The sequence below is a fragment of the Haliotis asinina genome, chromosome 10 (assembly GCF_037392515.1).
Source record: "Haliotis asinina isolate JCU_RB_2024 chromosome 10, JCU_Hal_asi_v2, whole genome shotgun sequence".
Taxonomy (NCBI): Eukaryota; Metazoa; Mollusca; class Gastropoda; order Lepetellida; family Haliotidae; genus Haliotis; species Haliotis asinina.
The window spans coordinates 26,258,984-26,318,317 of record NC_090289.1 but is presented as its reverse complement, the minus strand read 5'-3'; the positions used below and the strand labels follow the sequence as shown (position 1 = coordinate 26,318,317).

The 59,334-nt window shown below is 38.4% G+C and overlaps 1 protein-coding gene and 1 long non-coding RNA gene across 3 annotated transcripts; one reads left to right on the top strand and one right to left on the bottom strand.

The window, feature by feature from the left end:
* Positions 1 to 940: 940 nt before the first annotated feature.
* LOC137298826 (uncharacterized) lies at positions 941 to 32,028 on the bottom strand. Its single transcript, XR_010957765.1, has 2 exons — positions 31,822 to 32,028; positions 941 to 3,368 (listed from the first exon to the last, which is right to left on the bottom strand). It is a non-coding gene; the product is annotated as an uncharacterized lncRNA (long non-coding RNA).
* Positions 32,029 to 39,368: 7,340 nt separating this feature from the next.
* On the top strand, positions 39,369 to 56,782 carry LOC137298422 (uncharacterized). 2 transcript variants are annotated; one of them, XM_067830687.1, is made up of 6 exons: positions 39,369 to 39,539; positions 44,948 to 45,098; positions 45,973 to 46,055; positions 48,542 to 49,170; positions 49,905 to 49,956; positions 52,455 to 56,782. In XM_067830687.1, the coding sequence occupies exons 3-6, from the start codon at positions 45,977 to 45,979 to the stop codon at positions 52,685 to 52,687; spliced, it is 993 nt and encodes a 330-aa protein (XP_067686788.1). In that variant the 5' UTR covers positions 39,369 to 39,539; positions 44,948 to 45,098; positions 45,973 to 45,976; the 3' UTR covers positions 52,688 to 56,782. The 2 variants fall into 2 exon arrangements, with proteins under 2 accessions (XP_067686788.1, XP_067686789.1); XM_067830688.1 differs by lacking the exon at positions 39,369 to 39,539 and adding an exon at positions 39,583 to 39,664 and having other exon boundaries at positions 52,455 to 53,392.
* The last annotated feature ends 2,552 nt before the right edge of the window (positions 56,783 to 59,334 follow it).

Sequence of the window (59,334 nt, the reverse complement as noted above, 5' to 3'; positions counted from 1 at the left end):
AAAAACGTCATACAGAAGATTTTTCCAAGTAATCAAGCACGCACACTTACTCTTTCTCATTCATCTCAGTTGTTTGTTTTCATACAAGAATTCTCATCATATAAATAATTGCGTATTTCTCCTTACTTTTTATCTCGAAATAGTGATCTGACATATTCTGGATAATTATTGCTCTCTCTCTCTCTCTGTCTGTCTCTCTCTCTCTCTCGCAATTAACTTTGAACTGCACATTTCCGTTTTCAGATAGCAGTTATTACATCTGCCATTTCCATGTGAAGCAAGCATGGAAAAGATGGTTACAGAGGATACCATCTAAGACAGATCAGGAGGCGATTATGTCAGAGTATGTGTCTGGGCCTTATCATTTGCAACAGAAATTATATAATGAATAATGTCAAAACCCATTATCAGAACAGTAAAACATACAAGCAGAAAGTTGTGCATCTATATAGGAAACACATACGGCATGATGTAAATGAAGGATGATTGCAATGCATGCAAAGTTAGATGTGTGTAGGAGAGAAGTATATCTGATGTTTATGTAAATGTAGTAATTTGTTTAAATGAAATTATGCCAATTTCAGATAAGAAGAGTTGATTTGAACCTTACATTTGGAATCTACCTCCTTTAATCCAGTACAAGTTTCATATGCACTGTTGATTTGGAAGATTGATATAATTCGTAAACATAAAGAAGAATGCTGAACATTAATGGAATGACATACATATAGGTACACATATAGGTGTAACACTGATCTGTGTTAAGATCATTGTGTATAAGGATGAGACAAATGAATAATCATAATCAGTTTCTGTAAAACAATCCCTTAACATATCCCAGTGTATGTCAGTCCTTCCATGTAGCAAGGTTTGGAATCTGGTAATGGTGTATTATGCCTTCTGGAAGCATATTCCAAAATCTTGAAATATTTGACACATACATAACTAATGCTTTATTTCAAACCTCAGATTCGCTGTCTTAGGTACATGTCAACAAAATCTTTCACTTTTGCAAATTGTTTTTTATGTTCCAGCTTCTAATGACTTAAAATTTGTCTTGAAGTAAATTGTTTGATGACTCAGGACTGTGGTACCTAATAATGTGTACATATTTTCTAAGATAATTATTAACACATGACATAAAATACTCTTCAAACAATTAAAAATATCTTTAATCCTTTGGTACAACTTATGCTTTCCTTCTATCTGTGCTTCTAACTGTTTGCAGCTTAACTTACATTGAGATGAACATATTACTGCTTTTATCCAGCTTGTCCAATATAATGTCCTGCTTGGAAGAGTCGGACTATGGAAGTCAAGTTCAGGAACTCAGAGATAAGTGGGGGCACTACAAAAACTTCATTGAGTATATGGATAACTTCTGGCTGTGCTCACCTAAGGTATATGAAAAAAAAATAAGCACTGTATTGACTGCAAACCTTAAGGGATTTGAAGTCAGTTGTGTGAATGCTACATGTCTTCACCTAATCACATACTGAATGCATAATATGACTTTTATCAAGAATATATGCACCTTTTTTTCAAATAGTTATATTAAAAGTCATATTCCATATAACAACATATGCCAGTATATATTTCCATTTTGTATAATGACTGTTGTATAGCTGTTTCAGAATTTAAATCATTTATCAGTAATGATCTTGGCCTCACCTGTGCCTGTTTATGTCAATGAAACATACTTGCACATTGTAGTACAATAGCAATGGAATTCTTTTGTACAGAAATATTGAACACAAACATATGAATTTGTGCTTGTATGTGATACATAATATTACAATTTCAGCCATGGGCCATGGCCTTCAGACATTTTGACCAACATGTGGGACTAACAACAAACAATGGTGTTGAGAGGCTTCATTCTCTGTTAAAAAGAGAGCAGAAACATTCTACAGACATGACCATAACTGGGCTGATTGCACTTATAATGAAACACCACAACAACAGACAACAGAGGTACAGTAATTCAGATATTTCATTTGATTTGGTAATGGTTAAATGTAGGATATGAATACCTGGTTTGCTAATGTCATGTTTTCATGCAAGTAAGCCCACACTGGAAATGCAGGCTTTATTCTTTCTGTAATGTTATATGCATTGTTTAAGATATTAGCAATTGGCATAAGAAAGTCCTACAGAATATGACTTGATGGATTGATTCACTGTATGCTTTGAAAAAGGAATATTGATGTTGCCGATTGTGAAATGCTTAAGTCCTGCAAGGCATTAGTTCATTTATCTAAATAAAGTGGGTTCTATCAACGCAAAAGTGTTATATGGAGTTGAGAGGCTTTGATGCACAAAATCTATGCCCTTTTTTGAGGGGAAAGAGATGAAAGCAATGAATAGAAACTGTTAATTTCTCACAATCACAAACAGACGAGGTTACAGTTGCAAATGTGAATTTATCATTTAGTAGAAAAATGTAACCCACTGCAACTTGTGGAAGTGTGTTACAGCAAAAGTGAAATGAAAATGTACGTATATCACACTTATGACAAGAGTCACTACTGATCTGACAGCGACTTGCCACATTTTGTACATACATGTGTTACTTAGCATGATACTTTCAATGCTAATACTTTTCTCTGGTACATGCTGTATACTAGATACATATGCATGGTGTAAACAGAACCAGATTATGTTATCAAAATACAAGCAATTATTGTATGCAGCAAGGACACAATTTAGTACAATATAGGTCAGGTTAATTTTACTTACTGTTAACTATATACACCGATGCTAAATATCCTAAAAATAAGCAATGTCATTGCAGTTACTATGAAAAGAATGACAAAATGAAGATGGCACTGAAGGATTCGGTCCCTGGGTTCTTGAATGGGAGAGGGTGGACATGCTTTGAACACTGTAGAAGGAGACTAAATGAAGCTATGCAAATGGAATCTATTCACACAGGTGAATCGACTTATCAAGTGAAGAATTACAGTGTTGTTCTAAATAGGGGGACCAAAGATCTCTGTCCTTGCCATGATTTTAGAAGACATTTTCTTCCATGTAAGCATATTCTTGCCACATTGTATAACAACAACCTGCCATGGGAAGCCTTACCCAAGGAATACAGAAACACTCCAATGTTACATGTAAGCAAGGATTGTAGGAAATCCCTGCCAACAGTCATCAATGTCAAAGTTCCAAAAGCATCTTTAGAAGATGTTCCTTCATGTGGAAACACAAATGGTGAAGAGTCAAGTGGCACATCAATGAAGGCTCATACAGATGATATTGGCACTGCCCAAGAGAAACAAGTAAGCGTGAGGTTGCTGTGTGAGTTGAGGGATCTGCTGTCAAGGTGCAACTGCCAGGAAACAGTGACTGAGGCCAACCAGTCCCTAGAAAAGATAAAGAAAACTGTTCAAAACAGGAACTGTTTTCGGAGAAGGAGAAAACATAGGCAGATGCCTAGAGCAGCTGTAAATTTCCTGAAGTGTAAAGTACACAAAAAGTATTTGCTCAACAAGAGGAAACATATGATGCGTAAGTACTGAGGTAGATATAAATAGTGAATGATTATTCAAATATCAGAAAAATAATGATAATGAGTTTATGACTATGCATGCCATGCCAATTTACACTCATCAGAGGTGTACACAAAGTATGCAATCTAGACTACCAGTTGTCCGACTTTCATTTGTGGAAGTCGCGGTGGCTGAGAGGGCTAGGCAGCTAGGTTCGAATCCTGGATGGGACTCAACCAAAAAGTACTAGAATTTGTACTTTACTAAGAAAGTGAAATCCCAAATATGGCATATGTTGTATGCATGTATTGCTTCTAAGAGAAGTTAATGCACAAGAGATAAACTTTCACAATTTTACTTGCAGAGAAGGCAAAATGGCTTTCAAGTGTCTCCAGAAATGCTGTCAAAAAGGTAACCCTTTACAAGAATGAGCAAATTAAAAAGAACACAAAAACAAATAAACAAAAAAAAACACAATAAGGAGGAACAGGACGACTATTGTTCCAACCAATCAGCTCTATGCTTTCTGGTAATAAACTGATTCTTTAATGTTAGTTTATAATTATGGTGATCATTGATCATACTTGCATACTTGCATGCTTTTTAAACAATACTGACCAATTGCTGGAGCATGGACATTCTGTGTTTGACCAACAAAATATGGCAAGTATCACTGTAAGTGTAAACAGTGAAAACTCAAAATATATCATTCTTAGCACAGTGTCATACTGTTTGCAGAATCTAATTACATATATTATATTTATTTCTGGGTACATACAATTAAAATGTTTTCATGTCTATGTAATACAGCAATGCACTTATGAAGTCATAAATATGTAACACTATGAAGTAAAGATAGAACCTGTCATACTAGACGAGGGCCACCCCTGCATTTGAGGGAGAAAGCAGGACATGGACAGAAACAATAGCCTCAACTAAAGAATCTGTTGAGGACATCACAAACACACAGGTATGTAAAGTGTACATATTTTGAATGTGCAAGATGTGATATTACATTTTACAAGAAAAGTAGGAATAAAAAGCAGGTGCAACTTAATACTACTGAATTTTTATATAAGGTGTCCTAAATATGACTGTTTCTTTTAATGATTTAATAACAACCAATTATCATTACTTCCAGCACAAAGTATATGAGTCAGAAGATAATAAAGCTTGTATTTCAAGAGCTGAGGTAAGTTAAATGTACATGAGTCTACCTTAGTTAACGCCACACTCAGCAGCATTACAGCTATACTCAGACAGTATGTGTATATGCCAGTACTTGAGCCTTATTTAATGATTAGAAAGATACAGTGCAAGCAAAATTAGGGTATAGCATCAGGTATGAGTTTTATTGTTGTTGATGAAACTTTGTACTGAACTTTACAAGATAGGTGTATAAACAGAAATATGTTTAGAGTGAACACAAAGCAGAAACACATGTAACAGGAACATAATCAACATTTGTGAATTTGCAAGCTCTAAAAAAATGTGCAATAATAAACATGTGGTAAAAAAAGGTCATGACAATGGACTATTAAGAAGCATATGAATCACAAAAAATACTCAAATATATATACAACATTATATCATGACTTCAGTAAGTGCTGGATTTTGCTTGGTTAATCAAAATCATTCAGAGGTATATGATCAAGTTATATACCTCTGATTTTCCAACACATCATGTATTTGTTGAAAATCTGAAAATAATCCTGTTATGGTAGAATGGAGATCGTAATGTGTTGGAAAATCAGATGTATAAACATGTAATAAAATTATAATAGCTCTAGATTTTGAACTTAAAACCTCATACTACGCGTTCATTTTTAAATCAAATTTACAGCTATTACAATTTTGCTATATACCTATGACTTTTCCAACACAGTATATTTATCTCCTAAGTATTTGTTTTTCTATTACTGATATTACCAGGTAACCTAAACAAGAGACTAAATACAGATTTTACTAATGTTAATTATTAAGTTTGGTTTAGTTGTGAACAAAAATGTGAGTGGGATACAACTTCATAATGACATTTAAAAAAAAAACATTATTCTGGTTGATAGCACTTGTGTTTAGAACTAAATAGTTATAGTTATAAGTATGCGTCTTAGACATGTGAACCTCACATAAAATATCAGAGAATGACTTCTACTGAAATGAATGTATAGAATCAACAATCCAATGTGAAATCATACGTATACTTATGTGACACCGACCACTTGTAGGACGATGACAAAACAGAAGATGACCTACCTACTATGGCAAGTTTCATGGTAAGTATGTAGAAAAAACAAGACATTAAAACACTCTTAGCACTGCCTGGTACTGTTGGTAGAATGCATAAGTTACACTTAAGGCACACCTTATTAAAATATCTGATAACCTAACATTTCAATACTAGCAAGTGTAAAGAAACATGCTGGTAAAGACAGGACGCACATTATCTCATACTAGGCAAAGTCAGCACCAGTAATTGAGGAAGGAAAGAGGAAATTAGAGCACAACAACACCATGAAGGTAAGTAAAGTACATACACTTGCAAAGTACAAAAATGATCTTAATTCTTTAAAGAAAGGTTGGATCAATGCTGTGTTTTAAAAAATCAGGAATTTCTTAAAGTAATTAATTGCCATGAAAGAGTTCCTCAAATTAACTGATTTCTTAAGATGTAGAGATTATTACATGAGCAAGTGTGTCACACAACTTATACTAAACAAGTGTGAATTCTTTTATTAATATATAATTTTGCATGAGTTTCGTATGACTTGTATGACACACTTATGGGTTTATTTCTATTAATCTATGTCAGTAAAGAAAAACTGTTGTTGGTGACCTAAAATAAGAATCCTTGCACAGGGCTTACTAACATGTTGTTCTTAAGAAGTGTCTGCCCCTTATGGAAATGCATTTTGGTGACAATTTACATTCAGGTTAAATATCTTCTCTAAAATACTTTAAGAACATCTGTGACTAGCGTAAACCATAAAACCATATAAATGTAATGTTTCCACTAATGATGTTAGGTGATTGAGTGAAGTGCAAACCTTGAAACAGTAGGCTGTATGAGGTGATGACATGCATCATGACGTTAGTTACATTGTGATGTATTAAATACAAGAGTGCAATTATGAGGGGGCAGACTTGAATGATGCAGTGACACCAACATATTGTGACGTAATGCAAAAAGCACACAATATTGTGTGATAAAGTACTGTCAGTGCCTTTGATGTTTCACCAAAGCATAAACAAGTACTAAAGAAAGTTAAGTGTGCCTATGTTTGCCAACTGACAAAGTACTCAGCAGTGGAACAGTAATGAAAAAGTCATAATTATGACACTAACACATGTGAAACTAATGTAAAATATCTGAGGATGGCTTCAATGATGTATAGAATCAACAATCCAATATGAAATCATACGTATACTTATGTGACACCGACCACTTGTAGGACGATGACGAAACAGAAGATGACCTACCTACTATGGCAAGTTTCATGGTAAGTATGTAGAGAAAACAAGACATATTTTTAGATATTCCAAGCACTGTGTTTTATTTTTCATGGAATGTGAATGTTATATATATAGTCTGGTTCATAATTATTGAGAATTTTTCTTCTTACTTTGAGCTATCCTAACACCTCAACTGATTCACTGATACTTAAAACTAAGTTATGGTATAAGGGAGGTAACTCATCTTGGCCTACTGAGTATAGTACAATTAGAGTTACCTCCCCTGAATTTGTAGCAGACGTCATTTTCCTAGGCACTGTCAACAATGTCTGCTGAAGATAAAAGAAGGTTGATTTTTGAGTTGTGTAATCAAGGAATTGATGATGTAAATACACTGGCAGAGAGAACAGGAACTCCTCTTTCTACTGTGTATAGGATTAGGAAGAATTTTAAAGAGGGAAAGGTTTTGGGGCACCAGAAAGGAGCAGGGAGACCCAGAAAATTGGACTTCTCAGATCGCGTCCGGCTGGGAATTTTAGCGTCTAAAAAGCAAAGGGCAAGCATCTCCAACATCAGGTATGAAATGATAGAAAGGGGATCAACAGTTGTATCAAAATCTACAGTTAGAAGAAATTTGATTGATCTTGGATGGGAGAAAAAGACTGGAATTCCTTCTCCTCTCATGAAACAAGAACATAAAGACAGGCGTGTTGAGTGGTGTTTGGCACATGAAAACTTTGACTGGGAAAATGTGATTTTTACTGATGAAAGCTCAATATGGGTATATCCCGATAATGTGAAAATATGGACAAAGTCTGCGTCAGCACCGTTGTATCGACGGCATAAATACAGCCCAAAGTTTCATCTATGGGGAGGGATACCCTTATTAGGAACGATCCCGCTGTGTGTGTTTGAGGGAAATCTGACAAGTCAACGCTACACTAACATATTAGATAATTTTCTCCTTCCAAGTGCACATGTGTTTTATGGAAATGACTGGATTTTGCAGCAAGATAATGATCCTAAACACACCGCAAAACATGCCAAGCAGTGGTTTCAGGAGAAAAATGTGACTGCATTACCATTTCCTGCATATAGTCCTGACTTAAATCCCATTGAGAACATTTGGGGGATGATGAAGGAATGTGTGAATCAAAAGGGGTTGACAAAAATTGAAGACATGAAGAGAGAAGTGGTCCGATACTGGGACAGCATAACTCACGAGACACTAACCTCTCTGATAGGAAGTATGCCTACCCGTCTTAGACTGTGCCGTGAAGCTCAAGGAGACTTGATAAAATATTAAATTGTTACCTACACAACATGAAAAGGTCAGTTCACTTACACAATACATTCAATTTTATCTGATTTGTTCTCGTTTAATAATATGAAATGCTTTAGCTATTCTCAATAATTTTGAACCATACTGTATATGTCTAGATACTGGTACATCTTATAAATCTCTCTGATAACATTTACTTTTTTCTTACTAGCAAGTTGTTGTGGTCTGATTAATTGAAATAATCAAAAATGACTTTACAACCAAGCAGTTGATAACATTTTCTCACAATACAATGTAAAATGATTTTTTAACCTCTGTTTTATATTTTTTATGTTTTATGTTTTATATTTTGAAACACTTGACTGAATATTTATAGAAGACTGGGTAGTGTAACATTAGTGATCCCCTTAAATTAGCAAGTTGCATGATTTTACATTCATGTGAAATTTGCATATACGTGTGCATTTTTCAGATATAACACAAAAATAACCCAAACACATGACATGTTTCTTTATCACTAATCTGCAATAAGCACCTGAACAGGAAAGTGAAAAATGACAATAACCAGTTTGTTTTGGAGAATGGTCATTAGTCGTAAACCAATAATGAGAGAAATATTTCAACCAATTCCCAACACTGCTAACAAGTACCTATGAAGTTATAAATGTTTGTGATATTATGAAGTTAAATACAAAAAGAGCATTCTACCCTTATAGGCAGAGTCAGCTGCATTTGAGGATAGAAAGAGAAAGAGGACAATATCAATAGACTTGACAAGAGATTCCGATAACAACACAAGCTCAGAGGTATGTTAAATACTCATAGTTGCAATGAACAGAAATGATATTTCAGTTTTTTATACATGAAAATATGTACTAGACCCAAAGGAAAGATTCTATTGTATGGTGTGTTATAAGTAGCAAAATGAATATTCTCATAATATCACAAATCGCAGGAACAAGATGAAGATTCAGACAGCCTACCCCTGTTAACATTTGAAGGGAGAAAGAGGAAAAGAAATTTCATAACGCCAACAACTGATGCTAACACAAACAAAAAGGTAAGCATATGACCTGTGCCTTTATGTTGATGTAGATGTACAAACGCTTTCATTGGGTTTCAATATGAACTTGTAATGAACTAATTGCCCCATTCTTTACAGAATGAAGGAGGGGAGACACATCTGATCAACAGGAGACACAGTGAACCTGTAAGTTACTCAGTTAACATTGTCACCAGAATGTACACATTTGACTGAAGTATGGTTTACATTTTGTTGACTGAAAACAATTTAGGATGCACAGGATACATCAGTGTTTGATGTTAAAATAAAGCCTCCAAGCCGTAAGGTTGTGATGACATACAATGACAGTCAGTGAGTACAACCTCCCAATCAACGTGAAGCCTAACACTACCAAAATGCTGAAGGTGGTCAACACCAATAATGAGAAAAATATGCCCCTGGTATGCAGCATGAAGAGCAAGTCTATACTGGAAAGCATAATAATTATATGTGAAGTTGTAACATTACAGAAGTGACAGTTATTGTTCATGTTACTTTCAGCTACCAATACCTTTGGATTTCGAGTCCATATGGAGGTTACACTCAAACACAAATGCGGTGATGGCTGTAGTTCATGGACATAAACTGACAGGGAAAAGCTTCGGAGCACTAAGATCAGGGCATGAAGTTACAGATGAGGTATTTCCACATCAACTAACTAGTATGAAACTGGATGATGGCATACTTATGTGACAAATGGAACACCTACTATTTTTGTTAGGTAACCTGCACAATCATGTCATTGTTATGCATGGATTTGGCTTCATAATTTTGGAACGACGTTTTAATGATATAACACATAACACAATGAATTTGAACATACTGCTTAAATTGTAGCAGCATGTATTTAAATCAGTTTCTCAGTTGCTTAATGCCACATGTGATAACAGCCCAGTTGTGTACTGGTGGTCTGTCAAGACGTACACAGGGAACAATGCTGAATCGTGAGACTGCAGGACATGTATTTTTGAGTGAAATGATTGCTTACCATTTTCACAGATACTCAATGCATACTGCAGTGTTAGATGTGGAGACCGAGATGATGTATATCTGATGGACTGCCTTGTTGCAACAGATGTTATTCTCAAGCATGGACAACCACCAGCATTCAGGAATGTAAGAAATACAATCATTGTCAAAAGTTTGCATAGGCATTTTTTACAATGGATTACCTTTGGTGGACAAATACAAACGTGTTCAAGAGGTATAACTGAACATTTATGTCTCCCCACTCTCTCTGGGACATTTAAAGCAAGATATATACTACTGGCAAACAAGGATAAATTGGACCGGCACAGGGAACATGTTCACGAGAGGCATGCGATGCATGGCAAACCCATTTGGTTTGTGAAAGGGAGAGCAGATGTAGGCTAGTGCAACTGCACAGCATGATGATGAAATGTATTCCGCTTGTAGCTGCACGTGCCTCCTTCTCACATGGTCAAACTTATTTGTAGAGAATCTGGGGCCCCTGTGCTCACAACACCAGTGGGTAGCACTCATACATCCTGATTAGAGCTGACATGCTATTTCAGCATGATGGTGGCATGTTGAGTCTAGACCAAACAATGCAGTGATCAGCAGCATGTAGGATATGATGATGTGTGAAATAAGTTAACTAACAGGGTTACCAAATCCCCTTAGTTACTACTCATGACAAAAATTGGACAGTGAAGGCCAGTTCCATCCCTTATGTTCACAGATTTGCTATTTCAAGAGTTTTGTGCACTTGATAACTGACTTACCCAAGCGGACTAAGTTATAAAGATGTATTTCTGCTCATTCATAAACACATTGCATATGATGAGAATATGAGTTGTTAATACTAGATTATTCTGTAAGATGCTCTTTGCGTTATGGAATTAGTAACTAAATAAAGAATGGAATGTGTGTCCTTTTGCAAAATATAAAGCAAAGAATATTGTTTAAAAGAACATATTTTTGGGACAGGTGGATCTTCTCTCAAAAGAGATGATACTGGCTCCTTATGTGACAGGAAGGCATTGGCAATTGTTTGTGGTATACCCCAAGAATTATGAGATTGTATATATAAACCCAATGGGTGAAGACACATCACATCAGAGTAAAGAGGCAGTTTTGTCAGCTTGGCGGAGAATACTGAGAAGCAGATGTAAAATAGGTTTACTGGACAAGGAAACACTTCAGAAAAGATGGAAGCTGACCACAAGAGAACATCAATTACAACAAGACTCCACAAGCTGTGGTATATATGTGATGAAGGTAACACACATTTTTGAAAACTAATTTCAGCTAAAATGAATGGGCAACAGACACAGCTGACGTCAAAGAAAATCGAAACAATATTACTGCTTAAAAATGTTAAATAAATCAGTGACCTTATTATGTCTGACAACAGTAACCACAGTTTAACATTACTCACCCAGACATTAGACCAAATTCTTATGAATAAAACGATTTCAAATTTCAGTTTGTTGACATTCTGCTTGATGGGGAGAACATGTGTACCAGATTTGATACCGCTGAGTCAAGAGTACAGATAGCATCACATTTGTTGCAAGAAGCTGGTAAGTACAGATTACTGAAACATACTACTCTATTAGTTACCTGAGTTACATGCATTATAACTTGAAAGAGTAAATTACACCAATGAACATTTCCAAAAAGTATAATCAATTAACAGTAATGTGAACTTCTTTAAACAAATATTGATGTGTTGTTTCAGATTTACATGCAATGGCAGATATCTGTAGAGGCTGCTCAATGCAAACACATATGGAGGACAATAAAAGATGTGAAACAAAAACACAAGGCACCAAACCAAGGGCACAACGATGGGTAAGGATTTATGGCTATTACAGCACATAATACTGAAGAAATAATGTTTCAATAACTTTTATATCCATGTGGAATGACAAAATGATAAACATTCTGGACTGATGGAAAAGACACACGCCTGAAACAATAAAGCCAAAGTAATAATAATGCCTTGGTATTGCAGGTACAGTGTGAGAGCTGCAAGTATTGGTATCACCTTGAATGTTCAGGCAGAAGGGAATCATTTAGAACACTGCAAAATGAGACCTTTGTGTGCTGTGTGTGCCAGGTACCTGATGTAGAAAATGAGGGCAACAGATTGGAAACTTCATCTTTATTCCTACAAAAAGGCACACAGGAACAAAATATGTCCCATGGATCACATACTAGGCTGGCTGGACACACAGAGAATAACTTCCAATTGATCGCCTTAAATAGACGCATAAGGAAATGTCAAGGATGCAGAACGAACTTCATTCACCCACCAGTTGCACCATTTGACATAGCTGTGAGACATCCAGAGTACAGACAATTTTACAGTAAGAGGGCAAACAGTCTTCAATCATTTTGGACAAATTCTCACTATCACTGCAGGGCACAGTGTATACTCACAAAAAACCCGGATTTCACACTGAGCAGGCTCGTAATTGATCCAAATGTGATACTGACAGACAGTCACATACAGCATTTAGCACAAAATGGTATAGACTTAATGTATGTTATAAATTCAAGAGTACCCTATTTCTAATCTTAACAACATCAATATATACACCAGATGTCAGTAAGGATAATAACACGACAATGAAGACTTTTCCAGCAGCCCCTTACGGAACAGATGCCAGTCATGACAATCAAGACTCTCCTAGCTCCCCTTTCAGAACAGATGACAGTCATGACAATCAAAACTCTCCTAACTCCCCTTTCAGAACAGATGACAGTCAGCCAGGATAGCATGACAAGCAAGACTCTCCCAGCAGACCTCACTGTAGAACAGATGGGAGCCAGAATAACACGACAATGAAGAGCCTCCCCAGGAGCCCTCTCTACAAAACCAATGCCAGTCAGGATGACATGACAAGCATGACTTTCCCAGCAGCCGTCTCTACAGAACACATGAGAGCTAGGATAACATGATAATCAAGACCTTCCCAGGAGCTGTCTATACAGAACAGATGCCAATCAGTGAGGATAACATAACAATCCAGACTTTCCTAGTAGCCCTCTCTACAGAACAGATGCAAGCCAGACATGCAGTCTAGACTTTAGACCAGCCTAAAACCCCTCAAAGGAACCTTCAGAACAGATAACAATCAAGACCCTTCCTGGAGCCCTCTCTACGTACAGATGCAATCCAGGATAACATGATAATCAAGACCCTACCAGGAGCCCTCTCTACAGAACAGATGCCAATCAGGATAACATGACAGTAAAGACTCCTTATGCACAGAACGGATGCGAGCCAGGATAAAATTATCAAAAAGACCCTCCAAGGAGCCCTCTCTACAAAACCGATTCCAGTCAGTCTGGACACAGGCAGACTGTAGCGCAAATGGGTTGCTCAGCATGGACAAAATGACCAGTCCTCTTACATGCGAGCAAAGCAAGCAAAGGTTGACAACATGCTTCTGATCGAAGAATATTTTTCATCTCAAAGTTTAATATTGCCACCATCAAAGGTATACACCCATTTCTTCACTGGGTTGTTCTCTCACATTTCCAACCTCATGTTGAACAATTACTCACATGAAATATTTTTTATTCAACATTTTAAGCGCAACTCGTATATCAGACCGTTCTTTGCCTCCATTCTCCCTTCCAGCTTCCGGTTCAATGGAGTGAAGGAACAGGAGGGTGTTAGGGTATTATTCCATATGGAATATGTACAGTTACCTCCCCTGCTTCATTCGGCCATTACGCCAGAATTGCTTATATGTAGTATTATTGTCATGAACATTCTAACAATAGTGACGATAGATAAGACAAATGAATTGCAAAAGGTTCTTGATAAAACTAGGCAATATGGTATTTTTGTATAATTTCTGCTTATTCTTTTTCCGTCACTCCATTCAACCGGAAGCTGGCAGGGTTAACTGAGGCAAAGAACAATAACAATACCACGAGTGGCGCTAAAAATGTTGAACAAAACATGCTTCGCATGAGTAATTATTAAACATGGGGTAAGAAATGTGACAGCACAACTAAGTGAAGAAATGGGAGTGTACCTTTAATAGTGGTGATATTCTATTTGGACAATAAAACAAAATATGTTTTGATCAGAAGCGAGGAAAGCATGTTGTCAAACTTTTGCTGACATATAAGACGACGTGTAATATTCTCTATGTTGCGCAACCCCACTTGCGCTACAGTGTGCCTGTGGTAAGGATAACCGGACACTGAAGACTCTCCCAGCAGCCTTCACTATGGAACAGACGCCAGCCAGCCAGGAAAACATGACAAGCAAGACTTTCCCAGCAGCCCTGTCCACAGACCAGATGCAAGCCAGGATAACATGATAATCAAGACTGTCATAGCAGCGGTCTCTACAGAACAGATGCGAAACAGGAAAAAATGACAATGAAGACTCTCCAAGCAGCCCTCTCTACAGAACAGATGCGAGCCAGTATAACATGACAATGAAGACCCTACCAGGAGCACTCTCTACAGAATAGATGCGAGTCAGGATAAAATGACAATGAAGACCCACCCAGGATCCCTCCATACAGAAGAGATGCCAGTCAGTATAACATGACAATCAAGACTCTCCAAGCAGCCCTCTCTACAGAACAGATGCGGACCAGGATAACATGACAATGAAGACCCTACCAGGAGCACTCTCTACAGGACAGATGCCAGTAAGTCGTGATAACATGACAATCAAGACTCTCCCAGCAGCCGTCTCTACAGAACAGATGTGGGCCAGGATAACATGACAATGAAGACCCTTCCAGAAGCCCTCTCTACAGAACAGATGCCAGTAAGTCAGGATAACATGATAATCAAGACCCTACCAGGGTCATGAATATCAAAACAATCAAGACTCTTCAAGCAGCGGTCTCTACAGAACAGATGCCAGTAAGTCAAGATAACATGACAGTGAAGACTCTCCAAGCCGCCATCTCTACAGAAGCGATGCGAGCCAGGATAACATGGCAATGAAGACCCTACTTGGAACCCTCTCTACAGAACAGACGCCAGTCAGGATAACATGACAATGAAGACTCTACCAGAAGCCTTCTCTACAGAACAGATGTGGGCCTTGATAACATGACAATGAAGCCCTGCCGGAAGCAGTCTCTACAGAACAGATGCCAGTCAGGATAACATGATAATCAAGACCCTCACATCAGCCCTCTCTACAGAACAGATGCAGACCAGGATAAAATGACAGTGAAGACCCTACCAGGAGCACTCTCTACAGAACAGATGCCAGTAAGTCGTGATAACATGACAATCAAGACTCTCCCAGCAGCCGTCTCTACAGAACAGATGTGGGCCAGGATAACATGACAATGAAGACCCTTCCAGAAGCCCTCTCTACAGAACAGATGCCAGTAAGTCAGGATAACATGATAATCAAGACCCTACCAGGGTCATGAATATCAAAACAATCAAGACTCTTCAAGCAGCGGTCTCTACAGAAAAGATGCGAGTCAGGATGAAATGACAATGAAGTACCACCCAGGAGCCCTGTCTACAGAACAGATGCCAGTCTGGAAAACATGACAATCAAGACTCTCAACGGAGCCATCTCTACAGAACACACGCAGGACAAGATAACATGACAATGAAGACCCTTCCAGAAGCCCTGTCTACAGAATAGATGACAGTCAGGATAACATGATAATCAAGACTCTCACAGCAGTCCTCTCTACAGAACAGATGCCAGTAAGTCAAGATAACATGACAGTGAAGACTCTCCAAGCCGCCATCTCTACAGAAGCGATGCGAGCCAGGATAACATGGCAATGAAGACCCTACCAGAAGCCCTCTCTACAGAACAGATGCCAGTCAGGATAACATGACAATGAAGACCCTACCAGTCTCTACAGAACAGTTGCCAGTCAGGATAACATGACAATGAAGACTCTACCAGAAGCCCTCTCTACAGAACAGATGTGGGCCTTGATAACATGACAATGAAGCCCTGCCGGAAGCAGTCTCTACAGAACAGATGCCAGTCAGGATAACATGATAATCAAGACCCTCACATTCGCCCTCTCTACAGAACAGATGCAGACCAGGATAAAATGACAGTGAAGACCCTACCAGGAGCACTCTCTACAGAACAGATGCAAGTAAGTCGTGATAACATGAGAATCAAGACTCTTCCAGCAGCCGTCTCTACAGAACAGATGCAGACCAGGATAACATGACAATGAAGACCCTACCTGTAGCCCTCTCTACAGAACAGATGCCAGTGAGGATAACATGATAATCAAGACCCTTACAACAGTCTTCTCTACAGAACAGATGCCAGTAAGCCCGGATAACATGACAATGAAGATTCTCCCAACAACCATATCCACAGAACAGATGCGAGTCAGGATGAAATGACCAAGAAGACCCTCCCAGGAGCCCTCTCCACAAGACCGATGCCAGTCAGTCAGGACACAGGCAGACTGTAGTGCAAATGTGTTGCTCAGCGTAGACAAAATGACCAGTCCTCTTACATGCGAGCAAAGCAAGTAAAGGTTGACAACATGCTTCTGATCGCAGAATATTTTTTCTCAAAATTTAATATTGCCACCATCAAAGGTATACATGTATTTCTTCACTGGGTTGTTCTCTCACATTTCCAACCCCATGTTGAACAATTACTCACATGAAATATTTTTTATTCAACATTTTAAGCGCAACCTGGGGTATAGCAGACCGTTCTTCGCCGCCATTCTCCCTTCCAGCTTCCGGTTAAATGGAGTGAAGGAACAGGAGGATATTAGGATATTATTCCATATGGAATACTTACAATTACCTAGCCTGCTTCATTCACCCATTATGCCAGATGTGCTTTTATGTAGAATTAATGTTTTGAAAATTATAATAATAATAATAATAATGAGTTATGTTATTGCGCTAAACTCCACACAAAAGTGTGCTCAAAGCACAAACAGATTTCATATATCTACATGTTGACAGTCAATTTCTACTGAAGAGGTAGGTCTTAAGATGCTTCTTGAAACAGGTTAGCGTTGAAGCTGATTTGAGATGAATAGGGACAGCATTCAATATAACAGCAGCATTATATGCAAACAATCTTCCTCCAATGTCTTGAGCCTTATGTTGAAGACCTTAAATAGGTGTTGCCCACTGGAACGGAGTGTTCTTGTAGGGACATACTTTTGAACCAGTTCACATAGATAACCAGGTGCAATATCATTGGTACACTGATATGTGAGTGTGAGGATCTTATGAAAATAATGGAGGTAAAAAACAATCAGAATACCACGAGTGGTGCTAAAAATGTTAAATAAAACATGCTTCACATGAGTAATTAGTAAACATGGGGTAGGAAATATGAGAGCACTAACCGAAGAAATGGGAGTGTACCTTTAATGGTGTCGATTTTCTATTTTGACATAAAAAATATTTCTCGATCAGAAGTGAATGAAGCATGTTGTCAGACTTTGCTCACTTGGCTCATAAGAAGACTTGTAATATTCTCTATGCTGCACAACCCCATTTGTGCTACAGTGTGCCTGTGGTAAGGATAACCGGACACTGAAGACTCTCCCAGCAGCTTTCACTACAGAACAGATGCCAGTCAGCCAGGATAACATGACAAGCAACACTTTCCCAGCAGCCATGTCCACAGACCAGATGCCTGTTTCAGGATAACATGAAATGAATCTGCCACAGCCCTCTCTACAAAAGAGATGCCAGTCAGCGCGAATAACATGACAATTAAGACTCTCACAGGAGCCCTCTCTACAGAACAGATACCAGTCAGTCAAGATGACAAGACAATCAAGACGTTCATAGGACCCCTCTCTACGGAAGAGATGCCAGTCAGTCAGGACAACACGACAATGAAGACTCTCACAGCAGCCCTCTCAAGAGAAGAGATGCACGTAAGTCAGGAAAACATGACAATGAAGACCCTCCTAGCAGCCTTAACTTCAGAGGAGATGCCAGTCTGTCAGGATAACATGGCAATGAAGACTCTCACAGCTGCCCTGTCTACAAAACAAATGTCAGCAAGTCAGGATAACATGACTGTTGAGACCTGCAAAGCAACCCTCTCTACAGAACAAATGCCAGTCAGTCAGGATAACATGACAATTAAGACCATCAAAACAGCCTTCAGAACAGATGCCAGTAAGTCAGGATAACATGACTGTTGAGACCTGCAAAGCAACCCTCTCTACAGAACAAATGCCAGTCAGTCAGGATAACATGACAATTAAGACCATCAAAACAGCCTTCAGAACAGATGCCAGTAAGTCAGGATAACATGACAATGAAGACCATCAAAACAGCCTTCAGAACAGATGCCAGTCAGCCAGGATAACATGACAATGAAGACCATCAAAACAGCCTTCAGAACAGATGCCAGTCAGCCAGGATAACATGACAATGAAGACCATCAAAACAGCCTTCAGAACAGATGCCAGTCAGCCAGGATAACATGACAATGAAGACCATTAAAACAGCCTTCAGAACAGATGCCAGTCGCCAAGGTAACAAGAGAATCAAGACCTTCCCGGCAGCTCTTTCCACAAAACAGATGTGGATAATCTGACAATAAAACACCATTAAAACTGCCTTCAGAACAGATACCATGACAACCAAGACCCTCACAGCAGCCTTCACTTGAGAAGAGATATCAGTCAGTGAGGATAACATGACAGTCATGACCCTCTCAGCAGTATTTGTTTCTGAAGATATACCAGTGATGGTGACATGACAAGCAAGCCTCTCCCACCAGCCCTCTCTACAGAACAGATGTCAGACAGTCTGGATAACATGACAATTAGAAGACTCATATAGAGTGTTCAATGCAGAAACTGTGCTCATCAGGATAACCTGACAATGAAGAATGATTCAAGCCGATGCTTGGGAGCTGTTTGTGTTGGGGTAGAACAATGAAGTTTTTCAATGAGACCTTTTAGCCCCCTTTTTTTTTTTGGGCCAGATACCCTGGGCCTCCACGCGGCCTGGCCTGGAAACTATGCCATTCATGAATGAAAAGCTAATACCATTTCATTAGAATGGGATAGGCTAACACAGGGTGATTCATTTTCTGACTGACTGAGTTTGGTTTTACACTGCTTTGAGCAATATTTCAGCAACATCAGGGCAGAGAACACCAGAAATGAGGTTCACATATTAAACCATGTGGGGATTCACACCAAGGTGTGACAGACCAAAGCTTTAACCACTAGACTACCGCAGTGAACCTCAATGTTTTTACCTTGATATACCATAACACAACATATAAAAGAAATTCATAAGAACAATAAGCAAATATTTTGGTTAACTCCATGATGAGTAAAGAGATACATGTCGAGCATATGAGTAAACACATGTAGCACATGTACTTCAAATTACACTTTTTAAGATGAAATTAAATACTAACTCAACAGGGTGAACAAAACAATATTCTGATAAGATGGAGTGATACCTACATGTTTCACAGTATGACAAAACACAATGTATTACAAGTGTTGTTAGAACAAGCTAAATACTTGCACTGAATGGAACATTAGACTGAGCATTACAAAAACATTATTGACTAGGGAGTGATGGTGTTTTTAAAGCTCTCTGAAAAAAATCAGGTAGACATTATTTTTTTTTGTGTGAACATGTCTTGAATGTGTGAGATGTTGACATTAAATGTACTGGGATAAATAAAGGACATGGAAGCTAAGAATATGAGGTTAGATATTTACAAGTACATGAGTAAACTCCTAACTAAACGATTGAGGCCTTCAGATTATGGATGGAAAGTATACTTGGGGAACATAAGGAAAGAAAGAGAACTGCAGAAGTGTACAGTGAACCAATAAGATATCAATGACATAGGGTATAAAGCCAACATCTAAGAGGTGACTGCCATGTATGTGAAGCAGCAGTGGGCTTGTTAGCCAAGAGGCCAGGTTAGTGATGCAGCAAGCTTGAACTGTCAGTGGAGCCCACCTGTAACTAAGTGTCATCTTTATGTGCAGATTGTTTCAGTGTTATCACCACCCCTAGTGTACAGAACACAACCTTCTGAACTTGCAAGAACCCATGAATGCCTTGGTATATGAGCAAATGGTGGACACATGTATTTATACAAACACCTACTTGAAGGTACAGCAACATGCGGTTAACCTGGACACAGTACCATGACTTGTACTTGTGTACCTAGCAACTCAGCTGTGAATGGGTACCTTGTAATGACGATGAGAAAGCCAGAGTAATGGGTGCGAAAAGTGACTGCAAGTGTTGTATGACGCAAAGTGAGTTGAGATTGATAGTACGATGTTCAGATTGACACGCAAGGATGGAGGGAGACATATACCAGCACCTAGAAGAGGTACTAGTTGTGTTGGTTATGTGTGCTATACCTCTGTACCATAATAACCTAGTAATAATGTCAGATAAACAATGTGGTAATCTCAAGCGGTATTATTGTAGGTTCTGGAGATGCTTATATTCATAAGCCAGAGGGTTCCTGATCAAATAATGTTTGCCACTGGGCTGCTGATGTGGTAGTGGGAGGTGTTTGCAGGACCAGTGAGAGGGACACTTGTATTTGGGAAGTGGGAATATTCTCACAGTGGCTAAGCTGACTTCAGAGTATGCACAGTAAACATTATATGTTTGAAAATTTTGTGTTATTTTGAGCGTGCATTAATAAATGTGCTTGTTTAAGTTTATTGTGTTCTGTTGTGATTCAAGTAACACTTGGGGAATATTATTATTGACCACATGCATACATGGTTATGTTAGTCATAAGCCGACCGATATTGTAGGTATAAGACAACACAAGGATCTTGTGAATACATGTGAATACATTTTGTGCAAAGGAGATGATGTAGGCAAAAGGCATTTCAGTATTCTGTGAAGTGAGATCATCACCTCTTTCAGCTATGAGGCGGTAGGTGACCTTCCCTTGAGTTGTGCTGTTGATGGTTACTGAAGTGATACAGACATATTTCTGTTTTAGGCAATTAGCACACATTAACTGTGAAAACATTTCAGCCCATCAGGAGAGTAGGTTTTTAGGTAGGTTAAATGAGTAATGACATATACATACATGTGATTGCGAATTATGCCATGGTAATATGCCATGTCACATACCAAAGTAACCACAACAGAAGAATAGTTTGTTTTGCAAAACTTTATTCCTCCCCTTAAGATATAAGTAACCCCAATACCTATACTAAACTAATTCTACAGGTGCAAATACAACTAACTAATCTAATTACCTAACCTAGCTACATATACAGTTCTGTCTACCACTTATATTGCTAAAGTTCTAATAATACTACTACTACTACTAACTACACTAAAATCCTAATACCCTCACTAATATAGATAATGATTACATATAATCCCAATCAGAAACTAAACAATTGAACTAAATAACAATAAAGGAATTAGCCACTCAGAGAGAACACTTTCTCTTTACAATGTAATCAGAATGTCAGTGCACTTTGGTTCCACTTGGTGACGTCATGGTATTTGTGTGGTATCCCTCACACCCAGGCGATGGTTTCCCTCACGGAGTTTAAGGGGCCTGTGTAATGGTTGATGGCTGTGCCATCCACATCTCACATTACTAGGAGATACATGCTCCTTGTACAACAGGGAAGACTCTTGTCTGTCTCCTTACAGGCGGAGATAATACCCCTCTCCTTACTTTAAGGATAACCGGCCAGTTCCGGGACACTACAATACAATATAAGTAACTACAGTTACTCAGTAAGACATGTGTCAATGTCTTATACTTTATGCATGTACTTTACTCCGATTTACATATTTGAAAGTGGAACAGTTTTTGTGGAACGATAACATTCAAATTTTGAATGGCTTTGTGGCTATATAGTGTTACAATATGCACATATATCTAGAAATACTACATCAGTAAAACAATTTCTTGCTACATCTACTCAATCAATAAATACAAAAGTAATAATGATAATAAAAACTTACGCCAGCCAGCGTGAGATGCAATCCCATACAAAAGTTGAACCCATACAGGTGAACACAGTGGTGATTCTGGCTGACTGTGCAGATTACTACCCTTCCTCACTATTTATATTGACCTCCCATACCCAAGCTACTCAACACCTCTCTATTGTTTACAAATTAACACCCCAGCTCTCTGGCCATACCTGGTCACGCTTCCCTGAACATAACCCTGTTCCCATAGTATTACCGAACATAATCTAACAACAACTCCCAACAATATATAACACACTCTAACAATACCATACTACATCTATTTACAGTACCATAAACTAATTATATAAACGAAATCATCTGTGATCTTGACATCACTCCCCTCTTCAAGTAATTGTACACAAGTACAATTATATATTACACTCAAGATCACATTTAAGTTTGTTTTAATGCATAAATATCATAAAACACAATTGTCTAAATGTACAATAGCACAGTAATACATAAGAAATAACTGCTGACAAATAATCTGGATATGCAGAGAGTACATTATTTACACACTGCCATACACATAGTATGACTAGGGTGAACACCGGCTCAAGAGATCAGCCCCAACATTCTCACTTCCTTTGATTGCACGAATTAGAAATCTGTAGGGTTGCAAAGTCAGGGCCCACCTCATCACTCGTCCATTGGTCATTTTTGCCTTGGTCATCCATATTAAGGGCTGATGGTCAGTCTCCAAAATAAATTCTCTCCCATACAGATATCTTTCTAACTTCTGTATTGCCCACACAATAGCCAAACACTCTTTTTCTATTGTAGAATACGCTCTCTCACGATCTACTAACTTCCGACTCACAAACAATATTGGAAATCGCTCACCTACCTGTTCTTGTAGCAGTACAGCTCCGATTCCAACGTCAGAAGCGTCTGTTCTTACCAAGAATGGTTTCTTCAAGTCGGGTAGTTTCAAGATAGGAAAACTTGACATATGGGTTCTTAACGTAGTGAAAGCTAATTCCTGGCTTTCTGTCCATATTACCTTGTTTGGCTTTCCTTTCTTTGTGAGATCAGTTAGCGGAACTGCTATGGCTGCATAGTTTGGGATAAATTTCCGGTAGTACCCGGTCAGTCCCAACAACGCTCTCACTTGTTTCTTGGTTTGAGGTCGCTCCACATTTAGGATCTTTTCTACATTCTTACCTTCTGGTTGAATAAGACCACTACCCACCTTGTGCCCTAAAAAGTCCAGATGTTTATATCCCACTTTTACCTTTGAAGGTCGAGCTGTAAGATGGAATTGTCTTAACCTCGTAAATATTGCTCTCAGACTTACCATGTGGTGTGACCAGTTCTCAGTTCCTTCTATGATGTCGTCTATGAAGTTGTCTGTATTTGGTATGTTGTGCAATACTTGTCTCATCAGTCGGGAAAATACTGCAGGTGCATTAACTACTCCAAATGGCATCACCTTCCATTGGTATAATCCATCAGGAGTTATAAATGCTGTCAGTTCTTTGCTACTCTCTTCCATTGGAATCTGCCAATATGCTTTGCTTACATCAATTTTGGTAAGATATTTACAGTTCCGTAACCCTGCAAAGATGGAATCAGCTAATGGAATTGGTTCGGCATCAAATACGGTCACCTGATTCAGTTTGCGAAAATCGGTACAAAATCTGTAAGTCGAGTCAGGCTTCTTCACAAGTACAATGGGGGATGCATATGGTGACTGAGAAGGTTCTATCACCCCCATGTCTAACATTAGCTGTATCTCCTTGGCTACAACATCTCTCATATGATGAGGAAGTGGATAGGGCTTGGATCGTATAGGCTCATTACATGTCAGCTTGATCTTATATTCCATACAATCTACCTTCCCTGGTAAATCACTCAGTACATCTTTGAATTCACTTATGAGCTCCTTCACCTCATTTTGTTGCTCCTCTGTCAAATCTTCAGAAATGTCTACATCCTGATACGTTTCCTTAGAAACTAAAGAAGGTGAAGCTATGTCTAACATACTCACCTCTTCAGCCTTGACATCCACCAGACCAGCACTGACATGCACAAGTTGAGCTATGCTGACGTCACATACAGCTGTGTCCTTGACCTCCTCTCTCTGAAAGTACCTTTTCAGTAGATTGGCATGATAGGTTTTAATCTTGTTACCAACCTGTATTCTGTAATTGCCAATGCCAAAGGTATCCAGTATTTCATATGGCCCTTTCCACTGCAGCAACAGTTTGTTTGAATCAGTGGGCAACAGAATTAATACTTTATCACCAACCTTCATTTTTCTTGGCTTGGACTTCACATCAAAGAACTTTTTGTATTTACATGCTTTCTTTTGAAGTTCTTGCTGTGCTACGTGAATAGTCTCCTCAAGACGGTTTTGAAGATCTAGCACATACTCATATGTGGTTCTTACCTCTGGATTTGGTATATCTCTTGTCCAGATTTCCCTCAGAATCTGTACTGGTCCTCTCACAGTGCGTCCATATAAGAGTTCAAATGGGGCAAAACCCAAACTCTCTTGAGGTACCTCTCGGTAAGCAAATAACAAAGCAGGTACATACCTGTCCCAGTCATTTGGTCGTTCTGCACACATCCGTTTCAGCATCGTCTTCAAGGTTCCATTGAACTTCTCCACTAGGCCATTGCACATTGGATGATAAGGGGAAGTAGTAAGCTGATGTATGGACAATAGTCTACTTACCTCCTTCATCACGCCTGACGTGAACTGGGCTCCCATGTCTGTTAATATCTCCTTGGGGATACCAACCCTACTGAATATCTCGAACAGAGCTTCGGCAACATATTCCGTCTCTTCTCTGGGTAAAGCTACTGCTTCTGGGTATCGTGTTGCATAATCAACCACCGTCAGTATATACCTATTACCCTTGTCTGTGACAGGATACAATGGACCAATCAAATCAACAGCTACCCTCTCAAATGGCACTTCAATTAATGGCATTTGTCCCAGTGGTATTTTCCTTACCTTTCCCTTCGGCATGGTACGTTGACAAATATCACAAGACTGAACATGTCTTCTGACATCACCAATTACTCCTGGCCAATAAAACTGTGAGATTACCCTATCTAGAGTCTTCTTGATTCCAAGATGTCCACCCATCAGTGCTTCATGACATACCTTCATTACCTGTGTGTGCAATCCAACCGGTACTACTGCCTGTACAACTTGTTTACCATTGTCCATTTTATTGGAAGTATGCTTCCTATACAGCATATCATTCTCCACAAAGTAAGAGGAAGTACTATGTCGGGTCTCCCTAATCTTACCTTCTTCCACTAATTTTCTTATTTTGTTCAGACTTGAATCCTGATGTTGTAGGGATACGAACTCACCTCGACTCAGTGTCAACCCAACAGGTTCCAATGTCTTCAAGGGTTCCATGCCTACTTGGCGTACTCTTCTCTGGCTCCTTGTCTCTACAGCACCTACTGTTTTAATGTCCTGCTTATCCCACATCAAGTCTGGATCTCCTGGCTCTCTAACTCCGGGAATATTGCCTAATATTAAGTCACAGATTGGTGTGTCCATACATGCTGCTCTCACCATACCCGTGTAAAAGGGCGTATTTACAGTAATCCATGCTACCGGAAGTGTCAAGATCCTGCTATCTGCTAATTTACAAGATTGTGTTTCTGAAGTCAAACATGCATCTTTTACCATTGACCTCCTCACTATTACACCGTTACATCCCGTGTCTCTAAGCACATCTACTGGAGTGTCGTTTACCTTTCCCTGATAAAATGGCATGCGGTGATCTTTGGTAAGCACACTCCCTGAGGCTACATCTGCGTTAGTAACCTCCTCTGAAGTTGCTGCATCACCATCTAGAACTTCATGTATGCAGGGCTCTACTTTTGTGTTATCTGGATGTATTAGAGACATGTTTGTGTTGTCTTCACTCACCTGGATACTTGCCACTTTAAACTTGGGTTTCTTGCACTGTGCTGCCAAATGCCCAGTTTGATTGCAGTTGTAACATGTCCTTTCCTTAATAGGAACAAATTGTTTGGAACAAGTACCATGTTTACCTGATGCGCTACCCTCGACTATTTTCCCTTTGGAAACCTGCTTGTCAGTTTGACCTGGAATAACTGGTCTATTGTATCTTCCATGACTCGTACCTCTAGCTTCTATAAATTGCTCTGCTAGTCTAGCCATTTCCATCGCGTCTTTTGGCTTTCTCTCTCTCAAGAATATACCCAGATCCCTTCCAGTCACATTCAAAATCTGTTCACGCAGCAGCAAATCTCTCACACCTTCGAACGTCTTTTGTGTACCACTTAGTTCAATCCATCTGTTGAAATAGTTCTCAATTCTAACTACAAATTGTGTGAAAATCTCACCTGTTTCAGTTTTAGCAGTCCTAAATTTCTGATGGAATCCATCCTCAGTCATTTCATAGCGTTTAAGTAATGCAGTTTTAACTGCATTGTAATTTTCAGCCTCAAAGGCATTTAACCGGGAGTATACTTCTAAAGCCTTACCTTTCAGCAGAGTACACAGGTAAGCTGCCCAATGGGACGGGTCCCAGCCTTGCGCTGTAGCTACACGTTCAAACCTTTGCAGATATGCATCAATATTGTCATTGTGGTCGTCAAATGGAGGCATTTTAGGCATCTTGGGAATGGCTGCCGATCTATTCTCTCCTACCTGCCCTTCTTGATTTCCTGCCGCACTCTTTTCTAACTTGGCTAGTTCTATTCTTTCATTTGACTGTATTTTACACTTTTCTTTCTCCAATTCTAATCGTTCTCTCTCTCGTTCCCATTCTAACCTTTCTTTCTCCTTTCTTTCCTCCAGTTCTAACTTTTTAATCTCCCGCTCCCTAGCTCTTTCCTCCCGTTCGAGCCTGTCCTTTTCTTTCTCATTCTCCAACTCCATTTGCTCTTTCACAAACACTCTCAAATCATCTTTCTCATACCCTAAACTCTGACCCAGTTTGATAAGTTTGTCAATGTCCATAATTGTCTGTATGAGGGCAAAGCAGGGTACACAAAAAGTCAAACTGTCTGGAATAAATAGGGATCCTACCAAGAATAAAACCGGAGGTGATTTCCCATATATCCCAATGTTCAAAATGTTCACGACGAACCAATGGCCTTAACTGACCAATAACCACCATACACCCTCCACCCTTGAATTCCAAATCATACACTCAAGGACGCAGAAGTGGTGCCGTATGTTCTAACCCTTCTTTATGGACACAAAGATTCTGCAGCGATATACAATCAACAACGCTACATCAAATGCGCTACAGAACACAACTAGGGTTCCCTTTGATAGTGACAAATAATCTAATTATCCCACCGCTGCCACCAAAATGTCACATACCAAAGTAACCACAACAGAAGAATAGTTTGTTTTGCAAAACTTTATTCCTCCCCTTAAGATATAAGTAACCCCAATACCTATACTAAACTAATTCTACAGGTGCAAATACAACTAACTAATCTAATTACCTAACCTAGCTACATATACAGTTCTGTCTACCACTTATATTGCTAAAGTTCTAATAATACTACTACTACTACTAACTACACTAAAATCCTAATACCCTCACTAATATAGATAATGATTACATATAATCCCAATCAGAAACTAAACAATTGAACTAAATAACAATAAAGGAATTAGCCACTCAGAGAGAACACTTTCTCTTTACAATGTAATCAGAATGTCAGTGCACTTTGGTTCCACTTGGTGACGTCATGGTATTTGTGTGGTATCCCTCACACCCAGGCGATGGTTTCCCTCACGGAGTTTAAGGGGCCTGTGTAATGGTTGATGGCTGTGCCATCCACATCTCACATTACTAGGAGATACATGCTCCTTGTACAACAGGGAAGACTCTTGTCTGTCTCCTTACAGGCGGAGATAATACCCCTCTCCTTACTTTAAGGATAACCGGCCAGTTCCGGGACACTACAATACAATATAAGTAACTACAGTTACTCAGTAAGACATGTGTCAATGTCTTATACTTTATGCATGTACTTTACTCCGATTTACATATTTGAAAGTGGAACAGTTTTTGTGGAACGATAACATTCAAATTTTGAATGGCTTTGTGGCTATATAGTGTTACAATATGCACATATATCTAGAAATACTACATCAGTAAAACAATTTCTTGCTACATCTACTCAATCAATAAATACAAAAGTAATAATGATAATAAAAACTTACGCCAGCCAGCGTGAGATGCAATCCCATACAAAAGTTGAACCCATACAGGTGAACACAGTGGTGATTCTGGCTGACTGTGCAGATTACTACCCTTCCTCACTATTTATATTGACCTCCCATACCCAAGCTACTCAACACCTCTCTATTGTTTACAAATTAACACCCCAGCTCTCTGGCCATACCTGGTCACGCTTCCCTGAACATAACCCTGTTCCCATAGTATTACCGAACATAATCTAACAACAACTCCCAACAATATATAACACACTCTAACAATACCATACTACATCTATTTACAGTACCATAAACTAATTATATAAACGAAATCATCTGTGATCTTGACAATGACAATGTAGAAGTAGTGCTGAAAATACAGGTGTGACTCATTGCCCAGATTTGTATATGAGGTGATGCTGTGGGGTGAAACTAAGGATGAAGGTTTAATGCTGCAGTTCCACAGTTGGTTGGTTGGACTGGCTTTTAATGTTGCACTCAGCAATATTCCAGCTACTACAATAGTTCCTGGAAGGTGTATCAGTACACATGTACCAGTACAGATTCAACGACAGTTATGGAAGCCCAAGGTGAACTGTTGAAAGTGAACTTGCTCTGTTAGTGTTTTGTAAACAAATTATGGATGTGTGATTTGGAACAGATGGTGTAAATTTATATCATAAAGAGAAATATAACTTGACAAAACTGCAAACATTATTTTGCCATACATAAAGTAGTTTATATTCATATAATGTGATGACATATCAGCAGTAAAGAATGACAACATTTGTGAAAAAAATCTTGTGAACAAATACTTACTTTTATAATTAAATGTAAGAAGCTTGATTGGTGCGTAGAGTACTGCTTACACATGAGAAGAAACTTCATGGCACACAATACACTATTATGCAATGCATTAAACCAGCAAGAGCGATATACAATGCATGTAAATTCATGATAATACATATAAATATAACATAATTGATTTTTGTATGGTTTTATATTTTTCTATTGGTGACTTTCTTTGTTGTTTTAAGAATTAATATACAAAAAGCAAGTTGGAAGGCTGAGGGAAACCACAATGTGTAGGGTGATAGTGTTGCTAAGGTGTATGCTGGGTATTGTAAAACTAGTAGAGTACTAACACACACCATTCAGAGATAAGTAAAAGTTCTACCCTGGGACCTTTACGGGTCCCATTTAAAGAGAAAGTACAGGGTGATTTAATACTATTCATTTACAACAATATACCATACTTATGAGTGTTATGAAGAAATTATTGTACCAGTTATGAGAAACAGTATTTCAAACACACTTCCAACCCATTATGTGCTATCTTTCCAACACTAGAAGAATACAGTGGGGCATATGAATTTTTACAACAGTATAAGTTTAAGCAGCTTTTATAGATATATATACTGAAAGATATTCAAAACGCGATTGGTATTTGTTGTCCTGGAACAAAAACAACCACATTCATTAAAAATGTTGTGCATATGCCCTATAAAAGCACCCATGCTTGCCATAAAAGGCGACTCAGCTTGTCGTAAGAGGCGACTAACGGGATCGGGTGGTCAGGCTTGCTGACTTGGTTGACGCATGTCATCGGTTCCCAATTGCGCAGATCGATGCTCATGTTGTTGATCACTGGATTGTCTGGTCCAGACTCGATTATTTACAGACTGCTGCCATATAGCTGTAATACTGCTGAGTGCGGCGTAAAACTAAACTCACTCACTCCCTATAAAAGCACATGGAATTGTCATACTGAATCACATTGAGCAAATCTCACACTTGACACAAGACGAAAATAATCAGACTGTTGCTATGATTAGCAGCGTCTCTCCAGATCTGATGATTGTCAGGCATTGTAGTGTGCATTCATACACCATTGGGGGCCAAGGGAAGTGATGCATTTGTCCGTGACCCAGTGCGCCACCTTTGACTACAGCTTGACAGGACCACAATATGCGAGTCTCACATTTGCAAAATAGGTTCAAAACAGTTGGTGATACTGCAAAGAGGACAAATGACTGCCTTAATGCAGGTTTAACGTACCCTTTGCAGATGGGCAGCAACAAATGTAAGAAAGACTTGAACATGGTCGTTTTTGAACATGGTCGTTTTGACCAAAGACAAGTGTTGAATTGACGTCGGCCCTTCAATATTACTGACCATCCAACAGCTGTTTCTGAGAAATGTGTGTGTTCCAGTGATCCCCGAGACTGCCTTGCAGTGCATGGTGGATATACACAATATTGACTGCAAGTGCCCCCCTCCTTTGTTTGATGCTGTTGCGTCGCTGACATTGTTGTTGATTGGACATGTTCTGATTAAGTTATCCACAGATGTTTATTTAAAACAAATGGGCCAGTTACAACTATATATGTTAACATTTGAGTGAGTAAATAAAGTATGAATGTCAAATTCCATTTTTAATGGCTTTCAGTACATTACCAGTTATTATGTAACCGGATCACTCAGTTTAATGAGTTCATTGTCTATTTGATCATGTTGATTGACCTGAAAGTCACTTGGAATGGGGTAGACCTATACCCATAGAAACAGAGCTTCAAATCTAAACTGGTTATTCCGAATGAATTCCATTTCAGAATTTAGGATATGACAGCATTCTAACAGGTTATTCATACCATACTGTAAATGTGATTTTATATTGGAGAAAGCAATTATTGGAGACGTTTATACAGTAATGAGGTGTTTGCTACATGAGCTGATGGACACTACATATTGAGACCCATGTTGAAAACTACTTGAAAAGATTATACAAAACATTCCAAAGGCCGAAGTGACCAACATGCACCTAATGGGGACACACCTATTGCACAGATGAGCTAATACCATAACCCCTAACAAGTGAACGCACATAATAACAGATTAGTTGATCCCATCGCATTTATAGTACTACAGTTTTACGATGAATGGGGAATTAAATGTGCTACTAGTTACAAAACAGGTGTCAGGTAAAGTCGACATGTGGAAATGTCCAGTGGGAAATTGTCCTACTGGGGAAATTTCCTACACTCACTGGCTAGAATTGGTCTTCAGCAATCCCTTCTTTCCAAAAAAGACAACTATGCTTGTAGTAAGTGACAACTAACAGGATCAGGTGGTGAGGCACGCTTACTTGGTTGGCCCGTCTTCGGTTCATCCCAACTGAACTCATGCTTAATGTTGTAATAATATACATATAGAATTGCTTAATGTTGTAATAATATACATATATAGAATTGCTAAGTAATATACATGCTAGAAGAATGAGTTAATACAAATATTAAATATCACTTGGTGTTATTCCAGTTGATAATAACATTTAAAGTATTAACATTCCATATTTAGGAAGAATGTGTTTGAAGATGAACATATCTACAAATATTGCACTCACCATTACCGCAGCTGGGTACTATCTGTTGGAGGTACCTTTAAACACATGACACCCGCTACACAAAACCTTTATACAGATTAAAAACACAAACACAAAAACTACGCTTATTAAACCGGAATTCTGATGTTGCCCAGGACACTGTGTGATTGACACAACTTTACAGTGCAGATACCGACTGACCACAAAAAACTTTGTAATGTTAGACGCGAGATGTGGCGGTTGAGGTGAATTGCCTCCCTTGGAGATACTACAGTCGAGAAAGCGAAGGCTGTGGCTATATACACGACATCGTGTATATAATGCTCTTATATACACGACAAGACAATGTCGTGTATATAAGTCTGTTATATGCACGACGGTCCTTTCATATAATGCTGTCATTCACACTGCAATTAACTAATTTAATATATGGTAGCATAATAATTGATAATGAAGAAGTTTTTTGCGTCACTACCAGTGTAGACTCAAATTTCTGTCATAACATTGAAGTTATGGTACCAATGCTGTGCATATATATTTTTGGGGCTTTTTATCAGACTTTGTGAAATGAATTTAATTATTACGAATCTTGCATACAGATATATTTTGTGCTGCGAATTTTTTAATTTATAAATAAAATCGAACACAAACTGAGTTCATTCAATGATCGTACAAGTGTTATGTTCAACATATTTGTACATGCTCATATATTGAGCATATCTGTAACAAACAATACGACATCTGTAACAAAAAAAATATTTTCCGTAAGTATTAAATGTAGTATTTTCCCTTAGGAATGCAATAAGCTCTGCAAGGCAGCTGGTCAGCAGTTACATATGTTTGGAGATGAAACGCTACAAAGCAGCGGTTACCCCTGTATATGTCAGATGACAAAGTACACGCCTGGTGGGAACTAAGTAATTAATTAATGAATATGTAATAAGGAATAAAGCACCCTGAAACCACAAGAAGCTTGTGATTGTGTATGTGAGCGCGTGATTATCCGATTGCTAATCTGTGTAAATGATTGATTGCGTGTATGCAATGGAGAGTGTATTACTGAGGAAGAGCATTATTGTGTGCATGCGTGCGTCAACGTGGTTATAACTTCCATCTGACTGTTTTCTCTTATTTTATTGTAAAGCTGTTATATTCTGTCATTTTAGTGTCTCACAGGCCATACAGCCCCAGTGCTTATATATTTAATGTATGTACATATTGTAAAAGCACGTGACAGTTTCAAAAACAGTTTCTCTATACAATGTGTTTGGAGAAAGGCACCATTCCCCCATGTCTGTGTTAGGAGAAAAACATCTACAAGGCAGCAATTTCCTTTGAGTGTGTTTGGGGACATAACCCTACCAAACACAGGGTAAATGCGAGTGTTAAGAGATAAAACCATACTAGGCAGCTGACATCTCTAAATGTATCAGGCGATAAACTCTACAAAGCCGCAGATGCCCCTGTTTGTTTTAGGAGAAATAAGTAACCATGGGAACGGGTACATCTAGCGGGTATCAGTGCGTATTAGGAGACAAATTCTACTACGCAGCGGGTACTTGTGTGTATTAGGAGATAAACCTACAACGCAACAGGTACATGTTTGTATGAGGAGTTAAGTCTACAAGGATGCGGGAATCTGCGTGTTAGGATATATACCACCCAAGGAAGTGGGTACTTGTGAGTCTCAGGATATAAACTCTTCAAGGCAGCGGGTACCTGTGTCTTTTAGGAGATAAACTCTGCAACGCAGCGGGTGCATGTGTGTACTGAGAGAGAAACTCTATAACACAGGATGACAAGTATCCGACATATTTTATTCCAAATAAGTCATAATATGTCACGAAATACACCTATACAATATGACAATATTCTAATAGAAGACATGAATACAGTACAGGTGGGACAACAAACATATATGCGGAATGACACTCATACAGGTGGGACAACGCCTGTGCACCTGGAACAACACCGACACAGGTACGACAACACCAATCGAGGTGGAATAACACCCATACAGGTGGAACAACATTCATACAGGTGTGACAACACCGACACAGGTAGGTAAAGACCCATATAAGTGGAATGATGCTCATGCAGGTGAAACAACACTGATATAGCTGCGACACTCATACTGGTAGAATGCTCGTGCAGGTGGAATATCATCAGGTGGAATGACACTCATACAAGTGGAATATCATACTGGTGGAATGTCGCTCATATAGCTGGAATATCATACAGGTGAAATGACAGTGAAATGAGTTCCAATCATATAAGATTCATGACGTGTTTACGGTGTGATTTCAGTGATATCCCTGCTGTATTTGAACAATTGCAAAGGTATATCGTTTTTTACACCTTCGCATATTTCATGGTCTGCAAACGCGTCGCGATATAACAAAATTACGTTTGAAAACCACCACACACAGTAGGGTTATCACCAGCACCAGATAATAATAGAGCTACATGCATGTCTATGTTCTGAGAAACAAATGTTCTGTAGTCACAGATTGTATATAAAACATCCAGTCATTCACCAGTAACGAATGTAAACAAGGCGGGGTTCATACTATAGAGCAAAGTGGACACATGTATCGGCCTTTCGGTTGCTCCAGCACAAACGAAATGGCACCAACGGTCACAACCACCGCAGAAGACCCACTGATGTTTCTTTTGCCTTTTTGGGGGATCACTACAAAATGGTAGGTCGCAAAGAGTGTCTCGATTGTCCTTCATTTTCTCCACAAATGTAGCAGCTGCAATTCCCCTGAAGTACTCGCTGTGACACTGTCGGAATACACAACACGACATGCCACTGAGTGCCGTCACAGCATTCTGAAGCATATTGACAAATAATCAAGGTGTGTTTCAAGATTCCACTCATTTTAGTTTGCCCACTTCACATAAGATATTACTCTGTTCATTAAATGTGTACTGAATTATAGATAGATTTCTCAATGGATGTGTCAAGAGTGTTTTATTACAGCCGTTTTCTCTATTGCTTGTTTGTTTTTGTATTTATTGTTTTTTTTCAGGAACCTCTTTACCATGAGAACAAATACGCCACAGCTACTTCCATCCGCCTGTAGTCTACAGGGCACTTCTTTTTCTGTCCAGCATGCATCCCCGGGATATCGTTTTTTTCATGAACTCCCTGTAATATATATATATATTACAGGGAGTTCAATATATATATATATATTGAAAGGTATGCATAATGTAGACATAGTAGCGTTTCACATTCACTACATTTACGATGATATATATTTTTGTATAAAACACATATGATTGCTGTGGGCAAAATACAAGGAACTGGACATGACATGCCCCTAAATGTAATGTGATTTGTGTCCTGTCCACATATTGGTTGTGTTCTACAGACTGGTCCCAAGAACATAGCCTGGTACAGATATGGCAAATGTCCGAGGCATCTATTAAGCCCAACAGCAAAACTGTATCTGTATCTTTTTTTTAATATGCCTGTACAACACATATGAGTAAAGAGGTACGCCTCTGCGGAATCACGGCACTATATTAATTTTGATTGATTAGATTAGATGATTAGTCTGGCAAATAGAAAGAATATTAAGTAAGTGGACACCTATTAAATGTAATAAACCTAAGAAAACTTGCCTGACGACTTGACGAATAATTGACGAGTGACATTGGCGTAGTCGTAAGTATCGGGTACTGTTGGGTCCGTCTTGTCGAATTGAGGCTTCACTTGCAATTAAATGTCGACTTCACTCGCAATCCATTGTGGAAACGTTAAGTACCGACGTGCTCAGCCTGACCAGCTTTACCCAACGAAGATAATGGCCGTTATGTCATTGTGACAGGTACATACCATATTGTGTATAGAACGGCAGTGTACAGGGAGGCAGGAACCTTCACAGATATACTTATGTCACGTTGTAAGTTAGGCCATTTTAGGTGAATGTAACGGAAGAGGTCAAATTTTTAGTACTTACCGCCAGTGTGAAAAGTATCGTGTAGCTCTCACTGTTGACTTTATGGAATCCAGAATACTTATATCATATCCTCATATTGGCAACCATAAGTATCCAGTGGTGACTAGTGCAGATCAAAAGAAGGACCTGGTGGTATTCTGCAAGTGGTACCTATATCAAAGTCAAAACTCATTACTGTCAGAGCATTTATTTACCACCTTTATATAATCTCAGGTGAATTTCATAACTGCAAAAAGTTACATGTAAAACGACGACATATGCCAGATGATACTTACCTGATTGAAAAAAAAACGTTGAGCAGACTTAAAAAGAAAACAAAAATTGCACAAAATTATGTTGTAACAAATTCCCGGACGACCTTACACCAGTAAATGCGTTTTATGTTCTCAGCTGTCTTAATAAATAACATTAGATTATGTCATGGCCGGTATAACGTTTATTCTCAACTCAGAATGTCAGCGACAAGACAACACCGTCCCTCAGAACAAGTTTCAAATCACGTTCCTTTTCCGAAGCAGTGCCGTCATCACTCTTGTTGGTGGTGGTCAAAACTGGTGCAGCTGTTGGTGACGGTGCCGTGTCTGTCTCAGTAGGCCTTCTGACTGTCGACAGAGCCGCGCATGTACGTTTACTGGACTTCCTCTGAATGACGCCATCTACGCGGGCTTCCATCTCTGCTGAGGTCCTCTGCAATAAAGGAATGAATTATAGGTTATGGAAATAGTTCCCTTGAGATATTTCTTATGCGCACACTGAACGATTTCCATTCTTTATATTTCGGAAAAACAAACAATACAAACAACATTCAAATGTATCAGCTAGCCATACCTTGTAGCTTCGGATTGCCAGAGACTTGTGTCCTGTCCTCTCAACTATCAGCTGTTCGTCTAGGCCAGAATCATAGAGACGTGTTGTTGTAGTCACCCTCAGTGAATGATTTGAATAAAATCCACCAAATCTTGCCATTTTACACTGTCGTCCGACAGTGCCTCTCAAAGGGTGCAACCGAACCGGAATATCAGCATACCATGCATCTTCTCGAATAAATTTCAGGGGCCTCAAGTAAAATGCGGTGCACTTTCCGTCTTTAGGTCTAAAAATAGGATTAATTTTCAAATGTAATTACTATAAATACACGTTTCCAAAGTGTGAAACATAGTATAGTTAAAGTGATTAATGATACTGTCCCTTGCATAGGTTTAAACATCTCATTTTAATTATGCGTTAGTGAGTGAGTCTGAACTAACATCAACCTCAAAAGTGTCTGTGAAACGGTGTTGTGTACCAAATACGTCGATGTCGGAATCACTCATACCGCATAGGCCTACCGAGTCCCACGATGTTCACTGATGTACGTGTCATGATGAACGTGAATATATAACCCCCGCCCTCCCATAGTTGATCACGTTTATTTGCGTGTTTTAACGACACGTTTGGTCATGGCCATGTACAGCTAGAACAGTCCCCCATTAGTTTGGTTCGTGAATATCACAAGAACATTGGTTTGAGTTATACGCTTGATCGAACTTTGTTTTAAGTAGGAGAAAGTCCTCAACCTCGCTACTATTTTCGCACGTGAAACCTGTCTCGGCCTAACGGCGTCGAACAAGCTTCACGTGCGAAAATAATAGCGAGGTTTTGGACATTCTCCTATACATAATGCTATACATTACTATTTCTCCACATGCAATTAATACATGTAATTATAACAAAATTCATTCTTCTATTTAAAGGGATTCAGCACGAACACATTTACGGTAACAGCGTGTGCGTGCATGGTGGGCGAGCTGGATGAGGCACCAGGCTCGTTATCTAGCAAGTTTGAGGTGTCGGTATCGAGCCCAACTATACTGACGCTTTAAGTGTTGTCACAACCCCTAGTGTACAGTACACGACCCTGTACGCTTAAAAGAATACAAGAATCCGGTGGCAGATGAAATACGTGCAAACACTTAGTTACGTGTACAGGAATGCGCAGTAAAATTGGACAAAGTACTGTATGCGTCCCAGCTGATATATGCTGATATATAGCAATTGTAGCATTATTGTGTCAGCTCATTCTATACTTGCTTGTATCTCTATATTTTAACATGGGAGCGACGTTCGTCCATTCATGACTTGTATATTTTCATGAATAAAATATGTTTAAAGAAACGATGCAATGCGCCCGCCCCAAACCCCCCAGACACAATACACATTATGAAACTGTGAAAATATAGACTTGCCACATATTCTACACTTGCATGGGTTTTCTTGGACATATTTATGTATTTTTGGGTCTGTGTGACAGATTATGGATAGCTTATACGTACTACTTACCTTCTATAATCAATACTCTGGTGTTGTACAAGATACCTACTGCAGCGGATACCTTTGTATTACACCAGCTTAGGCTGCATAAAATTAATTAAACGTTTCTCGGGCACATGTTTTTCAAACGTGACGAGGGCGGTTGGACCTTGTTTTTTAATTTTTGATAGTAAAAAAGTGACGAGAGAGGGAAACATTTTTATTTTTTCTCTCTCAGAAATACCGCTTGGAAAGTTTAGCACATGTTAATGAGTTGTAGATTCAGTCAAACTCGTTCTTACAGACACTGATTCTTATAGTGGACAAATGTATGAAGGGGATGAGGCAAAGTCAAACTTATTATTTTTAAAATGACAATAAAAACTTATTATGCTCACAAATAATATTTCACTTTTATATATAGCCTTAAAACATCAACATGTCTGGTTCAGTGCATATCTAATGCCCAAGCTGATACCAATGGATCAGTCCAGAAGAATCAATTAGACAAATGGTTATGTTTATTAAGTATATTTATTACAAGTCCAAAAGAGATATAAGATGAAAGTAAGTAATAAATAGTAAATAATATATATGGTACTATGTTCATCATGACCATTCGTGACATATTAAGCACAGCGTTTCCACAGAATTTACAAACAAAATATTTGTATCTCTAGCATGTACTACTTATGGCCGTTATCATTGTAACTGATCGTGTACATTCTTGACACTTTCAGCACTGGATGTATATGTAAGTCTGATACAGGAGTTGACCCCTTCATCTTGTGAGGAGATTTTCAAAGGTAAACATATCATGGATTTGAATGAATATTGGCGGTTATATCTGCTTACGGTTTGGTGAAATTGCATTAAAGTACAAGTATAAACAGTAGCACTTTCAAAACTTAATAGTGAGTGCTGATAAGGCGGAGGCATGCTCTGCTTTATTCTGAGAAATGTATGCAGGTAATATGCGTCTCTCTCTCTCTCTCTCTCTCTCTCTCTCTCTCTCGTTTTTGAGGCTGAGTGAACTTGGCGTTCCCGTAAAAATATCTACGGAATGCCTGAATACATTGTGGAGATCGGTACCGTAGCCCCTACTATTGGACAATATTTCTTTAAAAAGACATTCGAGAACCAAAAATATAATATTGCGATAATAGAATACGAGACAGGGCCCAGTTCAATGTAGCGCTTGTCCTCTGGCGGCACAAGGGCTTGTAACCGGTGTACAAGCAATCTACCAATCACAGCGCGTCTTGCAAAGCGGGGAAGGAAATTATCCAGTCGTGTATATTGTACCACACTATACACGACGTCGTGTATATAGACGATTCGGAAAGGCGAACACGCCACCGCGGTCTCTGAACGAGAGTGAAATAGCGACGACCGAAGAAATCATCAACAGTGCTCACTTGCTGTCAGAGTTTGTTCTTACTTTACTTGGCAGTTGTTTATGTGTCAGCGTCAGATAAGGTCAGTTTTGTTGTAATCGCGCTATGTTTTAATCATGTATTGTATTCTACATCTGCATGAAAAGTCCAGGGACAGGTATATCACCCTTCTCATAGCCGCGATGCGCATCATGCGGCCATCGCAAGGTAAGCTACTATTAGTACTAAGCAACATACAGAACTCGCATTTCTCGTCAGGTCTGTCCGAGTATGTCATCATGCCAGTGGAGGATCCGCACCCTCAGAGAGCACTGTATGTTCCCTAACCCTAACCACAAACCTTAATCATAAGGATGGCAACGGGTATCCACCCTCTTAAAGAATAGCTCATATGAATAAACTTGTATTCCAGCCAAGGCCTACATCGAGTTTATACGGCGAGTGCATTTTCTTTCACGCACCTTTCCGCAAGAAATTTGAGCGGAACGGTTTAAGACAAAATCAAGACTGAAAACTCAACCTATCGACTGATATTTTTGCAGGTTTTGTTTAAACAAACATTCATCGTAAAAGCGGGACACTTACCTCCAACAAAATACTCTCATTTTATTTCTGACAAGTCTTGAAATATATATACCCCCCTTGACTGCTGGCCATTGTGGATATGTAAATGAGAGGTTTCTTTGAAAAACAGAATCAATGAAAACGGACTTTGACGCTCTGCAGTAGGTGGGAGGGGAAACGAACTGTTAGTGGTGTACATCGTTGTTTGTGGACGGTACATTTCAGATTCCGAGATGTCATGAGACCTACATTGTCATTTCTAGATGTTTTTGGTGTTGGATAGGTGTGCATAGTGTTCTTATTATCCAAATGGGAAAGTTTTTTTTTCAGACACGACATTACCATGGTGTCACATGTCTCATGCTACTACCTTGATAAAGACTGTAGTTCCTATAACGTTTGAAGCCTAGGGATTAAGTCGGTGGTGAAAATCAGTCCTAGAATATTGCTGCACACCGGGGAGTTAAACTAAACTCTATCACTCACCCACTCACCCACTTCTAATATGTAAGGTGCACACGCATGTTATTGGTAACGTTTTAGAATGTGTGCCATTTACACATGTTTGACACATATTTTCGGAATGTTATTCGACAACTGTGAAGCTTTCTAATATGCAACATTTTAGGAAGACTTCTGTCTCTAGTATTATTTCAGTTGACTTTATTAAATATTTGGTGGACGTCCTGCCCTAACATCTATGATGTCCATCCCCTCTAGCGATAGCTAGCCCCAGGTTAGGTGTAAATATACGACCCTTCCTCCATCAAACAGTGATGCGTATAATTAGGTATTATGTTTATGTAATTATGTGTATGGATATGAATCTAAGAATGTTATGTGTAATTAGTGCTCAAATAATTCTCGGTATTTGATGTTATGTTTATAGAGCTATGTGTGTGGATGTGAACGTATGATGTTTACGTCGTTTCGTGAAAATGTAGGTGTGGTCTTTAGGAGACATCTTGCATGTACCATGTCCCCACTTAACTACCTCCAATTTGTATTAACTGAAGCGTAGTTAAAAACGTTTTTCGTTGTGTTAGTTTTGTTAAGTCAATTGTTGGGCCTCCCTGTTAACCTTCTGGCAGAAGGATTTGAAGTGAATGTGCCCGCATATGAAACACTATCAAATTATTCTTGACGAAATACAATCCCAAGAGCGTGTGTTATACAGTTTTTCTTATCTTGGAAATACATTCACTGATTTGTTGAATATGTCTTCTTTCAGCGTCATGTAACTTGCGTAATGGCGCCACTTTATTACTGAAGGATAGGAATTGTATGGTGTAGAAATGTAGAACATACAGGAAATGAAACATTGAATGAATCAGTGAAGAAATCCTAATTTGGAAATATGTCAACTTTACAATGTGCAAGAAAGTGAAAACTGTCTAGTAAGACCCATTATGTATACACTACATGCACACTGTCATTGTGATAATGGTGTAGAATTATAATTACTTACAGTGATTCATTTTGCTTTGGAGTAATCAATGTAATTTTATGAGTTCAGTGAATGGTGCGATGATATATGGGACCCAGAAATGTCTACAAATGATGAAAAAGTGCCTTAAGTTCGTTTCCCTGCAACCACAGTCAATTTATCACTAACCGTTTTAGCGCGATTCCACTTTTTGGTTAACCAATCAAAATGTCCGTCAAGTGGTGAAAAATGGGGGTGGTTGTGTATCAGGGCTGGTATATAATAAAGTGAATGGATGTTAGTGGATGTAAGTATGCCGTTTTGAAAATGAGTGTTTGTTTTAGCAATCTGTGCACCTGTAGGCCGGATTTTTGCCTTAAACCGCTGTACATATCTGTACAGCGCACAGTGCGTCAAAGAAAATTCATTCGCCGGCTAGACGTCCAGCACACCTTGGTATAGTGTGAAGTCGTCTAGTTATATGCTGGACTACTTAAAGGGTGGAGGATCGTAATGGGTGGAGACGTTATTTACAGAATAACGAGGTACAAGTGAAATGTGCCCGAGTTGAAATAATGTTGACATTGCCGAACTATGGCGAGCCACTGAACATTGTTTTCTAAGATGCTTCGTCGAAAGATCAAAGGCACCGACAATACTTAATCAGACGATAATGTGCACATATTGCATTACGTCACAATGTGTTGACGTTGCTCCGCCATTTTAGTCTGCCCCCTCGTAATCAAACGTTTTTGCATTACGTCACAATGTAACCGACATCATGATGGATGTCAGTTGCCATCACCTCATACAGCCTCCCACAGTAGACTGCTTCGTCGCATCCCGTTTCTTTGTTTCGCAGTTGCATCAAACAGCTAACATCACCGGTGGAAACATTATGTTTATGTTTTCCCGAAGGATAAAATGCCTCATAGTTCGACTCAAAACTTTACAAAGACATGGTCATGTTTGCAAGGTTTACATTCCCACAATGCAATCGTGGAATGTCGCATGACTAGTCAGCTTCAGATGAATGTACTGATCTAAACATTCGTTGGTAGTGGAAATGAGACGGTCATTTTGCCTTATATGGTTTAGAGAATCACAGATGTAATTAAAATGATCTAGAGAAGATATTTAACCCGACCATAAACCTTCACCAAAGTGTTCATCATTTGTTTTTCTAGATACGTTTGTCTTAACGTAGGGGGCTGACACGTCAAAAGAACAGCACGCCAGTTAGCCCTGTGCGAGGATTCTTAATTTAGGCCACAGACACCGTCGTTTATTTTCTGCCATAGATTAATTGAAATTAGGCTTAGAAATGATTAAATGTGGCATCTTAGAAAAAAAATACAGTTCGTTCTACCACCATTTATAGTGTAATAAAGCACACTTTCTCCCTGAACTATTATATCGTTTAAGCACGAGGATGCTGTGCTTTAACTATAATAGTTCAGGGCGAAAGTGTGCTTTATTAAGATTGTGATGACTTGCCAAGGCCACAAACAACTACCCCTGACTACACCACCACCCTGATACCACTTCCATGCCCAGCTGTGTCAACGTCAGAACACTGGCCCACACCTGTTCTTCCGGTTATGAACAATGCACTACACATCAACAGCCGGAGCTGTCCAGACTAGCCGCTACACCTGATGTGTCACGGTCCTCACCACTCTCACCTGATAGATCCTGTCCACTCTGCCAAGTGATCAGAGATCCCACTGTCCTGCCAGAATCACTGAGCATAGGACATTCACCAATGCTCACACGTGTGATCCACCCTCATCATACTACCTGCACTAAGAAAGAGCCAAACAGGCTGTCTGATTATGTGCATGTGATTGAGGCTGAGTGATCCCTGGGCCATAGGCAGTGTACCCAGTGAAATTCCTGAATGTTTTGTTGCCATTTTCTCTTTATTTCAGTTTGTTCAAAACTTTTAGACTTTTCCCAGTGACTTGATGACAGTCTGAGACATCATGCTTCATTTAACTCAAACTTGAGTGTTAGACAGAACTGTTTCTTTCAGTCCTTGCCACAACATTGTTATGCTCCAACAATGACTTGGGGAGGGATAGAGAATTATAATATATTATTTAATTAACTATGTTATACATTGATATGTTTATTCTCATCACAGATCTTCATCACTGTGGTCAATCTTGAATAAACAGTCGTCTACAAAAAGTATTGCCTACTTATTTACGGATGACAGCAAGCGTTGTCCAATGAGAGGGCTTGTTTTGACCATACACCCTTGTCTAGATATATTTTATTACCAAATTTATGTCACATTTGGTGAATTACATGAAAAATTTAGAAATAGCAATAACTGGTCTTGTTAGTTGATGAGAAAGCACAATATAAAAGAACGCTTCCTGTTGACCAGGTTTGGAGAAACATGATTGGAAACTGTAAACCGCCACCATATAGCTGGAATGTTGCTGATTGTGGCGTAAAACTAAACTCACTCACTCCTAGTACATTCTGAGATGCTTTGCTAAAACATCACATTAGCCGCTGACATTACTTTGTCAGATGCATGTCAGTTGTCATTGCCTTGTACAGTCTTTTACAGTAAGCTACACTCCAACACCCAGTTTCTAATACATGTTGTCTGCCTGGCTGTGTGCTAGTGACAATATGCAGTGTACAACTTCAAGTACTGACCATTTGCAATTTGAAATTAACACCTATTGGGCTTATAAGCCATAAACAAAGAGCCGGCTCAGCATATCGGCAAATGAACCAGTGGTCAAAGACAAAGTGTTGTTACACATGAGTGCACATCCACTGGCCCTGACTGGGTTACTTCGTTTCGAGGGAAGTAAACTCAAGTACAAAATATTGCACTTTTGATTTGTGATTATATGCTTATAATTTTGTTTATTTGTTTTTTTCACATTCGCCAATGCATTTTATGTATCATGAACAAGTGATAATGGTGTTTTGATTATGTTTGATTTTTTGGTTGCTTGTGACCTTTAAATCTTCAGCAGAATATATTTTCATGTTGCTATTCCTGCAATGAAGAAACTTGACCCATTTCTATACTGTGAATAGGGGCTGTGCCCAGTAGTGAAGCATTTTAATGGTATCAATGTCTTCCAGCAATTGTGGAAATTGTGTCTTCATGAAAAACGAAATTTCGTTAGAGGCACAGAATTGGGTGATCATACCTGCTGCATGGCTGACACATATCCGTATCCCAACTGCACAGATCAGTACTCAGTCTAACTATTTTAGTCACTGGATTGTCTGGTCCTGACTAGCTTGTCTGCAAATTGCAGGACACTATCAGCTACCAGGAATACTGTTAAGTGTGGTACAATTAATGATTAAACAAACATATACATTGTGGTTGACTCAAGAGTCAGAAAATTTCTGGCAAAGATTCTTGTATCTTTAAGCGAAATACCAATTTCACATTTGGAGATCAGCATGATAGATAAAGAATATTATGGTCAAATACATAATAGAAGATTTGTTTACAGGATTGAAGAAGTATCGCCTATGTGTTCAAGATCAATTCAACCACAACAACCCCCAGCTCATAGAGATGTAGCGACATCCTTCCATCGTGACATCTTCATCCTCCGCCTTACAACCCATGATCTGCCTTTTACTCAGCCAACGTAGTTAAAGGTAGGTCTCTAGAGATCACTTCCATGACTGCTTGCATTTCATAAAGAATTACGGACAAAAATATATTTGAAATTCATTTTCCTTGTCGGGTATTACAAAACGGCAATTGCATTTATGTGTATGAAACTTAAAAGCTTGATTGTTCATATGGTGACAAAGTATGTATTCATTGACTAATATATATATGAGAGGTAAATATTGTGCCACTTTCTGTCAATCTTGTGCGTAATATGTATTAAACTATATCATATGGACATATACTGGACAAAATGTTTTTGGGATATATATATATATATATATATATATATATATATATATATATATATATATATATATATATATATATATATGAATTTTGAAATTATGAATAATGATGTTGACACACTGATAAAATAAAAATGTTAATATCCTTAACATATTTTGTCCAGTAGAAATGTATATAACTACAAGTATAGAGACTATGCAAACTATAAAGACACAGCATTTTGTAAGTGTTTGGAAAAAGCTTATACATGTATAACATTTGGGGTGGTGGGGGGTAGACTAGTGGTTAAAGTGTTTGCTTGTCACACTGAAAGTCTGGGTTCAATTCGCCACATGGGTACCTTGTAAAAAGCACATTTCTGGTGTCCCAAATGTGATATTGCTGGAGTATTGCTTAAGGTGGGGTAAAAGTGTTACCAAAATCCAACTCAGTCACAGTCTAATATTTGGGATTAAACTTTCTCAGAAAAGATGATTTGAGTGGAGTCCCATCTGGGATTATTGCTAAAAGCGACATTAAACCTTACTTACCTGGTTGTGTAGCACTAAAAAAAACCCAGTCTGTACTAGTCAAGTACTAACAGCCACAAGTGGTGGTCTCTTCTTTCAGGGTGATGAGCAATGGAAGCAATCACAATGATGAAGAGGCAGGGCGAGAGGAAGACAGGCTTCCATTTCCAACGCAAGAATCGGGTATGTCTTCCTGAGAACACCTTGACATTCAAGATGTCTGAAAGGATGTGACAGTTTGACTCTGTTTTAGTACAGTGCTTTTCTGCCTTGATTCCCTGGAAGAATGTGCTAGTGGCATGTTGTTGTTGTAAGAATTGATGAAATGAATTGGATGACCTAGACAAAAGTTTTGATCCTCAGGAGGTAAGGATAGTACATCAATCATAGGTGTGTCTGGTCCAGACTTGATTATTTACAGCATGATCTGACGTATCAAGTGTCATAGTCACAAACAGTCAAAATTAAGGCCCTTGTGTATGTTTTTTAATAAGGCGATGCCACAATACTCTTTTCAAATAGTTATCAATGCAACATGTTCTCTGTGTTCAACAAATAGTGGACAAAAATGTAACAAGTTTATTCAAACTTAAAGAATACTTCTTGTCTTAAATGATGGTTGAGAAGCATTGGGAAAATGGGAAGGAAGTTTTCTCATATATGTTATCTCCCTTGAGCCTGTGCCTACAAAATGGCGGCAGTGGGTTCTGTATGTACAATCAGTGCCAGTCATTGTCTAAGACTTTAACTCTCAACATTAACAGTTCAATACAGATACAATAAACTACGTTGTTAACGAACACAGTCATAATGAACTGACAGACTTATTGATCTGTTTTCTTGAAGAACTACAGACTAAAATTAGTCACAATCTGCTCATAGATATTTCAGTCTGGATGCTTGTGACAAACTACAGTTATAAGGAAGTAAAATACTTGATCCCTGTGAGTTAATCAAAACTGTAGTTTTCTGTACCTGTGTCTCTACAGTATTCAGTATTACAAGAAACGTATTTATAATGAACTGATGGATATAACAAATTGCTTGTCCTGGTCCAAGCCAAGTGTAAAATGAACCACACTGAACAGGCTAAACAAAATGGTGCCTATTTCGTTCGGACCATAGTTTACAGTAAATTGTAATATAGAGGTTATGGCAAAGTCAAGCTAAAATCATAATTATTACTGGTGTGATCCAATCTCTTTACTTCCAACAGTTGCCATAGTTACCATGGTTACAGTAGACTGATGAAAGTGGTGGATCACTTCCCCATGGGGTGGTGGGGTAGCCTGGTGGTTCAAGCATTCGCACGTCACGCCGAAACCCGGGTTTGATGCCCCACTTCGATGCAATGTCTAGAGTCCATTTCTGGTGTCCCTGCTGTGATATTGATGGAATATTGCTTAAAGCGGTATAAGCCCTCACTCCTTCATAGTGACACTTTACCAGTATGTGATACTGATTGTATCATCCTGTTCTAGGTAGTGGTGTTCCAATATTTAAAAATCAATTAAAAAAAGCATTATGAATAATTATTGATTGTGAAAAAACGTTTTGATCAATCAGAATTTTTGTGTTTTAGTAAAACACATATGAATGAAGTAAACTAACCTTAGAATTAACAAATATTAAGGAACCAACATGCACTTGACAACGTAAAGTTCTGTTCATTGTATTCATAGTTTCATATTTGTCACAGTAGTATATATTTCTGTACCCCATGTTATGGTTAATAAATTGTTGTGACAAAGGTATAAGAAATCCCCTTTGAACCAGCAAAATATAACACAGTCAAGTCTAAATATTCTATAATACTTTGAGCAAACAATGAGCAAGTTACTGTAAATTACAATACAGATTCCTAGAACAATTGAGTCACAGGTTTAAGGTAACTGGTTACGAATATAAAATATTAACTCCCCAGAATCTTGGTATTACAGTGACAGCAGAAATACTGTTGGAGCTAGTTTACAAAGTCAGTAGTCAGGCAGATTGTGTCAAATGATGATGGTGATGTAGATGATGATGTTGACAAGCAGGAGTTGACGGGTAGAGGCAGGCTCCAGTAATTCCGAGTGTGAGTTTGTGTGTGTGCTCGTCTGTGTCGTACAAAAAACAGCCTGTATATGTATACTGACACAGTGTTGGGAACATTCAAGCAAAGTATGCCTCTATCAGTTTCAATCAGAACATTCATGAACAGGAAGCAAACAATGCATTGCCAAGGGCAGGTAACTGAAGCGCTAGCAACACAGCCTGTCGTTAAAAATGCTATTGCTGAAATATGACCCATAACTCAAAGCTCTAAACATTGTGACCCAATGGTAACTACCACCAAAGCCATATTAATACAAATTAGAAAAAAACACTCTCATAACACCCGTCTATGAATAAGTTTTATATCTGCTGCGTGACAGTATTAGTTTAAAAAACATTAATTAGAAAAAAAATTGGGGAACCACTGAGAATTGAAAATGGTGATTACATGAAAAGTATATACATTTTAATTATAATCCATGATCCTTTACCACGATTCCTCTGATAATCAATAGTGTATTTAGTTTCCGATTTCCAAAACTAGTTCTAGTAATTCCTATACGATCTTACTGACAAATCATAAAATTTGTCTTTTAACTGAACACTTATGAAGGTATGTGTGTTATTTTCAGGAGATGCCCAACCAACAGATGATCATTTCAGATCATATGTAAGACAAGAAATCTGGTTCAACCCTCTGGGTGAAACACTTCACAACTTGCCTCCTGGGGTATTCTACTCCATTCACTTGCCACCCTCACCGACAACCAACAGTGACTATCATTCAATAAGGCCGCCAAACAACACAATACACTTCAGGAATTACAGACCAGACCAGAGCAGGAGGTACAGTGATGATATTAATGCAGCTGCTACTGCTGATATTGATGATGCCTTCGGACACAGTGACCTGTCAGAGTTTCAACTGGACAGTTATGATGCTGGTGCCCCTGGTCTCAGGGAAGTGATCCTTGGAGAGAGAAACCTCTTTGATATACCTGTAGAATCATCTCTGCTTGAGACTGGTCTCTGTCTAGAGGTGAATGGTGAGCTATATGCCATAGCACGTGGAGATGACTGCGATGAAATGGATCAGACACGTAGAAAGTTTATAAGCGGTGTTGTGGCTGAAAGACAGGAGGTATTGGGTGAGGAGGTTGATGTTGAGCAGATGTCCTCGGCTGGTATGAATCCACCCACAGCTGAGTCAACTGTTTCTCAAAGAAGTGGAGAGCAGAATGTTATTTTGAAAAATGCAAGCGTGAGTATGACTTTTTATGTATAGATGAACCCATTTTTGAACAAACATGACTGTTGGAATACTAACAGAAGCATGTGCTACAGATTTGATATGATCAACCTTGTTCTAAGAATCAGTTCAAGTTAGATCACAGAAATCTTTCAAACTTTCCACTGTTGGCCATACTTGTATTCATATGCATCATGTTTTTTTCATTCACAAAATTGAAAAGTTGCTGGATCTCTCAACTTTGTGGAATCGATACCACATTTAGTGCTAGTTAATATTAAAGCATTTTGTCTCCGCGTGTATTGTGGTAATTCCACTGTATTGTCATCTAATTCTTGTTTCCGTTCCATATCTATCATATCATTTCCGAGTGACATCATATAATCTTAGCGTAACATTTCCCCCATGACACATTTCATTGTATGTCAGTGGTGTAGAGTGATGCTCATGCTGTTGATCACCGGTCTGTCTTGACCAGACTGATGCCAATAAGCTGGAATATTTAGTGTGGCATTTAGCAACAAACACACAAAGTCATTCTTTTCCTGTGTAGTGTGTAACTTAATATTATTCCTGTTAGTTGTCTCAGAACTGTTCAACTTCTCATTTGGATGGACTGCAACATGGAAATTCAGAATTTCCATCTGCATTTCTTTACCTTTTTCTCATTGATGTTCTATTTACTTACCAAGTTGTGTTAATCTTTGTGAATCATCCTTATTTTTGTAAATATTGCTGTTTTGCAGGAAACAATTCCAAGGCAGCCTCCATCAACATCAGGCTATCAAACAGGCACAGGTAACTTGAGATATACTGGGAGAAACTGGTTTGCAGACTTAACATTGAAATTCATTGTTTTGTTATCATATTTATAATTTCGAACTTTCGTACATAACCTGTCTTACCTATACGCTAATCAGTCAGAGATGTAACGTATATGTGACACAGCCTGTTATATCTCCTAGGCAAGACAGATGTGCTCTACAGTATTATGTGAAGTGCTTGACCCTTATTAAATCAATCACCATAGAACCAACTTGATCAGGTGTGAACAACCCATAAATGAGAATGTCTCATTTGGATATTTCATCCAGTTGGGGAAACCTAAGGAAAACTGTTAGTGTGTATAAATATTCTGAAGTTATTTTTGATAGAAAATGCTCTGTCAATATATCTATATATATAATTCAGTCAACAAGCTATTAAAGCCATTCGTTTTGTTTTATGCAGCTCTTAAGTCAAAGCGTATCTATACAGTGTCAACTCTATCTCTTTGAGTCAGTTGTGAAACCAATCTTGTGAAATTTGGGATATGTTAATTTAAAACAAATCAAACACGAAATTTAAAAAAAAGTCAGCATTTTCCCCTGTCTACATTTTTGTACTTCATGCAACCATTTGAAAAAGTTGAAAAAGGAAGATGATACGAACAGATGAAAGAATAACTCTTTAGATGTGAAAAAGCTTTAATCTAGGTAAATTCTGTGAATGTTTCATGCAAACTGTAACATCTTTGGCTCACTACTGTTCCACCATAATATTATCATTTAATGTCATTCGCACCTCATATGAAAGTTCTGTTTTTGTTCTGTATTTTATGGGCCATTCCTATTTCAGTAAGAGGTAAAAGACACAGGATTATCTGTGCACTTAACCAGATGGTTTGTTGTTTTAACATGTTTAACCTGTCTGGTTATTGGGATGTCTGACAAATGGGAGAATGCTGATAATGTGGACTGTAATTTTTTGACATTTATCGGAACTGTGTCGGAACATTTTGACCTGGAAATTTGTTTCAGTGCTCTGTTGTATGTTCAAGACACTTAAAGATATTCAAAGCAATTGTCAAGGATCTGTCAAGGTCTGGTCAAAGACCAACATTTGGTACCAAGTCATACAAATTTAGAATGTCCCTATTCAAATTGTTATGGTTAGAGGTTAAATAATGTCTCTAGTGATAATTAAAACTTCATAACACTAAGAAGGTTAAAACAGGCTTAGTTTTACATCTTAGCATCAGACATGTATTTTGTTGAGGGCAACATTAAAGTATTTCCCAATTTAAGGATATATAAAAAAAACCCCAGCAGTCACTATTTTTCCTCAGGATCCTGGCAAAGGGAAGTAATTGATCGTGATCTTGATATGTTCCTGGTTGATTCATTCCTGACAGTTACTTCCCTTTGTTACTTCTCCTTCTGTAATAGAATTCTGAGCACAAGCACTGTGGTAGACGTGGGTTGGATTGCTGGCTTTTGCTGGTGATTAGATGCTTCACTTTGTAAGTGTGGCTTTTGGTCCTAGTACTCAACCATCCAGACGGGATTCAGCCCCTGAAAGTACTGTAGTCTGTATTTACGTTGAAAGTGTAGTCCCAATTTGTTCTATGAAAGCCCCAATTGTAAACCAAAAGTCACAGTTCATTACTCTGATTGCTTGAAAAACATCAAATGGTATTCGATTCTCTGAAACTGCAAGACTATTCAGTGGATATTAATATGTACAGATAATGACACATCACAGTCTAAGTAAGCTTAGTCTCAGTATTATTCTTTACGCTCCCCTACTCAGTCGAACAAACTCTGGTAGGAAGTTGCGTTTGGAAACTAAAACAGAAAATAGCATTTTTGTCAGTGTTCAAGGTTGTTAGCTTGTGGAAATATTGTCTAATGGTAACCATGTCATCAGAAAGCACTAAGCATATCTACTGCACGTCAAATTTGTGTGTTTTAAGCGGAGTTATGTTTCTTGAAGGATCAGTGTGAGTGACTGGGCAATTTTGTAAGTCCCGTCAAACCCCAAAGAGTTTTCTGAATGGTTAAATCCGCTCAGTTGTCTCACATTTGATTGGACGGATGAAGGTCACTGCCTGACACAACCTCCAACTAGGACTTGTTAAAATTGGTAGAGGAATGTAACAAATAATACTTCACAATAATACAAATGACACTTCAGTGCTGTACTCTTGTTGAGTGTCAATAAGTGCAGACAGAAAAAGGTGTGAACCTTGTTGTTTCTTTTTTGTTTACAATGTTTTTGTTTACAATGTTTTTGTTTACAGTGTTATCATGTGTTGGGCAATTTCCAGGTGTTAATGATTATTTGAAGAAGGGGAATATTTAATTTGAAACCTCAAGCTAATGCTGATGTCAATTCAGAATCGAATATATTATAATTATATTTATATACATTTGTATTTCCGTGCTTCAGATTTTCAAAAAAATCTGGACATTGGGCAACACTTGATGTTTATTATAGCTTTAGATATAACATGTTTCCATTGTTTTTGCGTGTAGAACCAGGGAGAGTACAGCCTGTCGACAACTTGCAGACACTAGTTAAGAGAGAAAACCAGGAACCCACCCAGCACCCTGAGCAGAACCTTGAGGCAGGCGCAGTAGGTGATCTACAGGTTCAACCCCAACTCTCTCCAGCCTCGGAGTTTGCATCCCGGATGGCGCGCCATACTCAGAGACAACAAGAGCCCCAGTCTGGAGAGGAAATGGATGAGAGTGACGTCAGCAACTGATAGTGGCCTGTGATTGTCATAGAGTGAATTTTAGTCATGAATAATGAGAATTTTGAACTTTCTCATGTTAACCGTATCCTGTTATTTTGAATGAACAACACTGTCATTTTTTTTTTACCAGAAGAAATGATGGTACAAACGCTGAAAATACAGAATTTCTGGATTGCAATACTGTATGCATAGCCGAAGGTAAAATTACTGTGCTTATACCAATACTGCAGCGTATTATTTCACTCCTATTAACCCCCCACCCACTAATGATTTGCTTGATGGTTTCATATGATCTTCCGAATAGGGCAGATAATGCCCTAGACTAATCTTACCTTCCCTCATATTATACTCATTACAGATATACAACCAAAACTGGTCAAAATATGGTGTTACGTCGCATGCTCCTTCACAAATGATGAGAGAGATATGTTAAATAAAATGCTAAAGATGATTGCATAAATCCTAACTAACCAGTCGGTGCAACCCAACCCCAAACCTTTCTTTATTCCATTGTAGTAAACAATGTAAGGTTTGGAGCTTGTTATCCATTTCTTTTATCATGTCTCATATGCCATACTTACTCGTGGTAAGAGCATATTTACCCCTTGTTATTATGTATAATTGTCAGGTATTGAAATGCTTAGATTGTGAAAAAAGAGCACAAAATACTGAAAATAGCAATAATGAATTTGAGAGTGCCATGTGTCTACTATCCAGGATGTTTACCATTTGATGGTGAGTGATTAATTTGAAATGTTTCAGTTTGTATTTTTGTATGGAATAACTACATGTTTAAGTAGAAAAAACAAACAGATTTAATATTTGCTTTGTATACATTTTTGTATATTTTTATTACAACACTCAAAGTGTAAAGGGCAGGTGTAACTCAGTGTCAACGATCAAGGCAGCAAATCAACCACTGTATTGTGTGTCTTGTAAAAAGTGTTTGGTACATTCTAAATGAATTACCACCAGTGCCATATCATGTTTGATATATATGATTTTAAATCATATTTTGATACTGGATTTTATTCTTGTTATGACTGTTAGACAGTATTGTTAATTTCTTTTTAGGAATATTTACTTATTCACAGATACCAGAGGTCCAGTAAAATCCATCTTGTGATCATGTTTTAGAATGTTATTACTGTTTTGATGCATGTATAATTTACAAGCAAATGTCTTTCATGAATGTTCTTTGGTTAGCATACATTTAAATTTTGAAACCTTTATCCTCTTAAATAAGAATATGTGAATGCAGGATGCTAAAAAAGTATAGGATAGCAGTGGGTCTTCACATGTTGTTCTTAACAGTTAGCTGTGAAGTGCAGGAAGCATATAGTTTGGAGGTCAGATTCACAATTCATGGTTTCTTGGTACCAGACCAGCTGTCGTGGGTTCCCTGTGGCGGACATGATAGATCATGCATGGATTGAACTGAAACCAAACTGGCTCACTGACTCAAAGATGCTACTGAAAATGTCACGTCATTCAGCAGAGTTGAATAGAAAGCTTTTCAGAAAGCGCGAAAATTAAACCCCCGCGAATAATGATGATTTTACAGTACTTTCATGTTATCATTATTCTACTTATAAAATTAAGGCTTAATTAATCAATAAAAAAATAATGAATTAGCCTGATTTTGAGAAGTACTTAAGGGGACAGTTTGCTCATTTTTAACCCTGTCTTATGGTTGACACAGTTGCAGAATTTTATTTGGAAATATTTTAACAAGATGCATGCCATCTGTTGTCATGGTGATAATTTTTATGAAAGACCATTATTGTATTAAGTATTAATCAATCTAGTGATCATGCGTGTTGAAAATTGCTCAAATATTGGGGATCAATGAATGTTTAGTTCAGCTGAACACTTTTGCAGGCAGAAATATCATGATTTGCTCAATTCAAGGGAGATAACTGATCCCATTCCTGTTGTAGGAGTGAAACAAATAACACTGGGGCTAAGTTGACTGGTTGAAAAAGATCATTTGAAGGAAACATTTAAGGGAGGTAACTGATAAAAATGTGTTACAGCATGTGAAACTTGGTCAGTGAGATACCATATAACATGATTATGCTACAGTAAGACTGCAGAGGCTTTTAGTTATTTTGCAAAGCAATTTGTTGCATTAGTAAGTTCATTAAGTGTCTAGCTCTCAAGTCATATTTTGAAATAACTGAAATCCATTATCTAACATTTTATGAAATATATGCATCAGTTAAACAAATTTTCAAGATAGATGCAACATTTTGAATAGATGTTATTATTCAAACTGATTGTTAAAAACATTTGCAGTTTGCATTGGTGAAGTTTTGATTTAATTTTTTTCCATTTGTTTATAGTTTCTTTTTCTTATTTGCAAATTTCTTTATTATACTCTTCAATAAACGTAGGAGAACCTGAACTTTCAATTTGGATAGGAAGTGTAAATGCTAACAAAAGTTTCAAGACAGACATCTTATGAATGCACCACCATAACCCTCTATTACCACTCCTAAGCACAACGTATGATATGCATGTGCATAACGCACTGGCCCCATAAACATGCATTGGGCCCCATTCTTGATTTTGACGTTTTTCTTTTTTTTTGATATTGAGAGCATTAATTTTGACACTCATCTTGCATCACACATTTGTTCGTGTTTGTTTCTAGTCATTTGTTTTAAAATGAAAATCATATACATGGAAATTACATGCCATATACCAATCATCTTTCAGAAGCAACTACATTCCAAATAACTATGGTTGTCAGGAAGTGCAAATGGTGATGCACTCTCAAAACATTCGATAATATCATATGAACATTGATTGACACCGATATATGTCCTAAAAAATGTTATCGTAAATGAAAAAAAAAATGAAGTTCCCCAACTTTGAGAGTATATATGGATACCAGATAATTGAAATAGTAAGTTTGAGTATTGTTGAAGCCTTCATGTGTATCAGAGATAGAAACGTTTAATGAAATTATCATGGTTTACTTCAGTATTTTGCGGAACTCAACAGTATATAACAAATATCCACAGTGTGGCACACATTCTTGTAATGTGACAACTTAACACACTGAGAATGCCACACACCATTACAAACTCCACTGTGGATGGCTTACTTAAACAAGTCCTTGATTATTGATCTGAATGAATTCATGATGTTGATTTTTTTGTCAGATAACTCACTCAAATTCTTGAGTGAGAGGAGAAAAGGATCTTGTGACATTAAGAATTTTATCACATCAAGTTAAGGTCAGGGAGCCTGTCTTATTTACAATTTCACTAAGGATTTGGTGTATTTACTTGAATAGCTTTGTGTAATGATTACAAAATCAAGATGTTACAGAGCAATATTTGTTCGGTCTAGTAAGCTATTACTTATTCATTAACACCGAGTTGGGTGAACTCATCCATTCTTCATGCTTTTAGCACAGGTTACTGTTGTTGAAAGTTGTATTTATCACTTTAATTATGTCATCATGTTGTCATTTAATGATTGGTAATACCTGCAGTTAGATGTTATGCTGTTTTGACTTAGAGGCTTCACAAGCTAATTTCTATACCTGATAAATCAGTAGGATATTTTTTCTTGCATTAATTGCTGACTTGCTGGTTTCTGACTGCACATCTGTATCAGTCTTAATGTGTAAACACTGCATGTGTGTCAATACACTTCCACTTAATGGTGGGGCGGTGGGGTAGCCTACTGGTTAAGGCGTTTGCTCGTCACGCCGAAGACCCGGGTTCGATTCCCCTCATGGGTACAATGTATGAAGCCCATTTTCTGGTGTCCCCTGCCGTGATATCGCTGGAATATTGCTAAAAGCGGCGTAAAACCAAACTCACTCACTCACTCCACTTAATGGTCCTGAAAATAGAAACATTTCTCATCTGATGCCATGGACAGACTGTACAAGACAAACAAAACAGACCTGTTTGGCAAAAGGAAAATGTTGCCCCACTCAAACTACAAAGATACATTTTGGTGGTATTCAGCCACTGCAAACAGCCAGTTGTTAGTGACTTAGCTTATCCTCATCACAAGGTACATATGTGGAGTCAGGGGCCATTTATTACACTCCTGAACAGTATGATTTGATGATTGCCAAAGATGCTGGTGTTGGTTCTGGACCAGCATCTTTTTGAACATATTCTGTCAAAAAGATGAGGATTTAGGGCTGAGATGTGTGATGTTGAAGCACCAAAAGTTTGGACCTTAGCTTTATTGTGACTCATACCAAAGAATAGATGAATGATTATATTTACAGCTGTTATATGTTGCTGTTGTTGTATCACATCTCAGATGTCTCTTGCATGGCACCAAATGGACATGAGAAAGACTGAAATAGGTCCTCCTCTGTACAGCACATGCTATATTGCATAATAATAATGATGATAATAATGTCAGGCCTACAGCCATCTTGGAATGCAAGTTCGAGATGCCCAGGTTCCAGATAAACATCTGGCTGAGTATAAATCTTGTTTAAAGAAAATCTGGAGTTCAGAGCTAAATTCCCGAAACAAGGTCTAAGCCAACAATACTTTTGCTTTGCCAGTCCATTCCTAGTCTTTTGGAGTAGTTGAATGGACAAAACAAGACATGAGTGTTGACCGTCTGACCAGAAGGATCATGTAAGATAACAGAGCACACCACCCTCATTCCTCTCTTAATCGTTTATATATGCCAATCAATTCTGGAGGTCGGGGTTTGATTAATGTGGAGGCTCTTCATGACAGAATTTTATTGTGTACTTATGCACATATTTATTTATCGGATGATCCTCTGGTGATGCATGTCAAGACTCACGATGAAAGCAAGAAATTCCACAGCTGTTATAAGCGTTTCAAGGTTCTTGGACACAATCTCAAATTTGAAGTTGATTTTGTTGATAGCGATGTGCTGCTGGATGGTACAGTGATGAGAGTAAACCAGGTGAAGTCCTTTACCAAGTCTGCCCAGAGTCAGTCCTTTGAGGATAAGCTGTCTGAGAAGCCATTGCATCGTGTGTACATGCAGTGTGTCGAACAGAACACCTATCCAATTGACTCCTTTTCCTGGATGAAGTCAGCTGGTCTCAAATGTGAAACTGAGGGCTTCCTTTTGCTGCTCAGGACCAGTTACTTCCCACTCACAATCGCCAGAATGTCATTCTCCAAGAAAATATCAAGATGACATGTTGTCTTTGCAATGAATATACAGAGACTGCCCTTCCCTTGCCACAAACAGCATATCTTAAAAGACATGACGGCATGGCTTGTTTGCTTTTACTATTGTCTCCTGTGGCTTTGACCCCGAGGTCCATCCATGGTAAGACCCTGAACATGCCCAGGGCATCCTTGAAAATGAAACTTTAAACTCCTCTGGCATAGGCCAATATACAGCCTGAGACGAATTTCAGCCAACAAATCTGATTTTGTCCTTTTTGATAAAGCCAGTGAAATTATTTATATCATTGAATTTTCTGTCCCTTTTGACAACAGTGTGATTGGCAAGATTCAGGAAAAGCATTATGAATATGCGGACCTCGCCTTTGAAATGTCTTGCTTGCATCTCAAGCACACTGCCATCAGGTTCCCCATTGTCCTCGGTGCTCTTGGTTTGGTACCTCCTGAACTCTTGGCGCAGATCAGGAGAGTGCCTGGGTTCTCCACTGCGAACACAGCTTGTGTGACATTCTGGGTAATGCAGAAGGCTGCAGTGTTGGGGAGCCTTCACATCCTCTGGAAAGTTTGTGGCGTGTTTGACGAGGCAGTGTTTCCTGTGAGAAGTCCCATTCACTGTCTGGGCTGCGTGTAGAGGGGTCGAGGACCCTGAGCTAATGATGAGTCTTGCTGCCAGTCTGTGCCAGGATCACCGGAACCCTATCTGCTGCGTATCTATTCTTAATCTGTAATACATAATAATGAGAATATTTATAACACACCTTTTCTAGGCTAGATATCTTTCTAATGGAACACAATCTGATTATGTTTACCCCGGATAACCCAAGCTGCCTGTTAGTTGGTAGTTCTAAGGTTGTTGTCAAATGGTGTTACCCAAATGGGAACCCATTTACTGCTGGATGAACAGAGGTAGTTTTGATCAAACTTACTTGCCTAAGGTGAGACCTCATGCATCACTTGTGCTTTGTTGTCTGACAGGGCCCAGAAACTCTCAAGAATAAATCTGTCACAAAGTCAACAATCCTGGGACTCTCTGCACCCAAGGTTGCTTAACTTTGACAGATTTGTGACCTGAGGTCTCTGCACAGGACCATATGCCACCACGTTATAAACATTCTCATTATTATACAGGTCCTCCTCAGTAGAGCACATGCTAAATAATCTCTGCATAATATGAAAGTTCAATTTATGTGTGGCTATTTAATTTAAATGCATTTGTAATTATTTAGTGCTATACATTCAGATTTAACTGGATGTGAGACTGTTTGGATTTGAGTTTGATGGATCTGGTTCAATTAGTAGTATAGGTAATGAGAGTTCTGGACCACTTTCAAGAAATGACGTCTTATTTAGTAAATAAGACGTTGGTGGGCCCTTAGCTCTTGCTAATAGATTACCCCTACTACAATGAAACAGTTTACCGTGTATTGGCAGGCGGTAACACTGTGCCGTACGGTACGATCAATAATTCTTCTCTTACAAATCCCCTACCCGGCCCAT

Bases quoted from the DNA above. Each gene is read 5' to 3' on its own strand.
- LOC137298422 (XM_067830687.1), top strand. From the start codon at position 45,977: ATGAGCAATGGAAGCAATCACAATGATGAAGAGGCAGGGCGAGAGGAA. The intron at 46,056-48,541 runs GTATGTCTTCCT...TGTTATTTTCAG, and splicing joins ATTTCCAACGCAAGAATCGG to GAGATGCCCAACCAACAGAT. The intron at 49,957-52,454 runs GTAACTTGAGAT...TTTTGCGTGTAG, and splicing joins AGGCTATCAAACAGGCACAG to AACCAGGGAGAGTACAGCCT.